Genomic DNA, 54887 nt, shown 5'->3' on the forward strand with positions numbered 1-54887 from the left:
ACTGAAATGTGCTCCCAGTTTGTGGAAGACGGGACAGGAACTCTCAAGAGACTTGCCTTAACTCTCAAGAGTTAAGGCAAGGGGACATGTCATCAGGTATTTGAAAACAAATAATGCATGTGATTAAATTGTATAGAAAACATCAAATTTATGTATTTATTTTAATTATGAGTTTATTTTAAACACTGAATTTTATATCAAACAAAAATTAAAACACTGATTTTTTTCTGTTATAATAATTTGAAAAAGTTACAAAGGACAGTTATCAAAAACATTAGAAACAGATATATCTATGACTAGTCTTTAATTAGTAACTTAATTGTTAAGTAAATTAAAGAGCAAATAAGGTAAAAAATATGTGGTCTTATAAACAAACAATACCGTCCAATTGTGAGTGTGAATTGTTTAGAATGATTTTTGTCTTTTCTTTCTTCATCAGTGTAGTGATAGTGTGTTTTTTAGAGCATCAGCAGGACCCTTAAAGAGAATGAAATGCTTCAGATGCTGATGATAACATGTAGGCTGTGTCCTGTACTACACCTGATTCAGACAAAAGCACTGGTATGTTATTGTAAGCAAAACGATGGGCAATAAGAGAAAACCCTTTCATAACAAGAGAGCCTCTTTCAATACAAAGGCCACCACACCCTGACCAGCCCAACCCCGAGAATGATGTTCTCTTTAAGTGAAGTTGGGATAGGCCCGCTTTTGAGTTGATATCTGGGCAGAGATTGCTGGCGTTCCTGAATGAACTGTCATAAAGTTTCTCTTCCATCCTGACTGTCAGGATTTTCAGGCCCAGATTAACCTGGGCTTCTTGGTTTGTTAGGTTAGGCGTAGACAACTCTTATTCCATATATGTACTTTGATACATATTATTATTACATATGCACATATATTACACATGTTGGTCATATACAACCCCATTTCCAAAAAAGTTGGGACGCTGTGCAGAACATAAATATAAATGCCTATTTTGAATTTGATGGCAGCAACATGTTCCAGAAAAGTTGGGACGGAGGGCATGTTTACCACTGTGTTTCATCACCTGTTCTTTTAACAACACTCTGTAAGTGTTTGGGAACTGATGAGACCAATTGCTGTAGTTTTGAAAGTGAAATTTTTTTTCCCATTCTTGTTTGATATATGATTTCAGCTGCTCAACAGTTTGGGGTGTCCTTTGTCATATTTTTCATTTAATAATGAGCCAAATGTTTTCAGTGGATGGCAGGTCTGAACTGCACGCAGGTCAGTTTGGCACCTGGACTCTTTTAATATGGAGCAATGCTGTTGTAATACATGCAGAATGTGATTTGACATCATCTTGCTGAAATAATCAAGGCCTTCACTGAAAAAGATGTCATCTGGATGGCAGCATATGTTGCCAAAACATGTATATATCATTCAGCATTAATGGTGCCTTCACAGATGTGCAGGTCATCCATGCCATGTGCACTAATGCACCCCTATACAATCATGAATACTGGCTTTTGAACTGTGCACTAATAACAAGCTGAGTGGTCTTTAGCCTGGAGGACACAGTGTCCATGATTTCCAAAATAAAAATTTAAATGTTGATGCGTCGGACCACAGAACACTTTCCCACTTCATCTCAGTCAATTTTAAATGAGACCCAGAGAAGGTGGCAGCATTCCTGGATCTTGTTTATATGTGGTTTCGTCTTTGCGTTTTAGAGTTTTAACTTACCTTTGTGGATGCAGTGACAAACTGTTTTCAAAGACATTGGTTTTCAGAAGTGTTCCTGAGCCCATGCAGTGATTTCCACTGCAGAATCATGTCTGTTTTTAATGCTGAAGGCCTAAAGATCACAGCCAGCAAATACTGGTTTTTGGCCTTGTCCCTTCCATACAGAGATTTCTCCAGATTCTCTGAATCTTTTAATGTTATTATGTACCGTAGGTGATGAAAAGCAAAAGTTTTTTGCTATTTTATGTTGAGAAACGTTCTCTTGAATTGTTGCACTATTTGATCGTGCAGTCTTTCACAGAGTGGTGAACCCCTCCTCATCTTTACTTCTGAAAGTCTCAGCCTCTCTGAGATGCCCTTTTATACCCAATGATGTTACTGACCTGTTGTCAATCAACCACCAGGTGTTTTTTTTAGCATTGCACAACTTTATCAGTCTTTTTTTTTGCCCCGTCCCAACTTTTTTGGAAAATGTTGTTGGCATCAAATTCAAGATAGGCAAAAAAACCAATAAAAATTTCTCAGTTTCAACATTTGATATGTTGTCTTTGTACTATTTTCAATTAAATATAGGGTTTAAATAATTTGGACATCATTGCATTTTGTTTTTATTTACATTTTGCACAGCGTCCCAACTTTTTTGGAAATAGGGTTGTATAATATGTACATAAATGAAGACATTATTATGACACACATTGCTTTCATTTATATAGTAGGACTTACATATATGTTATTTTGAATAACATCATTTTTACTGTTCATGCGTGATCGTTACTGTTACTGAGCTGTCACCAGCTCATCTAAGCACAGTGGAAATAGTGACATGGCTATCTGAGCATGGCAGGCTCTGAGTCTGCTGACTCATCTAATTGGTGATGTAAGTGAAGATTAAAGCAGCATAGAGGCTTCAGAAGTGTGCACAATCACCTCATCTGTCTGTTTACAAGACAATGTTTCCAGACTCAGTGGACTGCTTTACAATGGAACAAGGCAATGACCCAAAACACGAGTGAAAACTTGCAGACCAAACAGTCTTTAAAACCAACTATGCAAATGAAGCATGTATTTCACTTGCTGAAGCCAGAAACCCCTCAACTCAAAAACTTTGTACTGAATAGATCTGTGATGTCACTAGTTTGCAGATCCTTTTAGGTTCCCACTGGTGTTTGTGACCAAATACTTTCTATTTTAGAATTTAATAAAAATAAAAGTAAAATATGAAATAAAAGTATTGAATGCAGTATGTAACCATTGTTTCAAAATGTGCTGTTTGCCCCCTGGTCCGTATCTGGAAAATAAGCCAAAACAGACTGATTTATTTTTTTGAATTAACTGGATTTGTGATGTCATGAAAACCAGCACATTTACAGATATCCATCTGTTCAGCCAACAGCTGTATAGCCCCTCCCTTTTCTTTCAGTCCAGTCCTGTCTCTTGAAAGAGACACATATATATATATATATATATATATATATATATATATATATATATATATTACATCACTATATATATATATATATATATATATATACATGTAAGCCTGTTTGCTACCAGCCTGTTTAATTCTAAAGGCTAAAGAGAGGCTGGAAATTGGTCACGTAAAAATATATTACAACTGTTTTTGGAACATAAAATCACATAAATGTCGTAAGTGGACCTTAAAGGAAAAAAAAAATAAAATACAAGAGAAGTGGAGGATAAGGGCTCTTTAAATAACTTCATTTTTCCTATTCCCTAGTGCTATTATTTTAGACAGGGCTAAAAAGTGATCTTATTTTGAAATTAATAACATATGCCTTGTCACAAGTTCACAGCATCCAGTCTTCTGTCCAATAGTTATGCTTTGTTCTTTAATCAAATTGGCTGAGTATAGTGCAAAAATGAGCATTTTGACTGCAAGGTCCTAATATTTTTGCACAGTATTTATAACTTGTTTCAGAGACAAAATTATGTAAATCTTTCATTTTCTTTTCAGGCAGAGTGAGGAACTACAGGGGCAAAGATGTGGGATTTTAGGTGAGAAATGAAACAGCATGTGCTTTTTGCCTTGATTGATCAGCCGCTTGCAGTTTCATATCTCCACCTGCTGCTTTAATACTGAAACTGCAGTTGAATCCCTAGAGGAGAACTCACTATAAAGGGTCATGTTCAGGCTATATCAATATATATATATATATATATATATATATATATATATATATATATATTAATATGCAGCATATACATTAATATGCAGTACTGTTCAATAGCTTAGGTACCTAGGTATATTATTTAGAACCATTTATCTCAGCAATGAGTGTGTTTTCCCTTATAAAAATACATATAAAATATACAAATATGTGAAATATACAGTAGTTGGTAACTTGTGAGCTAGTCTGAAGAACAAAGTTTGCTACCAGATTTCTCCTAGATGTCTTCAGCCATCGCATAGATTTATTAAACGTTATCACCAGCACACTGGATTTAACATAATAAAGTACTGGTTAGCCAAACCAGGTCTTGGATGACTACAAATAATACTGATCTGACTGGAAGCGAGGTTTGGAAACAGTTGAACAAAATACTGTCATGCACAAAATCTCTACTTTGCATTAATGTTATTCATATCTATTTGAATATTAGAGTTTTTTCTGACACTAACTGACCAGATAAAGAGCTTTTTAATTACATTTTCTGAGGTGCCTAAAACCTTTGCACAGCACTGTGTTTAAGTGCTATTATTTTAGATAGAGTTCTATTATTTTTTTCACTGTGTTATTATTTGGGTACAATAACTATACATATTTAAGTTGCCTATTTATAACCTTTTACTTTAACACGTTTAGTAACTACAACTACAGCTATTCTGCCCTAACCTCAGTCTGTATTGCTACACAGACTCAGGGTGGCATTCCTCTCGTACTGGACTATTTGTGGAGTTGGAATGACAAAGTCTAATTTTGCATTTTCAAGAGGGCAAAAACACTTTTGTACACTCTTTACTTTTTCACTTAGATCTTCAAAGTATTTGTTATAAATCTCAGTAAGCAGAAAACTTCTCTTTTTCTCTGGACAGTCAGTTGGGTTCTTGTACACTTGAATTTATTGTTTTTATTAAAACATCCAGCCAAATGTATCAGTGTAAAATGAAATTGCACACAACTGTGCCAGTGTGTTTCTCTACGAGGACTGGTGCTGCCCATTAGTCACCAGGGTTGGCCAGAACACCTTGAAAAAGCAGTAATGGCTGAATACTGAATATTATATAAAAAGTAACATTCAGAATACATTTACAACACATTTAGAAGACATATTGATGAGACACAAGGGCAAAACTCTGCTGTTGTAATTTTTTAAAAATCACACCTTTCTCACTGTTACTGGTTGAAAGTTCTGTTCATGTAATTTTTTCAAAAAGAATTAAGTTAGAAAATTCTCAACATGACTTTGGCTTTCATTGCCTGCTTCAGTCCACTGCTGCTCCCACAATCCCACTGCTATCTCATGAGCAAAGTAAACCATTCACCATATCCCAAAAACAAAATCTCACAAATTTGACGATGAAGTGTGTAGCTTTGTGATTTTCAGTTAATGACATGTACGTAACTTGCCACAGAACGCATGCAGGAGTCTAGTTCAACACCAATACTAAGCTTATCACTTGTGAACATGTGCACTACAGAGGAGACGGTTCAGTCCCATCATTCCTCAAAAAGGTTTAGCAACACGGAGATCAATTACTGTTCATCACATTGATTTATCAGTCTACTCAGGCTTTAGCAGAGCTCAGTAACACTGAGATTTTAACTGATCATCACATTGATTTATCAGTCTACTCAGGCTTTAGCAGAGCTCAGTAACACTGAGATTAATAACTGATCATCACATTGATTTATCAGTCTACTCAGGCTTTAGCAGAGCTCAGTAACACTGAGATTAATAACTGATAATCACATTGATTTATCAGTCTACTCAGGCTTTAGCAGAGCTCAGTAACACTTAGATTAATAACTGATAATCACACTGATTTATCAGTCTAGAGGTGTCTAAAAATCATTACATTTTTTATGAAGATTATGGAAATCTTTTTGTCTTTTAAACGCTATGATATGATGAATCATTCTCTTTACTTTGTACATCCTGTTGAACAGTCTTTGTAAATATAGGCAGTCCTCAGAGCATTTCCAGCCAGGTGTTTGTTTATTTATTTTTTATTGATTGATTCAACATGTACAAATCTAAACAAGCTTTTTAATGCTTTTAAATAGGCTTCTCTGAGTCACTGAATGTTGATTCTGGCATACATGCATGTATTCAGGCAGACAATATACTTCCAACCTGTTTTAGAAAATTTCGTGTTTGATTGCTGTCCAAGATTCCGTATTGCAGTCGTGTCCAATCTTATCTGCAAAGGGCCGGTGTGGCTGCAGATTTTCATTCCAAACAGGCAGAAGCTCACCTGATTGTGCTTGTTTAATCAGTTGGTCTCAGTGTTCAGCAGATCATGTGTGCTTCTGCTTTGTTGGAATGAAAAACTGCAGCCACACTGGCCCTTTGAAGATAAGATTGGACACCCCTGTCTCACTGTCACTTATTATAGTCCTACATCATCTTCGGTATGTCTGTAACAAACTTGATTATAGCTCATAGCCATAGCTGAACCAGACATGTATAAGCACATGGGACTTTTTAAAGGGTGGAATCAAACATCATATGCTTTTTACCTTAGATAATCAGCTGCTTGCAGTTCCTATCGCCACCTACTGCTCTAATACTGGCATTGCAGTTGCATATATATATATATATATATATATATATATATATATATATATATATATATATATATATTTATATCTATATTTATTTATATATGCACATAAAGAAAGGCAATATAATGTAATATATAATAAAAATGAAGGGGCTGCTTTCAGTTAGGGACCACTGACAATATGCAGGTTGAAAGACCACAGAAACAATCAGAGTATCAAAATTTTCCAACAAACATGTTTTGGAGTACATTCAATGAACTACAAAAGAAAAAAGAGATCATAAAAAGGCTTAATGCCATTCTCACGCCACTAGAGTGTATAAAGGTATATAATATAATATACTATATAATAAATAGTATATAATGTATAAAGCTTCACATGGGAAGTTTATTGTGGTCTCTGTTCCTACGTGGGCCTTCCACCTTTTCAGTCCTCATATACTTCAGAGCACTTAGGCTGCATTGTGGCCAGCTAACTAAAAGCAATGTTACAGGCAAGTATATGATTGATGCAATTCTGATGTCAGCCAAGACATGTCTGATGTCTGAAGTCTGCTCTTTTAGTTTTGCACAGCAGCTACGAGGCTAAAGTAGCTAACAAGTAATCTCAAATAGACGTGCTTATGTGGTTTTTGACACTGTATGATTACCTGTTATCTAACAGTGTATTTCAAACACGAAACATGTCTTGGCATCAACTTCAGTTAAGGGGAGGGGAAAACTGCATAAATTGCATAAAAAACTATATGAACACTGTTGAACTGTCCATATATGGAAATTCCTGCTAAAAAAAAAAATTATGAATGAACTGTTTTTGTGATGTCACAAATAACCAGGACATTTACAACCTGGTTGCCTATAACAGTTTAGCCCAGTCAATTCATATTGAAGTTATAAGGAGTATTTCAACTCGGACTGCTTTTTGAAAGAGGCACAATACAGGGCAGCCAATCACAATGGAGATCATTTACATATAAAAATCTTAAAAGCACAGCAACAAAAACTGCCTGTGTAAAGGAATAAAGAGAGGTTGGAGAAAGTTCATGTAAAATGTATTAGTACTGTTTTTGTAACGTAAACACAAACACACATAAGCATGTTTGTCCTGCTAACTTGTCGTGCAGTTTTCAAGATATTCACACCATTTCAACTACAGAATGATCGGTCTAATCGGGAATGGTGTGTATGGTCATGAATGGTGTACAGCTTTTTTACTGGACGTATGGTTTCCATGTAGTAACCATTTTATTCTGAACTTTATGGACAAAAGTTTGTGAACCCCTATTATGTCCCCATATTAGTATGCTAACAACACTCTAGCCACCACCTGGTATACCATAGCAACCACCTGGCAACCACTTGAAACATCATAGCAGCCACATAGCAACACACTAGCAATCACCTGGGCTACGTGGCAACACTTAAGGAACCACCTAAAATTGCCTCAAGTTGTTCAATCATACTGCATTTTCTTCAGGAAATGCATGCTTATTATTATTATTATTATTATTATTATTAATATTATTATTATTATTAGTAGTAGTAGTAGTAGTAGTAGTAGTAGTGTTATCATACAACTTGCAGTGTAGAGGGGCTCCAAAAGCAAGACTGGGAAAAGTGGTTATGGAAAGTCAGAAATTTCTGGTGCATTACCAAGTTTAACCAGCAGAGGGAGACAGATGCTGCCCTTCAAACTGGACAAACACAGTTCAGACAGTCTAAAGTTAAGAAACAACGCTTGGATAAATTATGTAGTTGGATGTGTTCTCGGTTATGTGTCTATGTAAGTGGATATCTTAGCCAGTCCTAAGTGGCCAAGACCAATACTAATTTTCTCCCATTCTCTCTCTCTCTCTCTCTCTCTCTCTCTCTCTGCATTTGTCTGTACACACCAGCCTGTTTTGCTGTATTAGCTAAGCTATTTCTCTCTCTCTCTCTCTCTCTCTCTCTCTCTCTCTCTCTCTCTCTCTCTCTCTCTCTCTCTCTGTTTAATTAAATTTAATAGTTTGAGAGGCTTTATTGGCAAATCCATATCCAGTTCCAGATTGCCAGCACATTCTTGCAAAATTCCTATATGACTCACCCTAAACAGATGCAACTAACTGAAAATTGAAGGTGAAATCTGGCTCTTTACCCACTTTCTTCAACTCACACTCATAGTTTCATTTTAAATCCAATGAGTGACAATCTAATGACTACAGAGCCAAAACTGTGCCACTGTCCAGTTATTTATGGACTGTGTCTGTATACTTACTGAATCTGCGATGATGGGCTGCAGTAAATAAATATTCTACTCTATAATAAAGTCTGCACTTAAACTAAATAGCTGAATGCTGACACATTGGCACACAGCCAACTGTGCATTAGAGATCAAGAAAAAAAAGTTAAAAAAAAAAAAATCAATAGCCAATCTGTTGATGTGTGTACACTGCCTGTCAGAAGTTAATGGACACCTAGACTTTTAAGACAAATGAGCCAGCTTTCTTTGTCTTTTTGCAATAACTCCGTATGTTAAATCAGGTTTTATCAGGTTTAATCAGGTTTATTTTGAGGAAAACAACATCATACATGTACAATATTTGTGACATAAGTACTAGGTTGTGCCCAAAATTCAAACTAAGTATTAGTGAATAGCTGTTTTATGTTATTAAAACTTTTGCAAAAGTTTTCATAGTTGATCAAAAATTCAAATTTTTTAAAGAAGACAATGAGTTTCCAATATGCATATATATATATATATATATATATATATATATATACATATATATATATATATATATATATATAGAGAGAGAGAGAGAGAGATTCATTTGCATGCATATGTAGTCATATGTTGGATTCTTAAAGCTTAAGATTGAAGTAAATACACAAGACGTGTAAAATGCACATACCCTGCCAGTCGAGTATATACGTGCTTGTCGTTTGAGCTTTTATATGTAATGTAGATAATGGTGAAATGTATTATTTAACCTTACAGCACCTGCATGTACGTCTCCATCATAAATAGATATAGAAAATACTAATTAATTTGTGACCATTGTGTGTACAATTTTTTTGGGAGGTATTTTACAGACATTATATAATTAGGACATTGGGTTCCTGTCACCACCACTGTGAATAATTCTGACTCGTTGTGTTTTTCTAGAACTCTAGAATGCAGTATTTCACTTCAGAGCACTCAATGACTTTGTTTACGTCTTAATGATTTCCCTTTTTAAGGTTACTGATCACTTCCTGGCTGCCTTACAGTGAGACACTCTGGACGTTAGTACCTGCGGTTTACCATTAACTCTTCTAGTGTTTGTGATGGTGGCCTTTGGCTGCGTGCATGATCAACAACTCTGTCAAGACAAGTGACATTCATTTTCACTTTGAAGCATTGCATAATGTCTTTCTGTGTTATAGTCTGGACTGTTTTGCTGAACCATGGTGTCAAACTGGAGGCCTTTCAGGCCGCAGCTCTGCAGAGATTAGTGTTTTCCATCTGAATTCAACTCAAGAAGACTTTGCTAATTAGCTAATGAGTTGAATTAGTTGTGTTCAATGAAGAGGAATGTGAATGTCAGCAGTGTCAAACTGCACTGCTGTAGAATAGTTTCACAAGCCAGGCTTCTGCTCATTGGCAAAGCTGGTACTTTTTAACACAGAACAAGACCCAGAACTGCCTACCTTGTCAGGAAGAGGTCATTTGACATGCCAAACAACGAATGACAGCCTGCTGTATTTGGCGATTGTTAAAAAAGCCACCTTTATGTGGGTCATTCTACCGAATCGGTTCAATGTCAGAGTTGAAAACACATTTCAGACTTTTTACTGACTTGGACTTCAGCCTAAAGTCCTGTTACTTTGAGTGACCATGTACCTTAATTATCATAACACCACCAAAACTTTACCAAATGTTTCTGTAGAGACAATTTTAACTAATTTTGAGCAGAATACAGTTATGCTAGCCAGTGCATGACTAGTAAACACAGTTCTGAACACTTGTGCATACCTAAAGTCATTAAAATACGAAAAGTGTTTACTTAATTACAGATGATAGTGACGATTATAATGTTACACACTGATTTTCAGACTTTGGAGCACAGTTACTTCAAAACAATGGGACCTAACTGCTCACCATGTGGCCATGAGGGACAGGGATGCGGTCTCACTTCCTGCTCTAAGATGGGGTGTGGCTAAAATAGAGCTCTGCCCATGGGCTAAAACTCTGTGTTTGCGTAGTGACATGAAAATGAGGGACAGCAGATTTTTATTTAAAAATTAAACTCAAGATAAATCAAAATCTTTCAGCTTCACTTTAAAAAAATCAAAAAGTAAGTAAGTATTATTTTCACAAGTTTAAATTTAGGGCGTTAGGTTTGGGAGAGACAGTTCCCAATAGAAAGTACCCTGTAAATGATGATTTTGTACATCGCTGAGGTAAGAACAAAACCTCATATCTCCATTTTTGTCATTTTTCAGTGCTTGACATGATTTGAAAATGCCTGTTGTCCTTTACATTGTGAGTAAATTTCATGAAGCATGGACCAAAAGAAACGGCCCAAAATGACTTGCAAAAAAAGTCTGGTTCCGTTGACTCACATTAAATGTAAAGTGTGTTTTTTTTCCTCTTCCTGTAAAGGTATCATTATGGAGATGTGAGGTTTTGTTCCGACAACAGCGATATATTTAGCTTCTATTAATGCCTTGGGTTTAAATAGATCATAATATAGTTCTTGTAAACATGTAAGGTCGGAATATGTGATTGGTTTTTTAAATAGTGTTTTTATTGCAGGACCGCAGTTTGAACTAATTTGGCACTATGGTCCATATATGTTGCCCCAAAAGGTTCTTTTTTGTCACAATGTCCAGTGCGGGCTGCTGTTCACTACTGCTGTCTAGAACTTAACTTTGTCCCCTGACAAATTGTGAAAACTGTTGCCTGGAGGTGTGGATACACAGATGTGTGAATAGGCAATCAGAATGCAGCTGATATTATCCCAGTAGTTTTGGCCTGACACTCCATTTCTGTGCTAATATCAGACTACAGTCATAATCACTCTACAGGTGCTACTAATGGTACACACTTAAAAGTGATGGTTCTTCAAGGGTTCTTCAGTAAGGAAATGGGTATATATAGAACCATGAGCACTCAGAGATCCCTTTGCATGATTAAAAGGTTCTTTGCATCATGAATGGGTTCTTCAGACTGATGGAGAGTGTGCTGTAGATGGTTCTATGTAGAACCTTAGTTGTTAAAAGCTTGACACCATAACAGTAGAAGAACCCATTTTGGTGCTAGATAGAACCCTTTTCAAAAAAGGTTTATATAGAACCGTCTACAGCACACTCTCCATCAATCCAAAGAACTCTTTCATGATGCAAAGAACCCTTGAATCATGCAAAAGGTTCTTTAAGTGCTCATGGTGCTATAAAAAAACATTTTCTTTACTAAAGAACCCATGAAGAACCATCATTTTTAGGTATGTAGTGACTCATGACACCCATACTCTAATTCCATGATGCAAAGAACCCTTGAATCATGCAAAAGGTTCTTTAAGTGCTCATGGTTCTATATAAAACCACTTTCTTTTCTAAGGAACCCATGAGGAGCCATCATTTTTAGGTGTGTAGTGACTCATGACACCCATACTCTAATTACAGTTCAAGCTGTTTTGTGGTTTGTAGCTTGCATTAAAGAAAGCCTCGCTGCCAGCTGGTCATATACGTATCGCAGTGACCTTGACTATAAATAATAATAGAGTTGAACGGTACTGGGCACCAGCGACCACTCTTTCCTTCCTGTTCCTCTTCGAGCGCTTCCTGTGCTCCTTCTGCGCGCGCTTTCGCTGCTCTTTAGCACTGTAAGAGAGCGTGTTTGTGTGTGGGCATGTGGGTGGGTGTGCATGCATGAGTGCATGCTTTTATTATTCAGCAGTCTCATTTGTGTGCTCGGCCTGTTTTGTGTGTGTGTGTGTGTTTCTGTTTTGTTGATACAAAACAGATAAGAAAAGTGTGGTTTTCAGTGTCCTGTAGTCTATTTTTGTATCATTTATTTTAAAAATAGGACAAGGTGTTGCAATGTTCCTGACTCTACAGAACTTAAACTTTGCATATCATGCAAACCAAATGTTCCTTGCTTTTTTGAAAGAGGGCATTTGGGGTAGCGTAGTGGGTGATGCTACTGTCCTCCATGCAAAAGACTGAGGTTTAATTCCCTGCCTGTCATGTGCACCATACTACACTGTTAGAAATAAAGGTTCTGTGCAAAAACATTTTTTTGTTCATCAAGGTACAAACAATGTAAATGTACCCTCAAAGGTACAACAATGGTTATAAGGTCCAATTGTTTACCTTAAATGTGTTTTTTTCTGGGTGAAAAGTACATATTTGTACCTCTTCATAACCTAATGTTTTAAAACAGAACAGTACAATAAAAAGCCTGGAGATGAGACGGGGTGTGTGGAGTCAGTACAACTTAAAAAATATAATATCAGTGGATTATGGTGCAATTATGTTCCCTGACTAAAGGTACTGAGATGTACCCTGGAGGGTACCACCCCAGTGACAAGAGGGGTACTGCCCCACTGACAGCTTGTTACCTTTTTTTCTGAGAGTGTACACCAATTAGAGTCCTTTGGCAAATGCTAGATTCATTCAAATTATAAACTGGATAAGAGTGTCTAGTGAGCACTGCATCAACTGAAGGGCTAATATCCTACAATTTTGTAGGATTTTACTGTTTTTCTTGAGGCTCATGTATAAAGTTTGTATGAAATTATGCACCAAAAACATTACACATTTCACATGACCATTTTCCAACCTCTCTTTATCCCTTGGAATGAAACAGGCTGGATGTGTGATGTCACAAAAGCAATGCATTCAAAATGGGCTGTTCTGCTGATCAATTTCCATAATATGAACAGTTCTTTATTTAAAATATTCTAAGGAATAAAGAGAGGATGGAAATCGATTATGGAAAAATGAATCAATTGGCTTTGGTGGAAAAAATAAAGTACAAAATAAATGTTGGATATGAGCCTTTAAGACACTAATGCACTAATGGTTCAAGTTTTTAAAAAATGAGTAAGATATGAACTTCCCTTATAGACACACACACACACACACACACACACACACACACACACACAGGCTGATCCTCAGAGATCAGCGTTAGTGCCAGAGATCAGTATAACAAAGGTAGGAATCTGACCGTAGATCAGGACTCTTGCTGTGTGATGGGCTGGGAATAAGTGGACTCTCTGTGTTGACACTGATAACAATGGTGTGTGAGCTTTCTGTGATTTCCCAATCCGTCCCAGAGAATTGGGGGAATAAACAGACGTTTCCTTTTGACCCATTAGTCTCTCTCTCCCTTTCTCTCCCTCACTCACACACTCACGCACATCACTCTCCTTTCTGGCACAGAACTAGCACTTCCACCATTTATGTATGATTTCCTTGACAAGCTGATTTCTCCTCACTCCATACTAATAATATACATCCTCCTGTAACACTGTCAAGCTGTTACCCAGATAGAGTATAGGATGCAGAGGTTCTGGATGTAGTAAACAATTCCAAAATTATTTTAATTTAATTCCAAAATTAAAAAGGAAGAAAGGAAACTAAAAAAGAAAGAAAGAAAAAAGAGCAAGAAGAAATCAAAGAAAGATGTGAAAAAGGAAAATAAAGAACAAAAACAAGAAATACAACAAATACAACGAAAGAAAGAAAGAAAGAAAAAGATGAAACACGAGAAAGAAAAATTAAGAATGTAAACAAGAAAAAAGACTGAAAAAGGTGAAAAAATAAAGAAATGAGAAGAAAACAGGGGAAAAAAGAGAGAAATGTGAAAAGAAACTAAATTATGAAAGATGAAAAGAAACAAATAATAAGGAAAACAAGAAAATGCAAAAGAAAGATTGAAAAAAGAATGGAGGAGAAAGGAAAGAATGAAAGATGAGAAAACGCCCTATTAAATTTCCCTCCGTTCCGTGGTTCCGTCTCTCCGGGTTTTCCGGGTCTCTCCGCTCGGACTCTTTTGTACTGAGCTGTCAAGCGCGGGCCATTGTAGTCGAGGCATCTCCCACTTCTCTCTCTCTCTCTCTCTCTCTCTCTCTCTCTCTCTCTCTCTCTCTCTCTCTCTCTCTCTCTCTCTCTCTCTCTCTCTCCACGCCCTCAGGCTCGCGCCCCTCTCTGCAAGACAGTGAAAAAAGAGAAAGGCGTAGCGGGTTGTGACTCCCGTTTAACATTTTCAGTCGGTCCGTCCGTTCTCGCTCCACCTCTCTCTCTCTCTCTCTCTCTCTCTCTCAGCGGCGGCTCTCTGTACGCCACTCTCTCAGGCGGAGTAGGAGCGTGCAGCCCAAACCGAGCGAACCTCTCTTGGCTCTTCTTTTCTTTCTCTATTTTAACCACCACACTGACTCCTCCGATCATGTCCGGCGAGGACGCGCCCAGCCAGCAGCAGAACGCCGACGAGCAGAAGCAGCAGCAGCAGCCGCAGGAGAACACGAAGCCCGCCGAGTCACCCAAGACGGAGAACAAACCGGAGCCTCCGCCCGCCGAGGCCGCCACCGCCGCCGCCGCCGCAGCCCCGGCGGAGAAACCCGCCGAGGAGGATGCGTTCAGCTACCGCGCCCTGGTGCTCACCGGCTACGGCGGCTACGACAAGGTGAAGCTGCAGGTGAAGAAAGGGAAGCCCGCGCTTAAGGCTGGCGAAGTGATGGTGCGCGTGCGAGCGTGCGGGCTCAACTTCGCCGACCTCATGGCCAGACAGGGGCTCTACGACCGGCTCCCGTCACCGCCCGTCACACCGGGCATGGAGTGCTCCGGCATCATCGAGGCGGTGGGCGAGGAGGTGACGGACAGAAAAGTAAGAGCCGTCTTTTATTAAAATGTGTTTGAATCAGTGTAAACAGCACGGAGACGAGCTTAAAGCTTAAACTCGCGTAACTCGCCTCGTTTATGCATAATTTTGCCATTTGTGGCTGTAACTTACATCACATTTACCTCAGTAAACTGACAAGGTAAACTGCAGAAGTTGGCGTATTCTTTTCCGTTCCACCTTAAATGGCGCAGCAGTTATATTCAGGCTCCTGCGGGCGCCTGAATTTAACTCCTGCGCCATTTAAGGTGGAACGGAAAATTAGAACGAGAGGCTGGCAAATGGGAAGCCAGGTTCAGCCTCGTTAATAAAGATGTATTCGGTTCATTTCAGCTGAACTTTAATTGTCCTCACAGGCACTTTTAAGGCAGCAATAAACCATAACACATAACACAGGACTAGTAAAGAGCCTTAGTGTGCGGTGTATGAACGTGCCTATCAGGCTTTATAGTTACAGTTCACACAGACCGTAAATTAAAGAGTGATTTGGACCGCTTGGTTTCATTAATGGCCAAAGTTTAGCATCAGTAGGCTAGCAGGTAGGCTATTGTGGTACAGGCATTCATATCTCTGTTTTTATCTGGCTAATGACCAGTGAAGACCAGACATTAGTGGTAGAGCTGCTTGATAGGGATTGTTATTCTTTTTATGGGCCAAATTTAGCTTGTTTAAAAGTCAGCAGCTGATCTGTGAGGAGAAATGTGCTTTGCTTCGGAGACAATAGGTGAATGTCGTGAATATGGGGAGGGGGTGTAGCCTCACTTCTTTATCGCCGGGTGGGGACGGTCTAAGCGCCCCCACAGAGACGCCACTTGCTCTGGCTTTTTGAGTCGAGATGTAGGCAGTGAGGTCTGAAGTTGGCACTGGTTTAAATAAGGACCGGGAGTGGAAGGTGCACCCAGCCCGCCCCACCGAGCCTCCGCTGACAGTGACTGACAGGCTGACAGCAATGGTGGACCCCGATGAACGATTAAACATCGGTTTTAGCTGGAAAGAAAAGCCCCCCCCCGCCCCGGGGTGAAGCGATTCCAGAGGCATGTGGCCGCGTGGTGACTGTCACGGGCGGGTTCGGAGTGCGCGTGGGAGGGAGGTGGGTGGGCGGGGGGGTTAGGTAGGGTGGGGTAGGTTTTGGGAGGGTTGGAGGGGGTCGGTAGGTGTCTCGTGCGCGACGCGGGGAAAAAAGGGCGAGGCGCGAGGTATGGAAGTGTGCGCGAGCCTTTTGTCATACCGCCGTTTTGAGATACGGTGACACAAATCAAGCGTTGTGTTCATTTTCTTTAATTAATTACTTAAGCTTAATATTTTATTTGCCAAATCTGTCTGTAAGAACCCACTTTTACAGGAGCGGCTACGCCCATCTGTGCAGGGCGCGCGCCATGTACGCATTTCGTGCACCTGTCGTCTGATGAAACGCTAACAGCCAAACTTTCATCCTTTATGCAAAATTAATAAGCATGAAAACGTATAAATGTAAATAAAACTCGCAAAGGAATCAGTAAATATGTTTTAATACACGCAGCGAGAGCTGTCTGGTCACATGATGCTCTGTCGCTTCCATAGGAACAAATCGATGAGTCATGCGTGATGGTATCCATGGCGACGCCCTATGGCAACGCGCTCTGATGGCTGCTGGATGAAAGCATCTTTGGCTAGATGTGTCGCACAACTGAAAGAAGCCGATGGTGAAACATTTTCTGAATCTCTAATGGCTTCCTGCTGACTGTGTAGTGCACTGCGTGGTCTCTACACCTAAATAGTGCGCTGTGGACTATAGGACAGTTTCCCAGACCAGGATATAGGGGAATTTGTAATGCTTATACAGCTAGGCTTAATCCATGTCTGGGAAACCAGCTGTATAGAAGAGCATTGACCAATAGAAAACTCCGTGTTAGTGCCCTTGATTTGGGAAGAAACATTGGATGAGCAGGTGTCTACAGAGTTTTGGACATATGGTAATTGTCCAGTAAGCCATTTGGGGGTCGGTCATCATGTGTGCTAGAAAGCAAACGAGAAAGAGAAGAGTAAGGCGTTGTCTCGCCAGCTGAGCAAAGAGATGTCAGTCCAACTTTCCCTTGACTCGTTCATCCTTGAAATTCGATTAAAAGGTTGTCCACCCAGTCCTGTCCATCAAGCGTTATTGCTTGTAGACAGATGTGTCTCACAGGCTTTCCTACTGCCACCTAGGCCGATCATACGGTCTGGATTTGCTGGTAAACATGTGCACTTTGGAATTTGCTGATGCTGACTTTAGTATAATGCTGCATTTTAGCAGCAGAGGAAGAGAAACAGCCACTGTCTTTCTCTCCATCCCTCTCTCTCTTTCACACACACTCAGCTCTTGTGGGTAATAAAAGTGGTGAATGAACGCCAACTGTGACATCACCTCACACGACTTAACAAAGGAGGAATAATTCTTTTACCGTCCGGATGTGTCCCGTCTTTTTCTTTATCAGCTGCTTAGCATGAGTAATGCATGCGAGACACACGTACATATACGGCTGCGTTTATCAGAGAGCCCGGCTGCAGGGATCAGTCACATCTGTTCTCAATTATCTTTCCCCAGCCCACACTGTCAGGATGGAATTTCCTCCTGCTTTCTCTCTCCTCCTGCCTGTCTGTCTGTCAGTCTCTATTTTTCTATGTCTGTCTTTCTTTCTCTCTGTCAAACTTTCTCTCGTCTTCCTTCTTTCTATAACCATAACTCTGTTATTTAAAAAATGATGAATTAGGTTTCATTTGCCACTGCATGGACAGCTACAGCTCCGGCATAGCACTTATTAATACCACATTTTATAGAAAAAAATTGTTTGGTATTATTGATTTACTCTTATATAAAACAATGGAGTTCTTTTGTGTGTAGAAACAGCCCTGTCAGTCAGATAAACTGCTAAAGTTTAGGACTTACGATTAGGATCTTTTGAGATATCAAGTAATCTGCTGATCATTATGACTGACTAAATGAATAATCAGAGTTTTTTATGAATAAGATAAACAATAAATGTTGACTTAAAGAAATAGTTTGATACATTTTTTACACAGTTTTCCCATTTACCCCTGTTGTAGTTAATCAGCCAAGACACGTTTGGTTTCCAAGTTTTGCTTGTGTAGTTGAGCGCTGGAGCTATAAGGCTAACATTGCTACACTTGAAGGCAGTAGTCACCCAAATCTTCGTAAGAATTTTTGTAAATACACACATGAAACTTCTCTCATCAAGCTTCCAAGTCTTCATTACGGTTGCTCAGCCTTGTCAATGTGGTTTAGGGCACAATATGATTTACTAAAGAAATAACATGATTTTTTGTGAACCATTTCTTTAACTGAACATGCATAACAAATGATTAAAAATACTGCAGTATTTAAAAGATTATTTGGCAAAAAATACATGTAAATGGGTGTGTCCATCAGCAGGAGAATTTAAAATATGCATAATCATCATGTACATTGCCAACTCATCATTGCTGTTTCATCCAAAAAAGTAATATAGTAATAGTACATATTTTTAAAATCGATTCAGTGAGTTTAATCATGAACAGCCCTAGTAAGGATGTGTGGCTGGATTTAGTTCTGTATCATAGAAAAAGAGCTACTGGACAGCAAGAACAATCTTATAGCATTATTCTACTGCAAAACAGTGATGCATAAATGAAACGAAGGCAGCCGAGTCCCTGCACATTTTCTGCTCCCGCTGGTCATGAGTGCCTGTAACTAACTTCGGTGACTAATATCAGCCAAGTAAATATAACATTTGGCTACAGGTTGGAAAACAGAACATTACATGGAAGAGAGGAACATTTCAGTGATGTGTGGTATAGCTAATGCCATATTGAGATCACAGTTAAAAAATGAAAGGCGATTTTTGTTTTAGGACGAGTTTCCACCTAAAATAATAATCCTTCTTCTTCGTTGTCTTCTTATTCTTTTGTGCTGTTAAATCTGACTCCTAACAACCATATAGATAATGTTTTTCTAGAATATCCTGTCTTCTGTTTGGGTCTTTTGGCTTCTGAATGGCTTGTTCAAGATCCTTCTGATTGTATCCATCCATCTTGGAGCATTTACATCCTTTTCCTCTTTTACCTTCAATGGTTCCAAACATAATGATCTTTTCCAAGAATTGGTTCTTCTCAAAGTATGTCCAAAATCAGAGAGCTTCAGTTTGGTTCTGTTGCTTTGAGTGAGAGGTGAGGCTTGATTGGGATGGAGATTGTGTGTTTTCTTTGCAGTCCAAGATACTCTCAAAAGTCTAGGCCAACACCAAAGTTCATAGGCATCAATATTTTTCTTGTTCAATATTTTATGGTTTATTGTCCAGCTTTCACACCCATAAAGAACCACAGAGAATACTATAACCTGGACAGCTCTGATCTGTAAATATAGATGGTCATAAAATCACAAAAGTACTTCTCATTCAGTCATAAACACATAAACATAAAGTAGTATTTAATGCAGAAACTTTTAGCCAGTGGTGTGTTAGCTGTCACAAAAGCAGACACGCCCCACTGAGAACTGTATAAACTGTGATAAAAAATGAGAGAGATAAATGATTAGAAAATGCAACAGTGATGAGTTGGAAAATGAAATGGTCAACTAAAGATTAATGAAGTAAAGTTTTTACATTTATTTTATGAACTGTATGGAGACTTTAATGACCAGTTACAAGCTTTATATGTGTGTGTGTGTGTGTGTGTGTGTGTGTGTGTATATGTATATGTGCCAGTATATTTGTGTATATATATTTTTGGCCATGTAGTGTTTTTATATACATTTTAGGTTTTTTGAAGGCTCCCTAGTTTAATGTTTTTTGGAGGCCTAGTTTTATAGTTCATTCTTTTTTAATTTAGGCTCTTACTCAACTCAATGAATTGTTAAAATAATCTGATTGCTAGATTCCTAATATATAGTTCTATGCAAAAGTTTGGGCACCTCTGGTCAAATGACATATTTTGTTGTCAGCACTGCACGTTTTAATACACAATTCGCTGCTGTCCGAACAAAACCTCGTATCTCCATTTTTGTTGTTTTTCAGTTTTTGACATAATTTGAAAATGTCTGTTGCCCTTTACATTGTGTGTAAATTTCATGATGAGTGAACCAAAAGAAACAGCCCAGAATTACTTAGAACAAAGTCTGGTTCCATTGACTTACATTAAAAGTAAGGTAGACTTTTTCCTTCTCCTGTAAAGTTACCGTTTTAGAGATATGAGGTTTTGTTCCGACAACAGCAAATTACTGTTTATGTGTATGTTTTATTATTTTGCAATATGTTAAACTCAACATAAGCACAACAGTTTTAAGAAAAATTAAACTTGTTCTCTACAGGATGTGTTGACTTATTTTCACTTTAAAAAAAGTCAACAAATGTCATTTAACTGGGGAAATTCAAACTTCTGTTTTTCTGGTAGATTTGTTAGCTGATGTTAAGTGTGTGACTAAGATTGCTTCCCTTAAGCTATATCTATATATCTATATATATCTATGTCTATATATCTATCTATATATGCGTGTGTGTATGTATATATATATATATATATATATATATATATATATATATATATATATATATATATAACGTGTGTGTGTGTGTGTGTGTTGACTGTGCCCCTGTATACACAGTAGCGAGTCTTTGATGCAAGGATCATTATTTAAATGTGCCGTATGCTTTTAGAGCTGAAAAGCAGAAAGAGTGTGTTTGTGAGGCTGTACAGTGTGAGTCATGATAGCGGTTGGGCACAGGCACCCACGTCTATTGATCTATGCTGTACAATGCCTCCAATTAAAAGAGAGAGAAGAAGAACAGTGGAGCAAAGGAGGAGAGACTGTGGGAGCGACAGAATTGAGAGAGGGGGGAGGGAGGAGGGGAGGGAGTGGGTAAAAGTGGGAGGAGGGGGAGAGGGACAGAGCGAGAGAGAATAAGGCAAACGATGAGAAGACAGGAATTGGGGCAGGGACAGAGTGAGTTGGGAATAGTTTGAAATGACAGAGCGAGAGCAGGGTGGGGGGAGTGGTTCAGATAGAATCGCTCTCTAATTGGACTCAATAGACAGTTATGCTCATGTCTCCCTTGAGCCTATTAGTCTGTGTATATATGTGTGTGTGTGTGTGTGTGTGTGTGTGTGTGTGTGCTTGTACTTCTCAGTCTCATTTTCAGTCTAAATGGGTTATGACTGTGTGTGTGTGATATGAGAGAGGTAGGGTTGAATTATTTTAGGTAAAATTGCACCTTTTTTAATGAATATAGTTACTAATAGCAATGTATTCTATATGTTGAGTTCCAGGCCTATTTTTGGCCAAAAAGACCAAAACATCCACTTTTTCTGGCTTGAGGCATAAACATTCAAGGCCAAGGTTTGCAAGTAACTTGTTAATTTAATATTTTCTTTTAAAAATTAAACATCTGAAGTATTTTAGCAACAACATATAGTGTAATATTATGAATTGCATTTTTTAAAAATCTTGATTTCAAACCTGCCTTTCTTGTTCCTGTTCCCATCCTGTTTATATGTTATGTTGTTTTGGCCCTCTGCTCACCACACACATCTACCCTAGCGCACACACACTCACTCACTCACACACACACACACACACACACACACGCACACACACACTCCTTCAAATTGCGATTTTAATATAAAAACAATTAATCTTGCAGCCCTAGTTTGAAGAGTGTTTGTCCAGTCTCTTGTGTATTTGAAAGTGTGTGTGTGTGTGTGTGTCTGTGTGTTCCTGCATGTGTGCATGCTTGTCTTCTTGTCTCATGCTTATTGAGGCTGAAGAATCTGGCTGCTCCCCTGATGAGAAGAACTCATCCTGTTAGAGAGAGAGCGAGAGAGGGAGGGAGGGAGGGAATAAGAGAGGGAGGGAGGGAATAAGAGAGGGAGGGAGGGAGGGAGGGACGTGGAGAGACTGAAGATAATAAAGGAGAATGAAAGACAAGAACCTTTTTCTGAATTGTGGTAATGTGTAAACTAAGATAGTTCTAAAGGCAACGCAAAGCGCATAGTTGTCTGTGTATGTGCGTAATGTGTGTGTGTGTGTGTGTGTGTGTGTGTGTGTGTGTGTGTGTGTGTGTGCGCACGCACAGTAGTGTTTCCTGTGTCTCCTGATTCCAGAGGAAGTTGTGGAAGTTTGCTGGATGAGTTTTCCTGTGTCCAGTATTGCATGTGTGTGTTAAGGCGGGGAGGGGGCTGGGGGGTGGAGTGTGGGATCTTGGGGTCTCTTCACTGCTGGTTATTTACCACACTGTGAAAGACTGTTATAAAATTGTGAATATTTACTTTTTTTAAATTGTATAGTAGTACACAATTGAAACCTTTGGTTCCTCAAGGCAGTGGTTTTGTATAGAACTGTGATAATTCAAAAAAACATCTTAGTGTTTTTAAATTATATGTGCATTGACTTTTCAGGCACTGAAAATTTCTGTTTTAAAAATGGTTAAAAATGATACTTTCGAGGTTTGGTCAAAAAAGGGAAAAAAACAGAATTTCCACCAAACATAATGAAGATTAAATAGGCTTATGACAAAATCTCAAAATCTAAGATCTTCTGAATAATGGTAATGAAAATGGTGATTAAAAATGCTGTTTGTCCCCTTCGTTTTCCTGCATCTGTCACCACAGTTGCATTTAAACAGTTTGAGCAGCAGTGGAGTAATGTCAGCTGTGTGGTACTGTTTGCCCGTTACTACAAGAGACATTAGACAAGCCATTTATAATCTCTGTTCATGTTGAGTATCAAGAGGGGACACAATACTTCTCCACTACAGGGCTGATACCACTTGAAAACAACATCCTGCTTGATATGCAGGATACAGCAAAACAACAGAAAGAGAAAGCAAGATGAAATAGAGAGAGCAGGATAAATAGTTCTTCTGTATGATGAAAAACCTGTTGTATGTAGTTATTTAAAGAACATTTTTTAAATGTTGCTATACAGCACCAAAAAGGGTTCCGCTGTTGTCATAATTCATAGAAATTCATAGAAATAAGATCCCTGACTGTAATTTTACAGGTTTCCCCAGTTGCTTTAACACACTGCCTGAAACTGAAACAGCTGTCCTGAAACTCAAACCCAAACCACCATACACTGTTTACTTCCAAAATGCCCTAAGACAGTCAGAAAGCACACTTGAGGTTTTAGCATTGCCATAATAAGCAATTTAATAAGCACTGCCATATTGTTGTTCCAATAAATCTTCGAAATGTTGAATGTATCAATTTACCAATATTTCAAGGCTTATTATCTTTACAAAATAAACTGTAAAACCAAAAAAAAACCAGAATCAACAAACTCTAATTATTTGAAACCAATACTGAAGTTTTCCACAATGATGTGGAAGGACTCCACGCCATGTGACGCACTTTTCATTTTCCTGAGGAGATGCTTGCGTTTACGGGAAACTTGCCTTCTGTGTGTGTGTGTGTTTTATATATTTTATATATATATATATATATATATATATATATATTTTCACATTTCATATTCACATCTTGGTCCTCTTTATATCGTGTAAAAGTTGGCATTTTCTAATCATTCAGACAGCTGTGATACATATGTACACATGTAAATTCTTTAAACTGTCACATTTTAGGACAAACTGTCCGAGTGCTGCCCACAAATGTATTCTTTCCTAACTACTGTTGCAAAGTTAGACATGCTTTCAAGCTTTTCAGAACTACAGCAAGTGCACTCTGTCAAAATACCTTAAAAATAGTTTCAAATGATACTTATTTGAATGCATGTGCAAGGCTACACTGTTAGGATAGATCAAACTAACATTAACACTGGGCAAATTTATCATTGACAATGTCGCTTTAATTAGCTACAGCAGTGTATTCCACATTGGTAACCCTCAAACTGGAAACCTTATTAGCAGCTTTAAGCAAAGTGTACTATGACTTTTCATTCGGTTGAATTCTGTGTTTGCCAACATTGTATAAAGCTTGTCCAACTTGGCAATAGGTGCTATAAAAGAATACATTTGTGGGTAGAGCATGAATAAAAACTACAATTAACATTCCAGGATTGTAGCTTGAATTAAAACAATGTCATAAATCTTGTTTGTGTTCCGTACTTCTCACATCCTTTTAGGTTTTCTGAAACTTAGGTCTCTAAACTGTTTTTGTCTTTTCACCCACAGGTAGGTGATAAGGTGATGGTTTTGAACCGCAGTGGGCTGTGGCAGGAAGTAGTTGTGGTGGCAGCCACACACACTTTCCTCATGCCGGAAGGGATGAGCTTTGAGGAGGCGGCGGCTCTGCCGGTCAACTATATCACCGCCTACATGATGCTATTCGACTTCGGACACCTGCGCCCGAACCAGAGCGTCCTCATCCACATGGCTGCAGGTTAGTGTGTGTGTATGTGTGAGCGAGAGAGAGCGAAAGAGGTTATTTTTTTGGCTTATAGGGTGGGATATTGTCCAGAGATGACTTTATGAAGCTGTTGACAGCAGGCCTGAGGGCTTTACGCCAATGGATATATGCAATAATATTTAATTACTATTTTATGACCTGCACACACACACACCTGTGTGTATGTGTGTGACTCGTTGCAGCTGCTGAAACTGGACTCTCGGGCTTTCGAGGGAATGAGAAAGTACAGTATTGTGTTAGAATAGCTGCAAACATCATCGTTTGAGAGAGTGAGAGTGTGCAAAAAGAAAAATAATCAAGAGTGATTTGTCTGCAGTGCTTCGCAAATGTCAGAGACCACCCTATATTTATGTGTGTGTGTTTTGGGTGGATCGAAATATCTTCTGGGACGTTTTACACAAAGAATGCGAGTGTGTGTGTGTGAGTGCATTCATGTGTGCGTAACTGTGCATCTCGCAGTGTTTTATAACAGGAGGAGTGTCTATATGAGAGAGAGAGAGAGAGGTAATATATTGATGAGTTACAATAAGACCAACCCCAGTTGCTGGATGTCCCGAATGTATAAAGACGAAACCACACTCTAATGAATCATTCTTATTAATTGGTGCAGTAATAAAACCACAATGAGAGTTATTACAAGTGTTAAGACAGTGGAGTAGCCATCCCTGGGTAAACTTAAATCAGTTTGTTTTACTTAACAAAAAAAAAAAAAATCATGCAGACTTTTTGCCTTGAAAAAACGAAATATATATATTTTTTAACAGGTTCAAGCTTAAATAACTTGATTTAACCTTAACTGCAGCAGTTAAGGTTAAATCAAGCAGCCCAATAATTATAAATAATTTCCATTGAGTTCTTTTTAATTAATTATGGTAAATTAAATCAAGTACTTTTCCTGGTGTAATGTATTGGCATCAGTTAAACAATTCAATTAAGTTAAACAAACTGTTTTGTATAGTAACGCATGAATGGCTCACATGAGACTAGAATCATCCGTGTCTGCGGCCTCAATAGCTTAATGCGTATTTGCCATTCTGTAAGCATTCATGGCGCCAGGCTGAACTGGTGAGCCTGAACGCGAAACTCTGTTATGGTGAGCCTGACACATACATGTAAAATGTGTCCAGTCTTCACATTTAACAGAGTATGCTGTGACACAAACCTTTTGCAAAGAGAATTATGTTTATAAATTACAAAAATAAGAGATAATTAACAACAAACCAGCAAAACTGCTATGAATGCTAGGAAGCTTTTTGGGCAAAAGACTCTTCAGTCCATAGGATGTATACAAATGAACTGATCTTAACTGGGTTTACCTAAGTAACTAAGGATTATACAAGAAAAAAGTGTTACAACATTTGTATTAGTAATTTTAACAAACAAGTAAACCAAAAAAATTAAGTTAGAGCAATTATTATGTTTTACAGTGTGTTTCTTGCAGTAAATGAATATGGTGGATTACTGTTGGAGTCGTTTCTTATTTACACATTTGTGATCAGGTCAGCCTTAGCATTACTGAAGACTGGCAGTTACACTTAGCATGAAGGTTTAGTTCGTAAATGACAGCATTGTTTGTATATTTGCAGCAACTTTTTAGGCCGGCTTGTATGTTTATAGACACAATCGTTTTGGCATCTTGCTGATAGTTTGTGTTCCTTAGTTTGTGTGAATAAATAATTCAGATCTGCTTGTCTCTGGTTTTGAGCCAGTGCCAAGTGTTGCCTACAGTCTTTAGTGGAATGTATTAGGACTGTCACAAGTGTTGTATTAAACTCTATATTGATCCACTTTCTCAGTGTATCAGTAATCACTGTTTGACAGTTTGCATGATAAGAATGCATAAAATTCTCCTACTGGTTTCTTACAGAGAGAAACAGCCATTTAAAAAGCTTGTTTATCTTTTTTGGGGTGTTTGAAGGCTCTGCATTACGGGTGTGCAAAAATATGCTTTAGAGACGTTTATAGACATTTTCATGATGCACAGTATTCATAACAATAATGCAGTAATATTTAGTTTTTCTGAAGTTTGAGTTTGTAAAGTTTAAAAGCTCCAGTACAATATTATCAGAAATTGAGTATATTTTAATGTAAAAATGATATAAATTGTGCATGCTGTGCTGCACTGCATGTAAACAGGACTAATTTTGCTCTCTTTGTAATGAAACATACTGTTACCAGCGCTGAAGTACAGACAGTATCCACAGCATACTCAGAAAAGCTTATAACATGATTTATCACAATAGCAATAAATACTGTCACATTTGGCCCGTTTCCTCTCAAGATGGTTGTTATAGTTAGGCTCTTTCAATTGTTTAGCCTTTCAGTGTATTACCCTCTTACTAACATAATTGATAATGACAGCATCATAGTGTCACTCAGTGCAGCAGTTATTCTCTGTTTCATAGTAAGTCTGGTCCATCCAAATCAAGCAAGCCGAGTTTTAAGGTTCCTGCTCGGTGTAAATCACCCTTCTCTCCCTGCTCTAATAAATCACACACGATTTGGCCAAGTGTTCTGAGCACGTGACCATCTCAGCTGCTCGCGATGACTGTTTTTGAGAATTGCTGGCATTCTTATGGTTTGACTAATGCACATAATGCCATTTTTGTCTGAAAATGTCATAGTTGTGCAGTGCAGTATCACCCAGTAGAAAAATTAAACCTATAGCCCATCTGTCCTATTGTCAGTACAGTGTTCAGTATAATTGTAATATGATATAATCTGTTTTGTACATATTGTGCTGCGATAGTGGCTGTGTGCCAGGTAGTCAGAGGACCTGCTTGTTCCGGTTGGGTTATTTATTTTCACCCATACTGTGTGTGTTTGTGCAATAACTAGCAACAACTAAATGCAGGATATTATAAGTTTTCTTAAGTTTTAGCTTTTTTTTGCTAAAATAAATCATAGACAACCCACTTATTTAAGGGGAATAACTTCTAATAGGTGCCTTAGATGTCTCTTTTTTATGTTATGTTGAGGTAAAGGCCTGATTTGGTTCTGCTGAACATTTATTCTGCTGTTATTGAGCATATGTTAGCACTACAGGAATTGATGCTGATACTAACAGGTTCCATAGACCCCCTGAAAATACAATATACCATGGTAATATTTTGAGATGGTTTGAAGGTCTGACACAAGTGATTACCAGCCAGCTCTAGGTGTAACAATGCGAAAATGTCACAATATAAACCATATTTTTAAACCATGATTTGATATATTTTTGGTCCAGAAACAACGCCAGCAGTTTTCCTTTTGCTTTTTAGCTTTTATTTATGGATTTATATTTTGTTTTCAAAGTCCAATTGCCATAACAGAACTGCAGTGCCTGGTGAAAGAGTAATTAGCACAAACAAGTCATTATCTCAGAAGGCAAATAAATGTAATCACACCCAGACTGCGACATCTAAGTGTGAATGCACGAACAAAAGTAAATGTCGGATTTTGTTGATTCCACATGTAATTGGCAACAAAATAAGACTCTGGAACAACATTTCTTAATCCAGCTCCTGGAAGCCCACAGCACCGCACAACTATTCCCCGAAACACTAAGAAACACTACTCAAGACTATAAAACTATCACAAAAGTCAATAAATAAAACAATGTTATGAATAGAACAGTGGAGGTACATTGGAGTCCCAATGTATGTTAGAATATCTGATATCACAAATGTTTTTTATATCTTAAGACCAAATTATGTTTAATTCGCAGCAGGTGTTGTCTGGCTCCTCTTGTATTAGAGGGAAATTAATATGGGTATCATAACATTCCATAATAGATACATTATGTGGCCAAAAGTATGTGGACACCTGACCATCACACAGACACTATATGGACTAAAGTATTGGGACATGTACACATTACACCTATAGGAGCTTTTATGACATCGCATTCTAAATCCATAGACATTAATATGGAGTTGGTCCCCCTTGTTTTCTACAAGATTTTGGAGTGTGTCTCTGAGAATTTTTGCCCGTTCATCCAGAACAGCATTTGTCAGGTCAGAATGATGTTGGGCAAGAGGGTCTGGATCCATTGTAGTTCATCCCAAAGGCGTTTGATGGGGTTGAGGTCAGGGCTCTGTGCGGGCCAGTCAAGTTCTTCCACACCAAACTCACCCAGCCATGCCTTTATGGACCTTGCTTTGTGCACTGGGGCTCAGTCATGCTGGAACAGAAGAGGGTCTTCCCCAAACTATTCCCACAAAGTTGGAAGCATAGAATTGTCCAAAATGTTTTGGTATGCTGAAGTATTAAGATTTCCCTTCACTGGAACTAAGGGGCCTAGACCAACCCCTGAAAAACAACCCCATAGCATTACCCCTCCTCCACCAAACTTTACAGTTGGCACAGTGCAGTCAGGCAGGTAATGTTCTCCTGACTTTCACTAAACACAGACTCATCCATCAGACTGCCAGGTAGAGAAGCGTGATTCATCACTCCACCGAATACGTTTCCCTTGCTCCAAAGTCCAGTGGCGTGCTTTACACCACCATGTGCATTAATCTGGAGCTTCCCCATTCCACCTTTAACAGCCTACATTCCTCTGGGAAGCTTTCGACTAGATTTTGGAGTGTGTCTGTTGGACTTTGTTCATATTCAGTCAATGGAGTATTTGTGAGGTCAGACACTGATGTTGGATGACAAGGCCTGGCTCGCAGTCGATGTTCCAGTTCATCCCAAAGGTGTTCAGTGGAGTTGAGGTCAGAGCTAGGGTAGTTCCTCCACAACAGACCCATCAAACTGTGTCTTTATGGAGCTCTTTTTGTGCACAGGGCCACAACCATGCAGGAAGAGGAAGAAACCTTCTCCAGACTGTTGCTACAAGGTTGGAAGCATGTGGTTGTCTAAAATGTCTTTGTAGGCTGTGGCATTAACATAAATATTCACTGGAACTAAGAGGCCCAAACCCTGAAAAACAGCTCCAGATTATTTCCCCTCCTCCACCAAACTTTGCTGTTGGTTTTTAGTGTTCTGATAGGTCGCATTCCCCCTGGCATCTGTCAAACGCAGATTCATCCATCAGGCATTTAGTGAAGCATGATTCATCACTCCAGAGAAAATGTTTCCACTGCTCCAGCGTCCAGTGGCTGTGTGCTTTACATCACTACTGCAGATACTTGGCATTGCGCATCTTACGCTTGTATGCAGCTGCTTGGCCAAGGAAACCCATTTCATGAAGCTGTTGACGCAGAGTTCTTGTGCTGATGTTGCTTCCAGAGGCAGTTTGGACCTCTGTAGTAAGTGATGCAAAGTAGGAGAGGCGATTTGTATGTGCTCTGTGTTTCAGCACTCGGTGACCCTGCTCTGAGTTTTTTACGGTCTAATGCTTTGTGGCTGAACTGATGTTATTCCTAGAAACTCCATTTCATAATAATAGCACTTACTGTTGACCAGAACAGATCTAACGGGTCAGAAATTTCATGAACTGACTTGTGGCAAAGGTGGCGTCCTATCACAGTGCCACGTTTAAAGTCACTGAACTCATTAGCACAACTTATTCTACTGCCAGTGTTTGTGTATGGAGACTGCATGGCTATGTGCTTGATTTTATACACGTGTTTGCAATGGATGAGGCTGAAACACCTGACCTCAATAATTACGACGGCTGCCCACATACATTTGTGTGCATACATTCATATGTGAAAGTTTGAATACAGGTGGAATTACCTGTTACATAATACAAAAGAAGTGAACACATTCTCTGTAGGGAACAAAATTAAATGTGGCATTTTTCTGGCAATATGGCCATTTTAGTTTTTGTTTCTTTGCCAAATTTAATATGTTGGAGAAATAAACCAAAATGTAAAAGGAGTGAGAGGTTATTAATGGATGGGAGAGATTGATCATTTTTTTTTCAAATATATGAAAAATATATTTTCCAAATATATAAGCATATTAGATGTTATTTCAGTTAGCGTTAATAATGCTAAAAGGTTAGCATTAACAAGATTAATGAGTGCATTCTTTCTGAGTACTGGATACTAAATGTCTTGCAAACCTGACAGCTTGTTTTGATTGGACTGTTTTGTTCCCTTTTCTTCTGTTAAAATGGCACGAATAGTTTAAACATCTGCATCCTTTGACTGAATTCATTAAGTGAATACACTCACATGCAGGGGTCCAGAGATTTTCTGGATGTGAAAGTGAACTTTAATCCTGGTGAGAGAGAGAGAGTGCGTGTGTGCGCGTGTGTGCGCGTGTGTGCGCGTGTGTGCGTGTGTGTGCGTTTGTGTGTGTGCGTGTGCATGTGTGTGTATGTTTGGCTCACGTCAGGAGGAAGTACAGTGATCCATCTGGAGTGTCACAGAAGGCAGAACCTGTCCAACAGTCCACCCGCTCTGACCACCGCACCCATGGAGAAGGGGAGAGGGTGAGACAGTGATAGAGGAGAGAACTGGAATGTGTAAACTCATATGCATGATACAAAACAATTGAGGGTGCGTGATTGGAATCGGTTGTTTTTTTGGGCTCCAAACCTGCAACCGGCCATCCACCAATTTATTATTTAGATTTTGGCTGTTGCGGTTTTGTGACGTAAATAAAGTGAGTCATGTTAGTGCATTCAAGCTGTATTTGAGAAGCTGCTGTTAAATGTTGTAGCATAGTTATGCATGACTCATTGTGCTAAACAGTCAGTGTCTCCTTTATTTCGATGTACCTTTTTAATTGATTTAATGTTGTTTAAATAAGCAGCTGATTTTTCGTTGAGTTTAAAATGCCAGTCCTTGCTATTAGCCAAATCAGTAACATGATTTCCTAATAGCAAGCACATGCACTAGTGTGTTTCATGTGTTCAAAAACCTCGGTTTTAAAAGGCAAATAACATTTCAGCCAAGAAATAAGTATTGGAATCAATAGGGGTGTAACGAGACACTCGGCCTATGATTAGGTTCGATTCACTGGGTTTGCGATTCAGTATTTTGAACAAACTTTCAATAAAGAAAAATGATGACTATAATTATGTGGTTGCGCAGCTTACTAATGACCCTTTAGTGCTGGGAGACAGGAGGATCCTGGGATGAGATGTTAAATGGTGCAGACTTTGGTGTTAAATCAGTTCAGTTACATTAAAGACGTAATTAGTAGAACGTCCGTTCTCCACAATGCACATTGTCACGGTTTAGCGCTGTGAAATCACGTCATGATGCATTGTTACACCCCTAACAGACAATCATTTCTTTGAACTTGAAAAAGAAAAAAGCCGTTGACTCAACATGTAGTGTCAGTACTTGGAAACAATAATTCTTGTTGTGGTTATTGACCGTCCATTACAGATGTGACAGATCGCAGAATCTGTAAACATAATGTGGGCGTGCCTTGGTGTGAAGTAAGCTTTGAATATTGGAACATCAAACCTTGTTACCAAAAACAACATTCCTGACCCTGTCACACACCTGCAGTAAGACACCTGCCAATAAGATATAAAAGATAATTTAAATAAAAGAGGACATTTCTGTAAACAGTAACTCAAAAAATGTAAATATAAAGATCTAATATTTCTGTAAAAAGTAGCGATATACAGTACACTTTCACTAAACATGTAGTTTGAACAGAAGTGTTAAAACTGTGTGTATATTTTGAATCTATTTTTATATCTGTAAGGGACAAAATTTGTAAGATTTATTAACTGCAGACATATTTTACATAGTTTACTGGCACTATCTCATCAGGTGTGTGTGTGTGTGTGCGTGTGTGTGTGTGCTCGTGTGCGCGTGTACAGAGGGTGAATGTGGTCTCAGGAAGCATTTGGGATTTCAGTGCACAGGATGTTTTTTTTAATTGATCTTGGAACTGGAAATGTGTTTCCTCTTCACATCTTGAGCCCGTGACACACACACGCACACTCTCTGCTCTGGCCAGTCTGCAGCAGCCCCCGTGTGGGCAGTTGGTTGGGCGAAGGGGGGATTTTGAACTACCACTCTCAGAAATAAAGGTGCAAGAGGCTTCTTCAGAGAGATGCCACATTACAATGAATTAGTCTCTAATGAGACATTATTGTAAATGAATGTGAAGAACCATTTTAAAGTACCTTACATTATGTGGAGGTTCTGTTCTCAGAAGAACCCTTTTTTGACACCTTTATTTTAAAGAGTGTAGTGTGAATTGAATATATTATCTCCATTTTTTTTCTTTTTTTTTCCATTTTTCTAAATAGTTTGCGCACGGCAGCTGTCCTTTACATTGCTGGGGAAAATTTCATGATGAATGGACTAACAGATTTGCTTCAAATTTAGCTGCAATAAAATCTCTTTACATTAAATTATATTGAAAGAATAATGTTTTTGCTTTCCTTTAAAGTTATTAATGTGGAGATACTTGTATTTCTTTGGACAGTGACGATACACAGTCAGTGACAGCAGTTGTTACAATAACTGCTTTGCAGACTCACATGCTCAGACAAATCAACAACCTCATTAATAATCAAACCATGATAAGGTGAACCTTGACCTGGGGAAGCTGTAAATAATACACTGAGCTTACAAACACAGTTGAGGAAATAGCCTTTGCAACTGTCATTCCTCGATTAAGTTGGGGTTGGGCTGGATGATAGAGCTGCACGATATGGACAGAATACTAGTGTTGTGACTATATTGCCACATAATATGACTGAGATGCGACTTGAAATATATTAAAAACACATTGGTGATTCAGTAATGTGATATGGTTAAAGACTGTCTGGACCAAAATAGCTTTGTTTTTTTTATTTTTGGAGCTACCTGAATGCCCTAATTCATCAACACCCAAACACTCATCTGAAACTGTCAAGATGCTCACAGTAAAACCATTAGGATTGATTAGAAAGCTCATATTGCAGCCTTCTGCGATATCAATATTGCAAAGACCAGTCTCACATTAACAATTAACAAATTATATATTTATGATTGATATCATGATATTGGTGTGATGTGATGATGATACAATATCTTTACCATGATAAATGGTGTCACACATTGAACACTTAACGTTTCCATATTCCTTCATTGAAATTAGATTTAACAAGGAATCGCCATCAAAAGGTTGCATTCTTTTGGTGGGAGATCTGTTTAAATTGAATGTTGCCCAAATTATTGTACTTATTATTTTTGATCATGTTTTTTAATGTGGCACGACTGGTGCATTGAGATTTTAACTGTTTGTTGTGATAAAGTCGTCATGTATTGTGATATTATATTTGTTGCCATATTGCTCTTCGGGCCTAAATGTCTGTTCCTGACCTTTGATGCTACTTTGTGTTATGCTGATTGATGGGGATGTATGATATGGAGAAAATACTAGTGTCGTGATTTGGGGAAGATATTTAATTGTGATTTTTCTGACCAATGTTGTGATTTGCAATTTAAATGCAGTTATTTTCTTTTATATATTTTAAATTAAGCTCAGTCCTTTTATTGCCAAAAAGGCCAGCGCATCAGTTTTTTCGCACTTGGTGCTTGAACACTTAAAATTGCGGCTCTTGCAATTTTAAAAATTGCAAATTACGATTTTGATTTTAACACAATTATTTGTGCAACCCTAATTGCGGTTTTACTGAGCAAATAGGCCAGGAAACAATCATCTTAACTGCGGTTGCAGTCAAGAGATCTCTTAGCTCTGAAGCTGTCTCAAGCAGTTTTTTTCATTTGTGATACTTTTAAAGCTTGAAAATTGCATTATATCATTTTTTGGCCTTCCGCCCAGGCCTGTCGCAGGGTGTTGAGAGTTTGATGCAGAGATTGCAAAGTTAAGATTGCGTTTTTCTTAGGTAGTCAGAGCTCGAGTTCCTGAGGCAGTTTATTGAAGAGTTTGTCAGGGAGTATACAGAGCACAAGTGCGCACACACACACGCACACACACACACAAAGTGGGCATTTTCCAGTTACCATTTTTTTAGGTTGTTACAAACATGTAAACATACATGTTGTAATATAATGTACATTTTCAGTATGTAAATGTAATAAGATTTTTTTGTAATTTTGTCATTTTTGACTTGTTTCTATTGCTCCATTCAGCAATATGCAAATGTTCACACTATGAACAATCCGATTAGTTTCGATATTTGAATATCTTTAAGAGTTCATGAATGGATGTCCGGTTAACTGCAAAGAAGGACAAAAAAAAGGACTTTGGGTGAAAATAATGAAGGATTGTCAGCTTACGTTTTTAGGTGACAGCACTGGTGTTGCACAAAAATACAGCAGAACACGAAGGAAAATGTTTTATTATCCAAAATCAGCCAGGAGACATCAGTAGGTTTTTGTGTTGGATGAGTAACAGAGGCTGCCCCTTCAGATGAGCTAATGAGCTAACAGAGCTCTTGGCTGCTCACTGGATGCTCAGAGAAATACCTTCGCGTTGATTCTGGACCTAGCTAACATCAGCTAGAGTCGTTAGTAATAAAGCAGCGCTGTCTCTGGCTTCTCAGTCACATCCAACTCGTCCTTGGCAACACACTAACGTTCAGGCCCTCATGTTTCGGAGTACATAAGATATTTACTTGCAGATATAAGCAAAACTGTCGCTGAATTGTAAGTATGTATATTTTCTCTGTCTTCTCATAATGAAATACGTACCCAGATAGTGATTTCAGTCTCTGAATACTGGCACCTCAAATAAATAACCGAGTGCTTGGGTACCTGTGCACCGCTCTAGTTCACACAATGTAGAGGACTAATTTAACAGTGACGATATGTACATTCATTTTTCTTCTGTACTCTACAGCAAAACTAGCTGCATATTACTGTACCGTCAGAAGTCTGCAGTGTTCATTTATACACTGTTTCCTAAAAATACATCCAACAGCAGTGACGTTTGTGAAGTGTGGAAGATGTCAGCTTATAATAAAACAAGCCCCTCTCTCTCTCTCTCTCTCTCTCTCTCTCTCTCTCTCTCTCTCTCTCTCTCTCTCTCTCTCTTTTTCTTTCTCTTTTTCTTTCTCTCTCTGTCCTCTGCTTGCCCTCCTCGTGTGGGCTGGGATTGCTTGCGTGTTGGGAATCTGTAGAATTCCTCAGTGTTTTAGGGAAAATTCCTCTTCAGTAGAGAGGGTCATGCTGTTGTGACCGAGAGTGTGGCTGCCAAATCTGTGAGAGCGTGTGGGTGTGAATGTGTAAGTAGAAAGGGGAAATATAAAGACGTCCCTGTATCCAGTGTGTGTGTGTGTGTGTTGTCCTGCTGTAGCCTTGTTTTTAAAATGAACCTTATTAGATGAACATCACTCCTCATTCCTCATAAAAACAATGGAATTTAATCCTGAGCGTAACAAATGGAATTAACCATGGGAATCTGCTTATGTTCCTGGACTCACTCAGTCAGTCAGTCAGTCAGTCTCCCTCTCTCTATCTCTCTCTCTCTCCCTCCCTCTCTTCCTCTTTGTATTTCTCTTGCTTTACCTTCTCTTTTCCTGTTTCTCTTTTTCTTCTCTACTTTTTCTCTTTCCTTCTTTCTCTTACTTTCTTTCCCCCTCCCACTTGCACGTAGGGTTTCACTGTCCCATGATAGTCTCTCTCGTTCCCTCAGTGAGAAAACTTCGAGGATCGTTATGGAGGGGTTGTTACGGAGGGGGCCCGATGTAACGCATGTGCGTATTTTATAAGATTAGCTGAAATAAGAACACATGAAGAATGTGCATTTCAGCACACCCAACTCTAAGAGAGAGTGTTTAGGGTTCTCCTGGAAGTTCCACTGCAGGTCTTGTGATGAGGTCCCTGAAGTCACGGGGTGGAGTGAGCCCCCTACACACATGCTATCTGTCTGTGAGGAGAGAGAGAGAGAGAGAGAGAGAGCACAGGTGAATAAGAAGCTTGTAGAAAATGGGAAATGTGTTTGTATGTGCGCAAATGTATTGTGCGCAGACAGGGTAACTTGCTTAGAGTTGCCATGGCAACGCAAACCAGATTCACCTCAGACAGAGTGAGAGACAGAAAGAGGAGTGGTAGAGGAGAAAGACATTAGCATGGTTGTCTTTTGCTTACGTTAGGACCACAGACTGCACACAAACACCTGTAAAAGGGGGTCTGGTAGGTCTCTGTTTGTTTAATGGGTTTCAGTCTCTCTGTCCGTGTATTTGAGAGGTCTCAATCACTCTCTCCGTGTATTTGAGAGGTCTCAATCACTCTCTCCGTGTATTTGAGAGGTCACAATCACTCTCTCCGTGTATTTGAGAGGTCTCAATCACTCTCTCCGTGTATTTGAGAGGTCTCAATCTCTCTATCTATCTATTTGAGAGGTCTCTCTCTTATTCTCCTGGCTGCTCCCTGAGACAGTATTTTCAGTGTGGGAATAAATTGGTGAGCTCTGGTTTTCCAGGTCAGCTGTTTTTTTCAGCATGTACAGTGCATTCATTTATTGCAAATGGGTGCAGATAAGAATTTTATATTGCGTCAACAATATTTATACAACATGTTGCACACCCTCAGCCCTGCTGTGTGTGGTATTCTGGTATTCAGTGACTTTTGCCCTTTGTTAGGCCATCATTCGCAGTGACCTTTATGAACGCATTCTCTCCTCCTCTCCACTTCCTGCCTCTCTCCTTCCTTTTGTCCAGTGCACACACACACACACACAGGACTCATATTCGCTTTTGTATGTATAAATTAGTGCTTACAGTAGTTGGCTGTGCAGATGTTTGGGCACCCGTAGTCAAATGATATTGATGATTTTCTTGTTGATTTACTTTTGCTAATATTTCTTGACAATGTTGTTGTATGGCATCAGTCTGCTCTGTCAGATGACCATATAGACATCTGAGGTGGCTGGTATGTTATATATTGATGGCAAAAGAGCATCGCTGCTGTCGGTGATCATGCAGCCTTTTGGCACAACTGGGCCTCAGACTTCAGCCAGTTCTCTGTGGCACTCCCCACAGGCCAGACCTGCATTAAGTGCAAGCTAAAGATATGCACAGTTGGAACTGGATGAGATCAAAATCAGCAGATTTTTTCTTCAAACATGAGATTGGCAGTCAGCCAGTTTCTTTTTATTTACTTTGGCAGACCTGTGCCCAGGTAAAGTACACTGTACGCTGTATTTGACATCTGCTGCTACACCTACACCAACTCATTTTGCTAAGTAGTTTTATTTTACTTTTGATGCAGCATTTTGTGATTCATATTATTTTAAATAGGCAGCTGATTTTTTCATTTACAATAAAGAATTCCACTTTGGCTCATTAAAGAGCAAAGAACATTATTTATATTGCAACTTTGGCTAACAGAAAGCACTGAAAATGTACTAGTGTGTTGCATATGTTCATTTAGCCCACACAGCAAAAAAAAAACTAACAAAATTCAGCCATCGGCCAATTTGACCGTAAAGTAATCAGGTTCAGAATCTGAATCAGCCAAAATATTTATGTTCACTCTAGGGCAACATTTTGAATGTGTGTGCGCGTGTGTGTGTGCGTGTGTGCGTGTGTATGTTCATTTGTGAGGTCCTAAGACCACAGAGTTTTTCTCCTCAGCTGCCCTTTTTTTATATTGCTCTTTAACATACCTCTCTCTCTCTCTCTCTCTCTCTCTCTCTCTCTCTCTCTCTCTCTCTCTCTCTCTCTCTCTCTCTCACAGGAGGGGTAGGCATAGCTGCCACTCAGCTGTGTAAGACAGTGAAAGACGTCACTGTGTTTGGCACTGCCTCCGCAGCTAAGCATGAGGTCATCAGCGAGGGCGGAGTCACCCACCCCATCGACTACCGTACACGGGATTATGTGGAGGAGGTCCGCAAGATCAGCCCCAAAGGTGAAAGCTACCTTACTAGCTTAGATGGGCCCTAGAAACAAAAGCTAATCTACCATTTATGAACAGCTCCAGAGACAAAAACGAACCTATTAGTCCAGATCAGCCCCAGAATGAAAGCCTATATTCAGTGTTATTTATCTTACAACTTTTGATATGTTGGGGAATTAACATGCTAATGTTAGCGTATTTTGAAGCCTCAGACTGTTGTTTAAAATAGTCAGCTGGCTATTAACTAAGTAGCCAAGCTACTGCTAAGTTTTTGCACTTTTGTTGCCACCACAGTGGCATGGCCTCTGGTGTTGGGGTGGTGGGGCACAAGGTAATGTCTTTTCATGGGGCCCAAAATCCCTGGTGGCGCTCCTGATCAGAGATGTAGTTTTATGTGGACTGATGAGCCCAAATTTGTACTTGGATCATGAGAAGCAGAAAATACAACCAACTTGTAAGGCTGAACTTTGTAGGTGTGGAAGAATATCCCTGCAGATTTCCTTGTAAAACTAGAAGGAATGAGAGCTGGAATGAAAGCAAAGTGTGGACACGTTAAATACTGAAATATTTCTATATAATATTAGATTTAGTTGTTGAGGCTTCTATATATTTTTCTGTTAAATGTGTTTTCTGCTTTTTTTCTGATGCTGAAAATTTTATAACTTAATGGCCTTTTTGACTGGAAATTTAATAAATGAAGGACTCTAACTTTTGCACAGCCACTTATTCAAAACCCACAGAAAATGTCACTTGCTAAAACGTTACTTTTCAGGACCAGCTTTGATTGGGGGGCTGGGGTGTTGTGCTCATACCCTTGTGAGTAATTGCTTCAGCTGGTAACAAATACAACTGTGTTTCACGCTCAGGAAAAGCCTCAAAAGTGCAGATCTGGCTTTGGTGTGTTTTGTTGTTTGCATTTTGATAACTTATCTGGATGGTTATTTTAACCTTGAAGTGTATCGTTTCCATTCAGTTCCCTTGGCTCTGTGTATGTGTGTGGGTGAGGATGAGTGCCATATTAAGAATTTGTATGTGTGCATTTAAAACCCACATTGAATGACTCACAGGTTGGCAGATTTTTATTGATTCGTATTATCAAGTGAAATGGAAGAACATTTTTTTCCCTGTCCACAGAATCAAGACAAAGAAGAATATTAAACAGCAAGAAAAGTCCTTAATGCAAATTTTCTCTCTCTCTCTCTCTCTCTCTCTCTCTCTCTCTCTCTCTCTCTCTCTCTCTCTCTCTCTCTCTCTCTCTCAGGCTTGGACATAGTTCTGGATCCCCTGGGTGGTTCTGACACCCACAAGGGCTACAACCTGTTGAAGCCGATGGGAAAACTCATCAGCTACGGTGGGTCAATAGGGACACACACAGCTCACTTCAGTCCATCGCCATTCAGAGCGGTTCAATATTCAACTGGGGTTGAAAATCAACTTAGTTTATTGCTTTATGCCTGTGATTGGGCTCCATCTCACAGGCCACAAAGGCTCGATTCAGCAGCGTGCTTCACTGAAACGGCTCATTGAAGCTGACACTGTTACATGAATGTGGAGAGAATGTAGGCCTCAGCTGATAGTGTAGGATAAGCATGCATGATCGGCGTGCACCCCTGCACACATACACACAAGCCCTGTGCTTCCCCAGCACCAGAAAACTCGCTGCCCTGACAAGTTCACTAAACAACACAACACCCTTCAGTCCCTGTCCTGCCCTGCTCTCTCCCACTCTCTCTCTCCCTCTCTCTCTCTCTCTCTCTCTCTCTCTCTCTCTCTCTCTCTCTCTCTCTTTCTCTTTCTCTTTCTTTTCTCTGTTATGTTCTCTCTATATCTCTTTCCCATCTCCCTCTTTCTCTCTCTCCTTTTTTTTTCAGTTTGTTTTCTTTCTCTCCCCCTCCCTCTCTCTCTCTTTCTCTGTCTCGCTCTCTTCTTTTTCTCCTCTTTCATGCTTACTCACTCTTTCTCTTTCACTTGGTTGCTTGTTTTCTTGCTTGCTCTCTTCCTCCTCTCCTTCATTCTCCCTGTCTTTCTCAATCTTTTATTTACTCACACCATCTCTTTTCTCTCCTTCTTTCTCTCTCTCTTTGTGTGTACTCTATTGTCTCTATCTTTCTCTCTCTTGCTCTCGCTCTCTCCTTTCTCATTTCTCTGTTTCTCTCTCTCACTTTACTTCTTCTCTCTCTTTGTTTCTTTCTCTTTTTATCTCCCTCTTTCTCTCTCTCCTTTTTCTCTCACTCAGTTTCTCTTTTTTTTTTTCTTTCTCTCTCTTTCCCCCTCCCTCCCTCCCTCCCTCCTGCTTCAGCTTATCAGCATCATGGCAGTTCAGTGGAACAATGGGCCCTCTATCTGCCACAGAACCCAGAATGTGTCCGAATGTAGCAGACTGGGTCGGGTCCAACTCTCAGCCCGACTCAGAGTCCGCTTTGTGTGTGTGTGTGTGTGTGTGTTTGTGTGTGTGTGTGTGTGTGTGTGTGTGTGTGTGTGTGTGTGTGTGTGTTTGTGTGTGGGAGCAGAAACTGGAGGAAAGAGGTGGTGGTGCTCAGAGTGAGAGTGGCTGTTCGGCAGAAATAATGCTGGATGATATGTTGTTTATACTGGTAAACCAGTACTGGAGACACACAACAATAGTTTTAGTGATTATTGATGGCTAACTAGCCACATATCAGTGGTGATATTCAATTAAATAATGGTGTCCCTATTGCCATGCCAGTAAAAATACTCTGTATGGTAATTTAGAAAGAAGAAAACAGAAGAAAACAATTTAAAACAAGCTAGATTTGATCTCAGTTTCTACAATGTAGCATTGATAAACATGTACATGAAAAACATCTGTTAAAGCCCACAGTTCCCATTTTGGTGCATTCCAATTAAATACCATCTGATACTATGATATTGGCAGTACTGCTCAGCAGTAGGCAGAAAGAAGTGATTGGGTAAAGGTTGCAAAAGGAAGAATGACTGGGGGAAATTAAAAAGAGAGAGAGAGAGAGTGGAAAAGTGCTCAGAAAGAAACGGGGAGTGATAGACATGGGAACAGAAGTGTGAGGGGATGTGAGGACAGTGAGAAAGTGGGGGTCAAAGAGTGCAGTGTTGAAAAGTGAGAGAGTGAGAAATAGAGGGAGGAAAAGAGGCATGTAATGGGTCACTAAATGAAGAGGAATCACCAGTGGAACCGCTGAAACAATGGCTCACCAGCCGGTCAATTCAGCACATACACAAACACAAGCTCTTATTCACACGTACTTGGAGAACACACAGAGAATTCAGACATAGAAATTCCTTCAGTAATACGCTCGCCCACAAAACACACACAGCGCACACAGTGGCACCATTCATCACACTAATCTACTCCCAAAATTAAGTGCAGAAGTGACACACTTCTGGAAGAAAACAAACAATCACAAACACAAACATAAATCACTCTGTTGTACACGACCAGCGGTTTTCTGACATCACTCGAGCATAGTGAAAGCTGTAGGTAATCATTACTCCTCTAGAGCTGATTAAAAAATAACCAGTGGTATTAGTTGAAGTACATTTGAGAAGTTCTCTAAATTAGTTCCAAACATTACTTCTTCAAAATTGAATGTTTTGCACTTCAGACATAGAAGTAGTGGGTTATTTTTACAACAGTCAAAACAAGCTGGGCTGAACTTTAGTCTCACAGGGCTACATCTGATCTCTTTACAAGAAGACACATCTCAGGGCAACTTGTTAAACTTCCAGTGCTGGATTGTGGCACATTCTATTTTTAACAAGAGTTTGCCCACTCCTAACTTTCTCTAGTCTGCTAGTCTGCTGGACTTCTCCACGGTGTGTGACTATGCTGGTTTGCACCCTTACTAGCTCCACCAGTATGTTCCAGCTCGGCACATTTGGTGCCCTGGCAAGAGCGATAACCAAATTCAGCACAGGTACTCAGGTGTGGTACGACTCACTTGGCAGTGGAAATGACAATAAAATAATCACAGACTTACAACTGTACCATATCGTACCTCACAGCCTGATGGAAAAATGCCGTAAGTAAAATCAATATGAATCATAAATCGTAACCCATTTTCCGTCTGCATGGTTTCTGAGTGAAATATGGTATCAAGGAGGGTCTCGGAGCTGCCTGAGCTTGATGACAGGTAGTAGGGCGTAGTACGAGGAGGCTGTTAATGTTAATTGAGAATGCTTTTTTTTTTTCCCCCACCCATTCATGTGCAGTGATGTAATCAAAAACCAGAAGTTGTTTTAGAGATGGGCGTAAGTAAATACATTTTGATTAAAAATTATAGAGAAACAAGAATTTTGTCTTTTAAATGATATAATATGACCCCGTTAGCTTAGGTCATAATCACAGAGGAATTATACACTGTGAGCAACCAAGAAAAATGTTATGCATTTTGTGTACACATCTATCACCAGTGAGCGCCAGTGTGCAGTCATTCAGCGGAAAATGGCTTACTGTTGTGCCTTCAGCAGAGCTTTGGACGACGTGTGACCCTCACTGACCATGAGCTACCATCTGTTGGACAGCTTGAGTTAGCGTATATCTGTGCTTTCTTGTACGACATGCTCTGCTTAGTTATAGAACTGCAAAATGGGCTTAGAAACCACACAGACTGAGCAATGTCATGTTTTAATATGGTGGCAAGAGCAACTCAAACAGTGCCTAAAGCATTTTTCTCTAAAACAAATCATATTTTGGTAAACATTTTATGAAGTAGCCTAAAGAACCAGTTAAAGTTTAACAGCAGTTAAAGTGTCCAGGTATATTTTGTGGCCACTGTAGAGGTATGCATTTAGCAGCTGCCCTCATCATGGAATAACTTAAACTGTCAGTTAGCACAACATCTGCAAAATAATTACTGTGGTGAATCTAATCTTACATGAGTGAGATGAATGTCTGGTGCCTTACAATGCATTATTGATTCATCTGAGTTGATGTGTTTAAATATATAGCTTGTAAACAGGCAGTTAAAATTCTGTACTAACTTTTAAGATGCTTTACTGCTGTAAATGCTGATGTCTGTTGTATTGCATTCAGTTTCATTAAAAGACTATAGGCAAAACTCAGCTAGCCTTAAGCTGCAATAGAGCTTGTTTCCCACTGCTGAACTTCCACTTCATGAGGTGAAATTTGATTCCGAGTCTGTTGAGCTTAGATTTGACCCTGGTATTTGGACATTTGTGCCAATGCATAAATGTCAAGCTGTGGCATTTATTTTAAACAGATCGTTCAGAGACTGTCCTTTTCTTTTTTGACTCATTTTTTTCAAAAGCCGGCTGGTGTGTTTCATATCCGTATCGCTTGAGTAGTTTCTTTAATCTCTACACTATTAAATTCATGATTCCATCATTGAGCACAAGCTTACTGACTCACTAAGGTTTCCACATCTGTTCTGTACAGTTTGGGTCAGGATTTGTTTCCAAGCTTCCTCCACACTAAGAGAATACCATCAGTTTGATGTTATGCTGTGCTTTTCTCTAAAACAAATCATATTTTGATTAAACATTTTTATGAAGTAGCCTAAAGGATCAGTTAAACAGTGGTTAAAGTGTCCGAATACATTTTGGAGCCACTATGAATGTTTGGTGTCACTGTGATTGATGGTAAAACTTGATGTGGCTTCAACAGGTGCGGCCAACATGTTGTCGGGCCAGAAGAAGAACCTGTTTGCGGTGGCGAAGACCTGGTACCAGCAGTTCTCCGTGCACACACTCAGTCTGATCCAGGGCAACCGTTCCGTGTGCGGCTTCCACCTGGGCTACCTGGACACGGAGACTGAGCTTCTCACACAGGCTATGAATGCAGTGCTGGATCTGTACCACCAGGGCAAAGTCAAACCCCGCATTGACTCCACCTACCACCTGGAGCAGGTGTGTATGTTAAAGAAATACAGACAGTATGACCTTTTATCACCATTAAGTAATTACACGACAACGCAAGTATATTGTTGGTATCATTAGTACTTGTAGAACACTGAACAACTGCACATATCATAAAAACAGTTACAGACCAAAAAAGAAAAGAGCCTGTAAACATCCAGTATATTGAAACTCACTAAACTGCATAGTGACAAGTAGCTGACTGGAAGTCAGTTCATTGTGTAATTATTTTCCCCAGCTCCTTCTTAAAGGGACATTCCAGCCATTTAATGGGTTGATTTCCCGGACAGGGGTGAAGTGTAGTCCTTTCAGTGGAAAATCACTGGTCCAAATGCTGTATAGTCCAGGACTACGCTTGATCCTTGTCTTGGAAAGCGACACTATATGTCATTTATGTTATTTAGTATTCTGTAGTGCGACATCGCATCCATCAGCCTTATCGAAAAACACGGAATTCACAATTTTTTATTATTTTTGTGTTTTCGTTTATCAGTTTTCTCACTACAATACCCATCATGCATTATGCAAATACATCACACAAGCCTCACGAGCCCCTGTGACACTCAAGAAATCCTGATCGCTAGCCACTGATCTACAGGCCCCAAGTATCCACTCCAAATCCCTTGTCTTTCAAAATTCGAGTAGGCATGTTTAAAACAGATGAAGCGATGAATATGTTGTTTATTTTGCCCATAGTATCCCGTTAAATAGTTTATTTTTGCAAACAGTTATTAAAAAATCATAGTATTTATAGATTATAGCCTTTTTAAATGCGATGTCACTGTTTTATTGGTGCAGTATGTCTGGTTCAACTCCAAAGAACTGTGAAGTGTCAAATATCATGATGTTGCGTTTTCCCCATATTGTCCACACTTAGAAATATCACACTCAGCTGGTTTGCGGTACATTGCATTATAGCCTGTGTGCCCATGTGTGCATATTTGTGTGGGGTGCTGAGGTCAAGTTCCTGTTGACATGATACAGCACCTCGAGAAGATCTCTGTGTACATACACGTGTCTGTTTTTCAACAGAAGGACCTTTTCACCTCCCGTTCATCTATTGATTTTTCCTTTAATACATTCCTCTTTCACCCCTACTTTGATGAATACGATGCTCCTCTCTCTCATCTTACCTCGTATACTTCAGCCCTCTCTCATCCTCTCTGTTCTTTCAGTCTGTGCTACTCTCCTGTTGCTATGGAGACCTCTCTCTCTGTTTGGTTTGAAGAGATGGTCAGAGAGGGGTAGATGGCGTTGAAGTTGGTTGTGATGAAGCTAGCTGATATTCAGAGACACCAAAGACAGTCCTGTTTATCACAAAATCTCAGATTGTTCTGGTACAGAAATCTGACTGGCCGAGCCACATTTGAAGATGTCGTAAAGTACTCAATATGCATAATATACAATTTATTATATTACATAACATTTATGGAATAATCTTTGACTTTTGTGTTGCTTGGCAACCATAGCCCATTATTAACAAGATACATTGCTTGGACAGCAATCAGTTACAGTTATCACTGAAATAAATGAACATGTGTTGAACTTTGCTGTATTTTCATACCGTATTTTGTTTTAAGCTTATAAAAGCAATACATTGCTGGGATCTCTAGTAGAGGCAGGAAAATGTAACAAAACTCAGAGTTTCTGGACACAGGATTGGATAATTTTGATATTTAGTTCTTTAGTCTCTCTTTCTTTCTTTCTCTCTCTCTCTCTCTCTCTCTCTCTGTCTGCTAGTCAGTGTCAGGGTCAGGCTTTTTCTGTTGCTAGGAGATGTCTCTTTGTTGCCATGGTGTTTGTTGCTGGGTGGTGTGGTATAGGTGGATGACTAGAGGAGGAGAGAAGATTGAAGAAAAGACATGGCCAGAGGAGGAGCAGAGACAGAATGATGGCTTGTTTGAAAGATAACATGCGTTGCAGGAGTGTAACAATTCATAAAACTCATAATATGGTTTGATACATTAGTGGTATCCCAGTTTTTTTTTTTACCATTTTCAGTTTATTAAAGCATTTATGTTTTAAAAGTACAATGACTGAGAATTCATTCAGATTGGTTTCTTAGCAGCAAATACCAGAGTTTCTGCACTATGAGTAGGTTTGGCTGTCCAGATTTTTAGAGAAACAGTGAAAACATGTTACCATAAAGCCTTTTTTTTTGCTGTTTTTAAGTATAAATGGCAAACAACATGGTCTGCAAGGCAAGTGTACAGTAAGGACATGTAAACAATAGTGAATATGAAAAGATGTTTGCTTTATGTAGTTTATTTACTTTGCTTTTCTGTAAATCCAGACACACTTTGATTAGGTGTCTCTGGATCTAAAGCCTCCCAGTCTAAAGCTCTGTAAGCCACAAATTAAATATGTTGGCCTCAGCACTAGCCAAAAGCTAACATGCTACCTATGATGCCACAGTACAGTGCAGTACTATGCATACATAATGACACAATATTGGGATGTGAATTTTGGCAACTTGATTTGACTGATAACCCATCATTATTAGTTGATCATTAATTTTTAACCAACATGACCCATAAAAACATCAAACACAGCACAGTTTTATGTAAACAAGACTTTCAGCTTTATTGAACCTAACTAACAAAGATGATAGTAACATCATGTAATCTACTCATTTACATTTACCACATATCCAGGTTAACTAACACATCACTGTCCAAAAAATATATTTCCATATTTTTATTTTTTCTACTCCTTTTAAACACAGAAGCTGACTTACATACATTTTCATGATGAACAGACCAGTAGAAATGCTCCAAAATTTCTTGTAATAAAATCTCTTTATATTAATTTTTACATTAAAAGTAAAGAAGGTTTTTCTTTGGACAGCAATACTATGTGGCCTGACCCCAGCTAGCTTGAAGTCAATATTTAAACAACAATCAACATAAAGTCGGTAGCTCGAAACTTTTAAGCTTTTTTGTCATGGGACTAACTATATATAACCCTTAGCTAACAAACTTAGAGGCTTTAGTTAAAGGCTACACTCAATAGAAGTAACATGATATAGAATCAGTTGTAGCCTACCTTAGCATTGTGTCATGTGGTTAAATGTCCTAGTTATGCTACTGCTGTAGACTACATTTAGGGTGGTTTAATCTGTATAAGGCTTTGTGTCGGTTAAGTTGAGGAGTCAGCTTTGCCAGAGTTGTGCATCACTAAGTAGGGCTACCAGAACAAGTTGTGTTATTGCGCCTTTAAGAATGGTCCTCAAGTTGAATGAGAAGCCAGCATATTTAACTGTTTATCTGAAATTAACTAAACTTTTTATCCGAAAGCGTTGGGCAGTTAACAGGTAACATCTCTAATACAGTTTGATACATTGTATTGTTAAACCTCTAAATGTCTGAACATGAAAACAATCATGCATGCTTTTCTCCGTTACTGTCTTTCATCTCTCATCTTACCTTCAACAAGCTTGTAAAAGGTCTCTGATCAGTAAGTGTGTGTGTCATGTGGTCCAGTATTAGATCAGCCTGACAGCTTGTTAGATATTCTTACCCCAGCAGATGGATCTTCAAGCTGCTCTATCTCTCTGCCACTCTCACTTTTATGTTCTCCCTCTCTGTCCTTTCCTTTATCTCTCACTTTGTCTCTCTCTTTCTCTCTCTGCGCAGGTTGGCGATGCCATGCGTAGGATGCAGGAGAGGAACAATATCGGCAAAGTCATCCTCATCACCGAACCCATGAAGGAGGAGCCCAAGAAGGAGGAGGCCAAGAAAGACGAGAAAGAGAAGAAGGAGGATAAGAAGAAGGAGGACAAGAAGAAAGAAGACAAGAAGAAGGAGGAGGCCAAGAAGGAGGAGAAGAAAGAGGAGAAGAAGAAGGAGGAGGCCAAGAAGGAGGACAAGAAAGCGGAAGAAAAGAAAGAGGAGCCCAAGAAGGAGGAGAATTGAGAAAGGAAGGCGGCTAGGCAGAAAATTGGTGGCTGTGAATCGTGTTTGTGTAGGGAGTAGGGGATAATTTGAGTCTGCGTGTTGAGTGTATGAGTGAGTGTGCGCGCGCGTGTGTTTGTGCGTATATGAGCGTGTTTATGTTATGGGGTGGTGGGGATTACAGTGTAGTCCAGCTCTCAGCTCAACCCCAGGCGATTACTCTGGCCTTAGATCAACATCTCGCACCGAAATCTGCAATCACTTAACCAGCCTTACACAGTATCCTCAGCACTCGAATGCTGCTTAACACTCACTGCAACACACACATTCACACATAACATCACATAACAGGGACGTACCACTCAACTATGCCACTGTATATCTATGTTATGCATTGTACCTTTCTGGTAGTATTCATGCTACAGGTACAGTAGCGTTGGGCTCTGTGCTTTTTACTAATCTGTGACTGCATGCCTTCAAGGTGTGCTTCATCAGTATTATACTGCCACATATACCCCTAAACGTTAACCCGATCAGATCTCGCTACACCCAACACCCCAATAATTTGTCGCACTACTAATATAATAATTCTAGCATTATTTCTGTGCCAATAATGCACCATATTGCTATTGTGTACCACTGAATTGTTCTTTATCTATGTAGACACAAGCAGAATTTTTTTCTTCTAACCACTACTCATACCCTTCCAAGCATTTGTTTGAGACTTGCTAAGGATATGGGTAAAGGCCTGGGTTCAGCGGGCGTGCTGTTGCCATGACTACAGTGTTCCCAGATCTGCCCCGCCCTCTGTCCTATCCCTCTATCTGACCTGGAATGTTCCGTTCTAGTCTGTCTCTACCTGTCTTCTACTTACTGATTCTCTTCTTTTCTCATTGGACCAGACTCACTGACTGACAGATCAATCACTGAGCCCCACCCACAAAGTTTACTGTGACAATAAAGGAGGAGTCACTGTTTCTGATTGGCTTAAAGAGATACCACTTGTGTAGATGCAGGCACACTTACTGTAGCCTGTTCGGCAAAGTCTTTGCAGACTAGGACATCGTAATTTGTGACATAAGATGCTCAATGACAGTCTCTGTCTGCCTCAGAAATCTGTGCTTTTCAAGAAAAAAAGAAAAGGAATAACATTCCATATTACTTTGTCCTGTTTACAGCACTATGCAGTTGTGGACCAGCAAAAAGTTGCGGGGACTGTTAGAAAATGGCAGAAGCATTTTTAAAAAACGGAAGCAAAAAAATCAGAACTTAATATCATGGCTTGGAGGAGAGCTATGCGTCTGATGGGCACTACACTTAGAAACCACCGACGCTTCATTCTGCACTGTGGCGCCCATACATACACTGATAAATCTATCAGCTTCCACTGTGTAACGACTGAATCATTTTTCTCTGTCGTTAAGCGTTGCAGCCTGCCAGGGCTTTAATGAACCCAGCTGCCAAGCAGAAGCAATTACAGCAAACATCTCCCTCCACACATTCTCAGGTTATTGTATTAGAGGTAGGGCAGTTGAAACAGTCTGAGATAAGGATGTGAATGCACTTTCGTTCCAGAGGCATCCTCCAGGATTCCACCTCATTCGGAGCATTGCACTCTGGTCCTTATGACTGCTTGCTATCTTGCGGCACGTTAGCCGGTTTTCCACATAAACACTGTTTCATAGTCTGTCAGTTGCTCTCTGGCTCTGTTTTACCATCACTGGTTGGCATAGCAACAGGCGTTTGGCCAGTAAGAGATGAGTCAGCTCCCCCAATATACATACATGCATGCATGCATACATACATGCTCGCTATCTGTTTTCTCTGCTTTGTGTATGCAGAGTTTTCAGATCTGTCTCTTGCTTGTGTTGACATTTTGCATTATTTCCATTAGTGTGGTTGCTGCTTCATTCAGACTGCTGTGTCAGAAGGGCGTAACCCCTCCCCCTCCCTGCTCTAAAACCTGTCAATCAAACCCACTGACTCCTCCCTCCTCCCCCCAGCCCATTTCACTGTGGTAGTGCTCTGCTGCCTCTAGTGGCGATATAGATGCACTGCAGTGATTTAGAACTCTCCAGTATTTGAGACACTTCCCAGCTTTCGTTCAGTGAGTCTGGTTTTTGTCTGATGTGAATGAACCGTCCAGTTGGCTGTTTGAGAGAATCAGACCGTGTGCATGTTGTGTTTGAGGGGATGTGCGTGTCTGTCCTCAGGTCAGTTGTCAGATTTAGATACAAAAAAAAATGTGTTTTTCTGTCTCTACCTCCCTTATGCTATGAGCTAGCATGTCCGGTCCCTTTTCTTTTTGTCCACAATTATATCTCTAACTCTCTTTAAGCATCCTCTCCTCCCTCTCTGTCTCCCTCTCCCTTCCTTTCTCTCTCTCTCTCTCTCTCTCTCTCTCTCTCTCTCTCTCTCTCTCTCTCTGATGAATGACCTGTGTTGGTTTGGTATTATTTGCACTCTGCTTGTGGATCTTAATGCACTTATAGGGATGGCAGTCCCACTCCCAGTCCACTGTTCCTCAGGAGTCCCCTCCAGCTTTCACTCGCATCCGCTCACCGCTAACTTCCACACACTTTCCCTCTAGTTTTTGTCTCTCACACAAATAGCCACACGTACTCAGATGGTTATTTGTTTCTTAACATAAGAAAGGCACCAGGTTGCTCCCAGGCACAGGCACATGTATAAACAACAGTAATACAGTTATTCATCTCAATCAGTCTCTACATCTCCCATTTACACACACACAAATTGCATCCCAGCCATCCCATCAGGGAGCAGAAACAAAAAAAACCCCACAAAAGCTCTTTTCCTTACATTTGAGGAGGAGGTAACCCAGAATGCACCAGGAAGGGTGTGGCACTGCCATCCTTTCTATAGAAGTGACAGTGTTCTGACATAAGACCTGGAACTGGATTCCCATCCGGGTTCAGTTTCGGATCTGGATTTTTTTTTCTTTGTTGTGTTCCTCCAGTTCTCTCCCTGTGTTCTTGTGAAAGGTGCTTTGATCCTGGAGCACCACGTGACCCCCGACTAACACAAAAGTGAAGGGTGTCCGTCCTCATTTATCTTACCTATTCCTTGTTTTGCATTCCTTTTTTTTGTTGTTGTTATTGTTGTTGTTGCTGTGTAGGCCTACTATTTGGTTTGAGTGTTTCAAGGGTTTCAGTTGAAAAAAAAAAAAGGCTTTTGCTGCAGTTCTGTTCAAATGTAGAGGAGTGACATTATGTTGATCCTGATGAAGTGTGCCAAACTCTGTTTGAGGCTCAAGCCTTCACTCCAGCTATGCTTACTACACTGAAAGACGAAAGAGAAGGAAAAACGAAACAGAATCTCTTTTCTGGTTAAAGATGACCAGCGGATGGAAAAAAGAAAGATTTGAGACCGACGTCGTACCTGTCGTGTGTGGTTGACCGTGCCCCTGAAATTTACTGGTGCTTAACAACTTTTTCCGGCTTTTTCGCTAACGTTCCAATCCATGCAATCTGTGTCTAGTTCTCACTGTGGCGATCGTTAACGAACACCGGAATACCTCCGCATTGCATGAACGTACGCATCCACACCCACAATGACACGCCACCCCTTCCGGCACACCAGCTCTGTTCCAAAGGGCTGATGTCTGACGCCAGATCAGTGAAATCATGTTTACAGCGCCAACGCAGTGTATGTATGATACTAGACAGATCAGATCGTGCATCACCATCCTACCAGCTGACCATAGATCAGACTTAACCTGCCATCACGATACAGCAGACGGAACAAATTAATGTTAACTAGTGTGCTGTGCTGTGAATATACTTGCTAACTGAGAACGAACAAGTCTTTGCTGAGCTATTTAAAAACAGAAAAATTAACAAAAAAAATAGTCTGAGTTGTTTAACAGTGTCTTTTTCCATCATAAGTAACTGCACTGTTGACCGGTTGAACATTCTGGTTCTAGAACCCCGATTTCCATCCCAACTCTACTGTCATTCGCTGACGTGTTCCAGCAGAGTTGCTTTCCGGTTCTAGTTCTTGTCCCAGTTGCGTGTGACATCAGAGCTGTAGATTCCGCCTCCTCCCTCTGCTTCATCTTAGTTTTGTCTGGCTGTGCAGCAAAAAAATATAACAAAGTAAAAAAAAAGAATCAGTCATTATGGAGTCGACTCGGAAATCATGCAGAATCCACTCCCAGCAGTATTAACATCTGGGCTACAAGTGCATGCATTCAGTGGCATATGGTTTATACATTAGCAGACACAATCGTTTTGCATTTCGTACGCCTTCCCCCTCTTCTTCTTTTTGGTTGGGAGCCTGCGTGGCCACGAGATGAGCTCAGTTGCAGGTGTGAGCGTCTCTCGTGGACGCGGCTGGGAGCCAGAGAAGCCGCAGCGAGGTTCAGCTGGAGCCCGAGCGCTTCCTCTCTCCATTCCACAGCCCAATAACTTTCCCAGAACAGGAAACTCCCTGCAGGACGGCCTGTAGGTTTTCAGAGCCGAGCTCTGGCTTGAACTGGCTCTACTGCAGCCTTGCATTCATCAGATATGAAATAGCATGTCGGTGCCAACAGATCTGAATGATTATTTGATCTGATCTTTCTAGACAAATCAGTGTATTAACCTGTTAATCAGTGCTAACCCTGTCATGCAGTTCTTAAAGCATGGGTAGGTAGCCATTGAGGCTTATCAGTACTTATGAAGTAATGTATCAGTTAATGGGCCAGTGTTAGATTAGGAGTGCATACAGTATCAGCTGATGTTCTCCGTAATCCCTGTCCATTTTTTTCCTCTCCGTCCATACTGCGCCCTAATCAGAGACCCTCAGTCAGTCACTTTGATTGACTGACATTCGCATCCATCTGTCAGACCCGATTATATAATGAGTTAGCGAAATTGGTTTACCACCCTCAAACCGCAATCGCTCTCTTCCTCTTCCTCTTCTATTACTGACCCTCCCCTCCACACACGTCAGAGAAGAGCGACAGGTTGTTTTATTTCTGTTTTTCTTCAAATCCCTCCATCACTGCTCTCTCCATTCTATTCGAAACCCTCTGAAGTGCCGCTGCTTCTGTGCTTGACTCTGGGTTGGATCACGTGTGGCTCACACACGTGGTCATGAGGACCGTAGAGCTCGTAACGCTTCTGTGTGTGATGTTACCATTATGCCTTACATGTTTTCCAGGACTAATAAAAGAGCATAACAAAAATACCTGCTGTGTTATTAGTCGTTTTTCACACAAGCAGTGTTTCAGAAACACTTGGACTTGCAGATGTTACAGGTCAAAGTATCTCTTTAACAGTTGTATTGATGCAGTTTGATACAGGGAGAAGCCCCCTAGTAAGCCTACTGAAATCTAAGCAAACATACTTTTCATGTGTATTCTTTAGATTTTTCATCTCCTTTATCCTCTCGGTCTCTCATAAAGTGTGCTTGATTGTGGTAAATGATTTATTTAAAAATAGTGAAAAAAGAACAGTCTGGAAAAGTCTGGACTTTTGGGCACCACTGGTCAAATAACATACTTTGTAAATTTTTTTTTATAATAAATATAAATTAACACATCCTCTGCATTGAACACAATTCCGCACATTTTAATGCACACTTACTGTGTGGGGGAAAAGTGATAGATTAAATGTGGCCTGTGCAAAAGTTCTGGCACAGTCAAATTTCTTTATGTTAAACTCAGTATTTCAATATTTGTGAATATTATCAACATTTATCTTAATTGTCCCACAAATATCTGAAAAAAAGTTTCCAGGATCATTTTATAAAGCAGAGTTTTCATGTCGACATGATCAGGACACATTCACAGTTTACCATTCAACAAAAAAGATTAAAGGATGAGATTTAAAACATTAAAGCCATGGGTAGCTGAGCACCAAGCACCACTTCCCTTGGCGCCTGGTGCTCAGGCACTGGCCTCATGCTGCATCTTGAATCCTCTCATTAGTATATTTGCATATTGCTAATGTTGGAACATCAGAAACCTCGTATCTCCAATTTCCTCATTTTTCAGTTTTTGGCATAATTTGAATATCTCCGTTGCTCTTTACATTGTATGTAAATTTTATGATGAATGGACTGAACAAAATAGACCAAAATGACTTAAAAAAGTCTGGTTCCATTGACTTACATTAAAAGCAGTGGTGGACAGTAATGAAGTAAATGTAATTCGTTACTGTACTTAAGTAGTTTTTTCATGTATCCATACTTTACTGAAGTATTTCCATTTTGGATGACTTTTTACTTTTACTCCACTACATTTCAAAGTCAAATATCTTACTTTTTACTCCACTACATTATGCGAAATCTGTCGTTCCTTTTGGCTTATGTGTATAAAAAAGAACAGTTTGTGAATACATTTGTCAAGTAAGTTGTAAAGCCCTTTAAAGTGTTATTCTTCAAGAATGTATGCATACAATACGTCCATATAAAAAAAAACACTTAACTGCAAAATAAAACATATTTAAGGTTTTAATTTTCAGGGAGAAATGCTGGTCATGCTGCACAGTTTGCAATTTCCTCCAAAATACTGTTGCTGTCACATCTCAGCCTTTTTTATATCATTTTCAAATCACCACTTTGTGAAAATTTCATGACAAATGGACCAACAGAAATTACTGCCATTAAAGTACATTATAGTTAGGAACATTTTTACTTCTACCATGAAATTAAAGGGGAACTCCACAGATTTTTGAAAATTCCTGCATAATTATATAATCAAGATGTAAACAAAGTCATCAGTCATTTGA

The 54887-nt window shown here is 39.5% G+C and overlaps 1 protein-coding gene across 1 annotated transcript; it reads left to right on the top strand.

The window, feature by feature from the left end:
* The first annotated feature begins 14594 nt into the window (after nucleotides 1-14594).
* On the top strand, nucleotides 14595-53343 carry vat1 (vesicle amine transport 1). Its single transcript, XM_036590500.1, has 6 exons — nucleotides 14595-15308; nucleotides 24458-24665; nucleotides 38231-38401; nucleotides 39651-39740; nucleotides 44010-44251; nucleotides 47896-53343. Exons 1-6 carry the CDS (start codon nucleotides 14871-14873, stop codon nucleotides 48172-48174), a joined length of 1428 nt encoding a protein of 475 aa, XP_036446393.1. The 5' UTR covers nucleotides 14595-14870; the 3' UTR covers nucleotides 48175-53343.
* The last annotated feature ends 1544 nt before the right edge of the window (nucleotides 53344-54887 follow it).

The sequence above is a fragment of the Colossoma macropomum genome, unplaced genomic scaffold (assembly GCF_904425465.1).
Source record: "Colossoma macropomum unplaced genomic scaffold, Colossoma_macropomum, whole genome shotgun sequence".
Taxonomy (NCBI): domain Eukaryota; kingdom Metazoa; phylum Chordata; class Actinopteri; order Characiformes; family Serrasalmidae; genus Colossoma; species Colossoma macropomum.

Excerpts from the sequence above, each read along its gene's own strand:
- vat1 (XM_036590500.1), top strand. The coding sequence starts at position 14,871 with ATGTCCGGCGAGGACGCGCCCAGCCAGCAGCAGAACGCCGACGAGCAG. Across the intron at positions 38,402-39,650 it reads CCGCAAGATCAGCCCCAAAG|GCTTGGACATAGTTCTGGAT; the intron begins GTGAAAGCTACC and ends TCTCTCTCTCAG. Across the intron at positions 39,741-44,009 it reads GGGAAAACTCATCAGCTACG|GTGCGGCCAACATGTTGTCG; the intron begins GTGGGTCAATAG and ends TGGCTTCAACAG.